This window comes from Ornithorhynchus anatinus, chromosome X1 (genome assembly GCF_004115215.2).
Source record: "Ornithorhynchus anatinus isolate Pmale09 chromosome X1, mOrnAna1.pri.v4, whole genome shotgun sequence".
NCBI lineage: Eukaryota > Metazoa > Chordata > Mammalia > Monotremata > Ornithorhynchidae > Ornithorhynchus > Ornithorhynchus anatinus.
Window position 1 is genome coordinate 44,848,068 of NC_041749.1, and position 71,626 is coordinate 44,919,693.

At 46.2% G+C, this 71,626-nt stretch overlaps 2 protein-coding genes across 6 annotated transcripts in view; both read left to right on the plus strand.

Annotated features, from left to right (window-relative positions):
* The window catches only part of PCBD2 (pterin-4 alpha-carbinolamine dehydratase 2), a 47,227-nt gene extending 43,374 nt beyond the window's left edge, over positions 1 to 3,853 (plus strand). For all 3 annotated transcript variants that reach the window (XM_029049755.2, XM_029049756.1, XM_029049757.2), the window contains 2 exons: positions 2,282 to 2,362; positions 3,622 to 3,853. In XM_029049755.2, coding sequence (XP_028905588.1) covers positions 2,282 to 2,362; positions 3,622 to 3,717 — 177 coding nt within the window. In that variant the 3' untranslated portion in view covers positions 3,718 to 3,853. The remainder of the gene's footprint in view (positions 1 to 2,281; positions 2,363 to 3,621) is intronic.
* Positions 3,854 to 12,727: 8,874 nt separating this feature from the next.
* On the plus strand, positions 12,728 to 45,068 carry CATSPER3 (cation channel sperm associated 3). 3 transcript variants are annotated; one of them, XM_029050012.1, is made up of 8 exons: positions 12,728 to 12,957; positions 14,456 to 14,609; positions 20,781 to 21,017; positions 34,541 to 34,723; positions 37,348 to 37,488; positions 39,806 to 39,925; positions 43,339 to 43,496; positions 44,893 to 45,068. In XM_029050012.1, exons 1-8 carry the CDS (start codon positions 12,845 to 12,847, stop codon positions 44,978 to 44,980), a joined length of 1,194 nt encoding a protein of 397 aa, XP_028905845.1. In that variant the 5' UTR covers positions 12,728 to 12,844; the 3' UTR covers positions 44,981 to 45,068. The 3 variants fall into 3 exon arrangements, with proteins under 3 accessions (XP_028905845.1, XP_028905846.1, XP_028905848.1); XM_029050013.1 differs by having other exon boundaries at positions 20,832 to 21,017; XM_029050015.1 differs by lacking the exon at positions 34,541 to 34,723.
* Positions 45,069 to 71,626: the final 26,558 nt, after the last annotated feature.

Here is a 71,626-nt window from a genome sequence, read left to right on the forward strand (position 1 = left end):
GGATTTTACCCATCAAAGCCTGGAGGACAATCCCGACCCTATCTGAGATCGTATCCTGAGCTTAACTCGTTGGTCTCCAGAGAAATGGAAAGAAAGAGTACCCTGCCCTGCCTAGACCCCGTACTCCAGGACCCTGAGGTACTGACGATGTCCTTTGAAGGTAACTAGCAGGAATCGTACAGTGCTCTGCACACAGTAAATACAGTTGAATGAATCCTGCATTAAGAAAATCCAGGAGTAAGACACACTCCAGGTGCAGCTCCTCAGTCAGTCAATCAATTGTGTTTATTGAGGGCTTATTGTAAGCCGAGCACTTGAGAGAGAACGATACAAAAGAATTGATAGACATGATCTCTGCCCACAAAATACGACAGCGTTGGCAGACACAATCCCTACCCACAGAAGCATACAATCTACAGGGGAAAACAGAAGTTAAAATCAACTGCAGATTGGGAAAAGAGTAGAGTTTAAAGATCTGTACAAGAGAGTAGTTTGGGAACTATCTAGTTGTTACTCCTATGGTTTCTTGGCCCAAAATTGACTCTCTCTATAATTGGGGGTAGGTGTGTGTGGAGGTTGTGTATGTGTGTATGGATATGTGTGAGTGCGTGTGCACGCCCACAGGTGCATGAATGTACGCACAAGCACACACGTTCAAAGGGATGAGGGAAAGTCCACTGAGCAAGAGCTCTGTTTGATCATCCGAGTTCAACAGTAACGGACCATGTTGAAAGGTAGAAACTGACTTTGCGTGGAGCCCAACATACTGATGCTGCTGACAGGCATCTTGATAGAGGCCTTGGGGAACTCTGATGGTCACTGTTTGGATTCCGGCCTCTCATTGGCCTGCCAAGGTGCGTGCGGCATTCAGTGTTCATGCCAATGGCGCTTAATCTCTTCTCTCCGCGACCCAGCGTGTCACAAACCTTTGAGAATTTGAATAAGTAAATCTCCTGTTTTGACTTGATTTTCCCCTTCCCTCTTCTTCAATTTGGACAAGAATCTCATTGTCAGACAGTTAGAAAGTGGGTTTCCCCACTTCTGGAGGGTTAAACAGATTTAGCACCAATTTCCTCTTTCTTGTAACAAGGAAAACCTCTGGGGTTTAAGCCTAATGAAGGAAGTTTTCAGCCCAACAACACCGTATTCGGAACTCAAGACAGTGCCGAATGACAGAGAATTGACGTTCTGCAAGAAAGCTATTTCTGATTTTTTCAAGTGGTATGTGAAACACTCATGCCGCTCAAACACCAAACAAAACCCCGAAGAAAACAGCATTTCCTGCAATCATTTTAGCTTTTTTAGGCTGTGGAAAATGAAGTTCAGTATTTGTTTTGCGAGGTTTAATAGTGGCTTCCTCATGAATTCTATTGTATCACTGTAATTAATGTGCAGTTATATTAAAGTCTTACCAAGTATTTCTGCCTTCTGGACATGATAGGGACAAACTCTACTATTGTTTGCAATTCCCTCTTCCAACTTTGACAGTAAACTTTCTCTCTCAAGTTGAGTTTCTCCTCCAGTTCAGAAAATGTCCTAGGTCCCCATTTCCCCCATGATCCAAATGCAGTGGCGGAATTGGCTACCGGTTGCCTCCGGGTCTCGAGTGGCCTCCTTGTTTTTCCAAACCCAGCTCTTCTCTTCCTGATTGTCTTCCGTACAAAGACGCCCTTGTCACTACCCAGGGGCTGCGGTACAGGTAGTCAGGGGCCTTCCTCCGTGACCCCTTCAGATGAAGTGTGCATTTAATAAGACACCTCAAAAGATTCCTCCGTTAAATGGGAGGTCTTCTTTGAGTGTCTCTTCGATTTCCAACCCAGTAAAACAACCGAGAACCGGGAAAAAAAAAATTGGATTCAGCGGCGTCATGGAAGCTGTTGCTCTTTTGGGTTGAGGCAGGTAGGAAGACTCAGTGGCTATGGAGAGGGAGGTCCAATGGGAGCCAGCCTGCTGGAGGGAAATTGCCTCCCGTTATTTTGGAGAGCCCCTAATCATGGGTCCAATTAAACTGTCCAGACAGGTCACTGGGTGAGACCAATTTTCTGGTTTGTTTATTTGGGACCCAGTGGCTCTTAATGTTGTGTGATAGGTTGCAATCCCCAATGGCCGGGCAACCCCGCTAAGAAGAACACTTGTTTTCCGGCCAGTTTCCCCCCTGCAGTTTATACGAAGGTTCTAAAAATGTCTTTGGGCTACTGATTTACTCTTGTATATCAGGCCAGTGTTTGGGGATGGGGAGGGCCGGGGAATAGCCCTTAACATCGTCTTTGTTTCATCCTAGGCTTTTGGATTTATGTCGCGTGTTGCCCTACAAGCAGAAAAGATGAATCACCACCCCGAATGGTTCAATGTGTACAATAAGGTAAATTCGTTGACTTATTTTTCTGTCACCTTGATTGTAAATTGGAAGAGATCAGTTCCTCCTGCCAGTGACCCCTTTTACCCTGTCGAGCTCCATTGGAATGGAGTATCTGGTGGCATTGTCTGGACCTTTTTTAAAAATCCACATGCATTCGAGCAAATTACCACTTCTCTAATCCTACTTATGTGTACAGTTAAAATGATTTCTCTATGATATGCTTGTTTTCTGCTGAAACGTATATGGCCACACCGGCTAAATTAGACCCCTGCTTTCAATGCAAACAAGATTTACAGAAACATTTCTTCTTCCAAGTTATTTCTGGTAAACCGAAATAGAGGAAGGGTAGGGGGAGAGGGAATTGCATAGAGTTTAGGGTTTTAATTCCTTCCCAAGATTGTGCGGAAGTTCCTCTGTGTCACGAGCTGTATACATTTGGTAAACATTTAATTGATTCTCAACAGGAACAATTCTTTCTAAGATACAGACTAGAATGAGAAGCGTGTTTCGAGAAGTAATATGTGAATGTCTGAGGCGCCTATGTAAAAGGTATTGGGCTGCCACTATCTTGACTCCCTCCACGGTGTCTCCATCTGGAAGGATTTAGTACAGTGCCCTGCACACAGTAGGCGCTCAGTAAATACCAGTGGTTGATTTTAGATTTCAGCATTTTCCCTTTTGAAAATATTTTTGGCCAAAGGAGAAAATGTAGTGATCTTGAGTGAGATCTAGTGGAGTAACTCAAAGCAGTCTGGAGCAGGGTGTCATCCCGACTTCCCCTACTAAGGAGAGAAGCTTGATTTTTGTTTCTGCATTGGCCTGCAAGAAAACTGCTGTTTCAAGCGTCCATTTAGCCATGGCATTTGGTGGCTTTAGTTCTTGGTGGCCTTATCCATCATGAAACTTAGAGATGCAGGCATGGAAATAAGAAGACAGTGTCCTTTTCTTAAAAAGAAAGACTGGGATTCTGAAGAGTGAAACTGTCTTTTCCCATGGAAGGGACAGTTCCCCAGAGGCTGCTGTTTTGGTCATGGTGGGTTCTTCCTCTTGGCTTTGTTGTTTCTTAAAATTGCAAAGCATGTCTGTAAAGCATACCTGTAAATGGGCCATTTCTTAAACCTGTTGTGTTTTTATTTTTAAGTTTTAGATTCTGAAAGATGACCGTGCAACATTAGATTAAGATCTGTGATCTGCCCCATTGAATGATAGCAATGTAAACTGCAGTTTCAACTTTTTATTAAAAAGTCTGTCTTTTTCTCTAGGTCCAGATAACTCTCACTTCACATGACTGTGGAGGACTGACCAAAAGAGACATAAAGCTGGCTCAGTTTATCGAGAAAGCTGCTGGTTCTGTGTAACGGAATAGAACTGCATAGGAGCTCAGAATTGTGTTCATGTCGCAGTATTTTTAAGGCAACTTGGATGGATAAATTCTACTTTTTTTCTCTCCTTATCTGAAAATAAATCTGGGTCTTAATAGGTTCCAAGCTTAAATTCAAAGATGGTTGTAATTGTAATGCGATCGGCAAAACCCTAGTCTTATCTGGTATTATTTTATATTTCCAAATAGCACATAAGGTAAACCAACAAAGGTAATTTATGCAGCTGTACCTAGTCATCATACAGGAATATTACATTCTTGCACAGCACACTTATTTTGGGGATGCTTTAAACATTTCAAAGCATTAAAACTCAAACCACAAGTGTGATTTTGCAGTGCAACAGAGTGCAGGAAAGCAGTGTTTATAGCTAAAAGGGGATCACAGCCTCCTGATGGAACATTCTTGAGACTTTCAAAGTTGCATCTTAATTTTGCCCAGGCTGCCAATCAGAATTGGATTAAAGAGCCTTAGCCACCCTCTTTCTTGATAAACATGGCGTAGAATGATTTATTTTTTAAAAATCTGCTCCCTCACCCAAAAGTTCCATCTGGACCGCCCCCATTTCATAAATAAGGATCTGAGCGTCCTGAGTGGGGCCCAGAGATCTGGGAGCCAAATTAGGATAAGAACTCATGAACGCTGACTCCCTGCCTCCCACCTGGCTCTGTGGGAGAGATGGGAATTCTGGCTCAGGCTTCGCGGGAAGCAAACAAAGAACCTGGCCCATCCAAACAGGAAGCCCTCCCCGCCTCCAAAACCGAGTGGGTTTAAAGCCTGAGTCCGACCCACATAGAGCTGGAAGCTACTTTCAAAATGAGTAACCGGGAATTAGTCAGACGCACTGTCGGCGTCTTAAGAAAGAAGGTAAGAAAGGGCCACGTGTGTATGTATATGGCAGCACTAGAAAGGAGGTCACATGCAGTATTCGTTGCAACAGTACTGGAAAGTATTTCCAAAAGAAGCTGTACGACAGGGAAAAGAATTACACTCTGCTCCATGCTCTTTGGAGATGAGAGCAAGGAAACATCGCACCAGATTCACCTTTGCAATCTTCTTTTTGTACGCAGTGTAAGTGCTCATCAGGTCTGAAAAACTCCCCCAATCTTACTAAGACCATTCTTTAACAGGAATCTTTTTATTCTTTTTTCTTTAATTAAACAGGTGACCTTGGGGAGCCTGGAAGGTGGGCAGAGAGGGATGGGCTCCTGGAAATTGGAGTTGTTCCTGGATAGCCGTGCTCAGATGTGCAGGGGACTGAGGAAAGGAGTCATAGAAAGTTGGGGGCTCTCAGGTGCTGTAGGTTTGGGGAGGAGGCAGTAACTCAATGGGCTCAGGAGGCTCCAATTAGGTGTAGGGGATGGAGAGTCATGAGGAAACATTTGGGGAAAGGGGATGAGAAGCCTTCCCCCACCTTTTTTTTTAAAAATAGTATTTGTTTAGTGCTTGCTATGGGCCAGGCACTGTACTAGGCACTGGGGTGTGCTAATCAAGTTGGACACAGCCCATGTCCCACATGGGACTTACAGTCTTAATCCCCATTTTACAGTTGAGGTAACTGAGGCACAGAGAAGTGAAGTGGCTTGCCAAAGATCACACCACAGACAAATGGCAGAGCCGGGATTAGAACCCAGGCCTTCTAACTCCCAGGTCCGTTGCTCTTTCACTTGGCCCTGCTACTTTTCAGCCAATTCTTTTCTTTTGTAGCTCAGTAAATTTCATGACCAAAGCTTCATATCAATCAATGGTATTTATTGAGTCCTTACTACATGCAGAGAATTGTACTAAGCCCTTGGGAGAGAAAAATACTCTAGAATTGGTAGACATGAGTCCTGCCCACAATGATCTTATAGTCTAGAGGGGGAGATAGCCATTAAAATAAATGAAAGATATGTACATAATTTCAGATAAACATGTGTGCACACATACATAACATACTCTCATGCATGTACAAACATCCACACTGATAATAATTGTGGCGTTTGTTACCATGTGGCAAGAACTGTGCCAACTGCTTGGGTAGTTACAAGGTAATTTTGACTGAAAATCTACTCTTGCACTATCCTATTGAGTGGGAAAAGGCAAAAGTCTTAAAGCCAGAATTTGCAATCATGTTTTTACTTGCATTCAACCAACACAATAGGGATAATTGAATTTTTCACATAATTATGTTGGCAAGGACACGAGAGCACGGTTGCTAATTAACGAGAAAATCATGTGTGGAGAGAGAGTATAAAGTCCACGTTTACGTTATATAAACTTACATGCTATGCTGTAGAGAAATCAAAGATCCTGTAGTCAATACAAAGGTAAATATTCACCGGGGTACATTTTGACAGACAGAATCCCCAAAGTAGCTGAACTTAACTGAAGTTTAACTTGAAAGGGACTACGTCGAAGTGGGGTACCTTGAGAGTTTGTCTTTCTCTGATGTGCCATGGTGTTTTTCTCAGGTCGTCCTCCCCCCCACCCCCTTCTTTTTAGAGGGTCATCGTAGCAGGGAGGAGTTAAACGACAACGAACTGAAGTCCCCTCTCTGATCAACAGATAGACAAATTAGATGCTAAACTCCTCACCATTGGCTTTAAAACACTCGACCACTTTCCCCCCCTCACCTCACCTCGCTACTCTCTTTCTACAACCCAGCCCTCACACTTGGCTCCTCTAATACTAACCTTCACATTGTGCTTCGATTTCACCCTCGATTTCACCTATCTCGCCGCCGAAGCCTAGACCACGTCCTGCCTCTGGCCTGGAACGCCCTTCCTCCTCATCTGACAGACAGTTTCTCTCCCCTCCTTTCAAAGTCTTACTGAAGGCACATCTCCTCCAAGAGGCCTTCCCAGACTAAGCGCCCCCCTTTCCTCTTCTCCGACTCCCTTCTGCATCGCCCTGAATGACTCCTTTGTTCTTCCCCCCCTTCCAGCCCCACAGCATTTATGTACATATCTGTAATCTATTAATTTATATTAATGTCTGTCTCCCCACCTGTAGACTCTGTGGGCTGGGAATGTGTCTGTTTATTGTATTGTACTCTCCTGAGTGCTTAGTACAGTGCTCTGCACACAGTAAGCACTCAGTAAATACGATTGAATGGTAGAATGAGTGAATGAATGAAGATCCCGCCTGCTCGGCCCCGCTAACCATTCAGATGGAGTTTAGAGAGTGATTCCCCACAAACTGGACAGTATTCTGAAAGCGTCACGGGTCAGGGAAGTTTAGGGCAAACAAAATAAACATGATTTTCCTGGTTCAAATGGATTTTTTTTGGTCTTGTCTCAACGAGATAAATCTGTTTCATATTGGCATCTTCCTCTTGATGAATTTTGATGATTTTCACATTAATATTTTTGGCCAGGGCCTCTTAGCTAAGTTCAGGGAGTTGTCCTGTAACACGAATGTTTGTGTTCTGGAAGAATCTCCAACTATGGGAAAATCATGTTCGTCGTCACATCGATCTGGTGGAAATCACTGGGCTGGGGGGAGGTAGTCCAGAGAGGCTACCGACTGGCATTTTTCAATTCAAATTCCTGAATTAATCTTGTGACCAAGCCCTAGCAGTTACTAGCTTTACACCCGGGACACTCATTGTTAACTTCACAGTGTTAAATAATATAAAGTTGCAAACACCCAACTACACGACACCGTGCAGTAGGCTGAGGCAGAGGCTGGTAAGCATGGCAGCATCACTGAGACCAGACATATTTCTTCCTTTTTCCGAAACTATTGGCACACACATGTGGCTTGTGTTATGGCAGAACCAACTCATATTGTGGGAAGAATGTTCCCTTATTCTTCCATTGTAATAAATTCAAACCATGTAATGAAAGCACGTGTTGTGGCAGAATAGGGTGTACCTCCAACTGGGGCGTTTAAAAGATGGTCAGGACCCTACATGGGACCCCTGCCAAATGAATACAGGGTTTAGCTCTAGTAGTCCATCATTTTTGTATTTGGAAGCTAATTACTGCTGGATAATCTCAAGAGTGCCGTTGGTCACCAGGGAGATTGAGAATTCAGGTCATCCTCGGATTTACCAATTGGTTCCTGGGAACTGCATCTTAAACCTAAATCTTGTGTAGGAGAAATGAGGGATTGGTTCCTCAACCAAGGCTGAATACCCTGTTTTTGTTAAAATTACTCTAAATTGGGTACTCAATCATGTATTTATATTGGATCAGAGAGGTTTTATGATAAAGTAGCTGACGAGGCTGACTAGGCCTAGTGGATGGGAGTGCACGATTGGGAGACAGGAGTCCTGGGCTCAAAATCAAGTTTCTCCACTTGCCAGTTGTGTGACTTTAGGCAAGTCACCTCATGTCTCTCTGCCTCAGTTTCCTCATTTGTAAAATGAGGATTCAGTACCTGTTCTCCCACAGGGACTGTGCCTGATCTGATTATCCTGTATCTACCCCAGTACTTGGCACAAGAGTCAGCACTTTCAAATTCCAGAATTATTATTATTGTTATCAGAAATAGCATGGCCTAATGAACAAAGCCAGGGCATGGGAATCAGATTAATTAATTCATTCAATCGTATTTATTGAGCACTTACTATGTGCTGAGCACGGTACTAAGTGCTTGGAAAGTACAATTTGGCAACAGAGACAATCCCTACCCAACAACAGGCTCACAATCTAGAAGGGGGAGACAGACAACAAAACAAAGCAAGTAGGCAGGCAGAGATGACCTCAGTTCTACTCCTGGCTCTGCCAGTTGCTTGCTGTGTGAAGCAAGCGACTTAACTTCTCTGCACCTTAGTTTTCTCAACTGTAAAATGGGGATTAAATACCAGTTCTCCTTCCTACTTAGACTGTGAGCCCCTTGTGGAACAGGAACTGTGTCTGATCTGATGAACTTGTATCTACCCCAACGCTTAGAACAGTGCTTGACACGTAGTAAGGCTTAACAAATAATAATAATGATAATAATAAGTAAAATGAACTCGTTGATCTTCCTTCTTGACTCCACCTGACAGGTAAGCCCTTCCCTTTCTCACTTCCACTCCCCCTCTGGCCATTCCCACCTCACACCCCCAAACCTTCCTAAACTTTCTCCCTCATCATACTCCCCCATCCACCGCAGCTTTCAAAATGGTTTCTTTATTTCCCTGTGACTCCAATACACTTCCTCTACCATCTGCACTCCCACTTCTGATGTCAGGAAGGAGGCTGGTGATGTTGTAAAGTTGATACCGACGTGTTGTAAAGCTGAAACAGGGTGTACGTTTTCAAATGTTTATTGTAACTCGAAATATGTTGACTCTCCGGAGTCAAGGAGCAGATTCTGCCCTTAAGCCTCATTTGTTCTCAAGGTCCCTCTCTCTTTTAAGGGATGAGATTACTTTGTTTGAATTTGTCAGAATGCTTTGTTTTCTCCCCAGTTGTTAGAGGGGGCAGTCAAAGGGTTCTCCTCTCCCTGGGGATCCAGGGCTATTTCTCTAGAAGTGCTCTTCCCCTTGCTTGGGTATCTCTTTCCATTATGGTATGGATCTTACCTCTCAAGAGAAATTCATTAGATTTTTAAAAGACAGCTGAAGCAGAGTGGCCTAGAGGAACAAGCCCGGGCCTGGGAGATAGAGGACCTACATTCTAATCCCGAATCTACCACTTGTCTGCTCTGTGACCTTGGGCAAGTATCTTAACTTCTATGTGCCTCAATTTCCTCATCTGTAAAAATGGAGTTTAAATCCTACCCCCTCCTACCTAGTCTGTGAGTCCCATGTAGGACAGGGACTGTCCAAACTGATGACCCTGTATCTACTGCAGTGGTTATAACAGTGCTTGGCACTTAGTGAGCGCTTAACAAATACCATAATAAAAATAAATATTATTATAAAGACCATTTGGTAATATCCAGAGCAATAATAATAATTGTAGTATTTGTTAAGTGCTCACTATGAGCCAAACACTGCACTAAGTGCTGTGGTAGCTACGAGATCATCAGTTCCCTATGGAGCTCAGTCAAATTTGGAGGGAGAACCTATTTTGAATCCCCATTTTGCAGATGAGGGAACTGAGGCACAGAAAAGTTAGGCAGTTGCTTCGAATGGCATTTCCTCAGATTTCTTGTTAGTTTTTTAGTTTTCTCTGGGACTGCCCTCTTCCCATTGCTGGACCTGGCAAATTCTCACTGTTCCTCACCTCACCTTCTCCAGAAACCAAACTGGGTTGTGGTTTGCGGCACAACTAGGCAGGACACTTGGGATAAAGGGGCTATTTTTCTCCTTTCTCCCTCTCCCAAGCTTTTGATAGAATTCCTTGCATATTTGAAATCCCTCCAGAAAGGTATTTAAAAAAAAGCAAACCCCCCAACATCCCCATACCCTCACCCCAACCCTAACTTTTGTAATTAAAGTGGCAAGACTTCTTGCAAGGCAAAGCCCAGGGGAATGTGGCTTTGGTCTGTCGTCTTGGGAAGGCCTTGCTCTAACCTGGCTCCCTGGAAAAAGCCAAGAGTGCCACCCTGCACCTTCTTCCTGCAGAAACGACCGGTTGAGGAAGCCCAGGGGAAGGAAACCTACCGCCTGCTGGTATAGCTGCAGACAAGCAGCCTAAGATCTCCAACACCAGTTGGCGACTTTTGATCCAGGCAAAGAGGAGAGAACAATTCAAAAGCAGCTGCAAAACAGCTTCCACTTTCCATGCTGGTGGCAAAAGGCAGAAAACCAAGAGGGATTTTCCACCACCCCCCCGCCACCCCACCAGGCCTCTCCTACGCCAGCAGTTGATGCTTTCTATGTTGCCAAACCGAGTGTTGCTATTGCAGCTTCCTGAGCCCTAGGTGGGGGCCAAACAGCCAACTTCCCTCGGGACCACATTCAACCGCGGCTTTGCTCACCACACAAAGCATCCCTAGGGGCCAGAATTTACAGCAGCCCTTTGGCAGCCGCCAAAATGGCATCCAACCACACCGGCAGGTCCCGGATGACTTTGGAGGTGGCATTCCTGGAGCTTACCCCTAGGCAGTGCCCGCCAGCAGACTGAAGGCTGGGCCACCTTAATGCCGCCTCTGACATTTTCAGCACTGCCTGCTTCAAGTGTCTCCAACTCCGTTCCCAATCGGATCCTTTTGTGTCTCTGACTTTTCATAACCAGCTGATCAATTAATCAATCAATCAATCAAGGGTAATGACTGAGCGTTTACTGTGGGCAGAGCACTGTTCTAAATGCTTGGGAACCCGGTGCAATTCAACAGAGTTGGTAGATGTGATCCCTGCCCACAAAGAGCTTACAGTCTACAAGTAACAGTCTTGCATGGCAACTCTGGCACCCTTATAATAATTCATGTTTTTTTGTATAGCTTTATATTTTTCCAAAGGGTTTTCCACCAGTTATCTCATTTTATGCTCATGACTTCCCTGGGAGGTAAGGAGAAGTAGGATTAATATTATTTCCTCCATTTTACAGGTAAGGAAACTGAGATCCTGAGAGTCCCAGAAATCCACATTGCTGTCCAAGGCACAGTGGGGACCAGAATCTAGGCCTCCCTGATTCTTTCCACCAGACCACACTGCCTGCTCATGGTCAATATGGCCTCTGACTTAGCAGCTCTCTGTCTCAGAGTGAGTTCTTACAGGTTAGACTCACTCCTGGCCTCGTTCTAGTGTTCTGATGGCACTTCTTATATTCATATCACTCCTGAATTTGTATCCAGGAAATTCATTCACTAGCCCATCTTCTTGTAAGTTTTTCCATCTTGATCTGGCGTGAAGACTCCTATGCACTTGGGTCTGCAACCTTTGTGCAGTGCTCTGCACACAGTAAGCACTCAATAAATACTACTGAATGAATGTTCACCCCAAGCCCACCCCCACAGCACTTATGTACATATCTTTAAATTATATATTATAAATTATTCATATTAATGTCCATCTCCGCTTCTAGACTACAAGCTTGTTATGGGCAGGGTACGTGTCTGTTAATTCTGTTGTAAAAATAATGACAGTATTTGTTAAGAGCTTACTAGGTGTCAAACACTGCTCTAAGTGCTAGGGTAGATACAAGATCATCAGCTTGGACACAGTCCCTGTCCCACACAGCGCTCACAGTCTAAGCAGAAGGGAGAACAGGTATTGAATCCCCGTTTCGCAGATGAAGAAGCAAGCAAAGAGAAGTTAGGAACTTGCTCAAGGTCATATAGCAGGCATATGGCATTCAGGAATAGTACCCAGATCCTCTGACTCCCAGGCCCTTACTCTTTTCACTAAGCCATGCTGCTCCTCAAGCTGCTAGCGGCAAGCATTGGAATCCATTCAGTAGGGCGGACTCCATGGATTTAGTCTTTGATTGGAATGGGAGTCCTTACGCTGAGGATTTTCAGACGTGGGATCAAGATTTCCTAACATTAAGTGCTTAAGTGGTCTGAGTGGGAAATCACCCTTCGGTCCATGATCTCTTCAAGGGCCAATGGCTCGGAGATCATCACCATTGACAGTGAATGATGGTGAGGTCTCCACTGCTTAGACCTTAAGCTCTCTGAGGGCAGGGTTATGCTTACTTACCTCTTGCTAGATAACCTGCCAATGAACACTTGATAATCACCTCAACCTCAGCCCCACGGCACTTATGTGCATATCCATAATTTATTTTAATGTCTGTCTCTCTCACTAGATTGTAGCTTCCTTGTGTGCAGACTACATTTCTACCAACTTTGTGGTATTGCACTCACCCAAGCACTTAGTACTGTACTCTGCAAAGAGTGCTCAATAGATTGATTAAAGTTAAATCGAAATGGGCTTTAATCACTTTTTTCAAGTCAGACAAAATACTTTGGAGGTTGAGGAGGAGAGGAAAGAAGCAGTATTTTGCTAAAGTAAACTTATAGAGTGCTGGTCACTCCACAGTTCTGCCAGAGAAAGGGTTTAAAAGAAGAACGCTCTGTTGGAGAGATGGTTGTTCAGAAGAACATCGCAAAACAAGTATAATAGGTAGGTATTCGGACATCTTTGGGTTAAATGTGCTTCCTAAGGTTCTGTTGTGACATGAGATTTAGAATGGCAGCAATTGACCTCATAAAGAAGATTCCATTTTCCTGATCTCACTGAGACTCACGGGACCCTCACCCTGAGCTTTTGTCTCAAAATTGAAAGAAGACAGTGGAAAGGATGTCTGAATATAACTTATTTATTCCGAAGGAAAACATCAAACAGGTTTCCAGTTATACTTTACAGTCGACTTCCAATTTAAATATCTTTATCTCTAAGTTAAAGAAATATAGGTAAGTTCTTTACTTTTATTATTATTAATTATGATAGTATTTGTTAAGCACTTCCTATTAGTTAGTCTGATCAGATATAGTCCCACCTGGAGTTTACAGTCTAAGAGGGAGGGAGGACAGGTATTGATTTCCCATTTTACAGGTGAGGAAATAAAGGCATGGGCAAGATAAGTAACTTGTCTAAGGTAAGACAAGTGGAGGAACTGGTATTAGAACCCAGCTCTCCTGATTCCCAGCCCTTTGCTTAACCCACTGGGACAGGTTGCTTCTCATGAGCCATTTCCCATTTGGGTGACAGGCAAAGGATTTGTCTGATTTTATTTGAAATGCAATTTCTGATGACACTGAATTCCACTATTCCCCTTTCCTCTCCACCAATCCCACTGCATAAAGATCATGGAATTGCTTTTAAAAGTATGCTATGTAAATGTTAAATTTGTGTCTCAAAAAATCTGTCACCTCCCTTGTGTGTGGCTGCCTAGAAAGTTGAGTTGCTGGGATTTTGTAGAAAAGCTCAAAAACGGCAAAGTCAATGACTTAATCCAATTTTACACGATCCTAGATTAAGATAGAAACAAGAAAAAACCTTTGCTGAGGAAGAAGTGTTTTTTTTTTTTGCCAGAAAACTCAGGAACATGAAAGTTGTTTGGATCATTTGAGCTTGGGGTGGGTTTTGAATGATTGCTTAGTTAGAACTGATGGCTCCCCAGCTTGTTTTCAAGTAATTATTTGATATTAAAATTTCAAAACAGTTTCTGTTTGCTGAGACGCTTGTGTTGTGTTCAACCCTGGCCAATTTCCCCAGCCTAGAACTTTCCCCCACATTTTTTTAATGATATCTGTGAAGTGCTTACTGTGTGCCAGGCTGGGGTAGATGGTAGCTAATCAAGTTGGGCACGGTCCATGTCCCACGTGGAGTGCACAGTCTTAATCCCCTTTTACAGATAAGGTAACTAAGGCACCGAAAAGTCAAGAGAAGTCAAGTCTGCTGTGTGACGTGGCAGAGCCGAGACTAGAACCCAGGTCCTTCCAACTCTCAGACCTGGGCTCCATCCACTTTGCCATGCTGCTTCCCACTTCCATCCCCCCTCCAAACACCACCACTAAAATCTGCTGGATCATAACTTTTTTCATATTCAAAACCCTCCTGAAAATGCATCTCACCCAGGAAGGCTTCCCTGATTAATCCACAGGACCCGAGTCCCTTCAGTCCAACCCCCACCCTTAGCTCTTGTGTATTCTAATTCCTATCCTCAGCACCCAGGTATTTATGTATATCTTTATTGATTTATATATTGTCTTTATAGATTTATCTGTTCTTCAATGATTTGTTCTTCCTAGTGCTTTCAGTATTGTGTAATCAGTATGTTTTGCCCAGGGATCATGTGCTGGGCTGCAGCTGTACTCTTCCAAATGCTCAGTTCAGTGCCTAGCACCTAGTAGGCATTCAATCGATACCAGTGACTAATTGGCAGAAAACTGTGTTGTTTTTTGACAGGAGAAAGGACACAGAGTTTGTGATCTATTTGGAAAAAATCATAAAGAGTCCTATTTTCTCATTGATTATGATCAGCACAGTCTCAGTGAATGCATGCTTTATGGTTTTGGAGACCAATTATAAAATTCGGTTTAGTTTATTTCTGTTTTTTGAGGTAAGAGCAAATTGGTGATGTACCCTTCTCTACTATTTACCTTCTTAAAAATGTTCATGAGGTCTTAAGTAGTTTCATCCTTGGAGTAATTACTAAAAGGAAACACAAAAAAACAAAAATGAGAGCAATTTAGAAAATTCCTGCTAATTCCTCTTTCCTCTCAAGAAGAGATAATGAGCCATCATCTGAGCAGTAAACTATTTTTAGATCAGCAAAAAAAGTGCTATAATTTTATATATATGTAAAATTCTGGACAATTATAGAACATACAATTAAAATACAATATAACATTTTTGGCTAAAGGGAGAATGAAAATACTGATAAATTTCAGTAGTTTAGTAGCCTTCTTTTCTCACATCGATGAATACATTTTACATAATTCTGTGGAAGCCAGATTGTTTAAAATGTTGAGTTAAAATACTGGTAAATTTTAGGTGAGTTAGGACCAAGGTACTTGAGTAACACTGCAGTAGAAAATTAATTATGGTATTTATTAAGTGCCTTTTTATGATCTTTGTTAGACACTATGTCAGGTACTGTACTAAGCACTGGGGTAGATGCAAGATAGGTTGGACACAGCCTATGTCCCACATGCTGCTCACAGCCTAATCCCCATTTTACAGATGTGGTGACTGAAGCACAGAGAAGTTAAATGACTTACCCAAGGTCACACAGTAGACAAGTGGCAGAGCTGAGATTAGAATTCAAATCCTCTGACTCCCAGGGCTATGTTCTTTCCACTAGGCCACACTGCTTCCCATGCACCAACCACTGAGCTCTGGGATAGATTCAAGATAATCAGAATGGGACCCAGTCCTTGTCCTATAAAGGAGTCACAACCTAAGAGGTAGAAAGACCAGAGCTCTTCTCTCCATTTTGCAGATGAGGAAACTGGGGCTCAGTTAAGTTGAGTGAATTACCCACGGTCACACAATAGGTCAGTGGCAGAGCTGGGACTAAAATTAAGGTCTCCTGACATCCCATCCCACACTGCCTCCCACCTGATAGGCTGTAAGTGCTGGAAAATCCAACCGGAAAGGCAGCTCCTGGATCCACCTCAGGATCTAGAAGCTTAAGGTTCTCAGACTCTTGAACTTCACCATATCCTCCTCCCCCAAACCCTTCTCTTTAATCACCCCATCCTGGTCCGTCATTCCCACCACCACCCCTTAACCCCTTCCCCTAAAATGTCACTCCTTCAGTTTACTCCCATCCAACCCTTCTCCACTCTTCATGCCATCCCCTCTCCCGTCCCTGCCTACAGCCCCTGACCCTTTATCCATGACCAGTACTGACCTGTTACCTCCTCCTCACGTTCATCAAAACCTGGCTCTCCCCAGATAACACTGTCTTCCCTGCTGCCCTCTCCTCTGGGGACCTCATCTTCTCCCAAGACCCGCCAGACTCACTGGGAAGAGGAGAGAAGTTGGCTGTTTTTTTGCCCCAAAATGTCACTTTCACACCATCCCTCCCCTTCCATCCCTCTCTTTCTCCTCCTCTGAAGCCCATATCATCCACCTCTACCACCCACTCCAATTACTGGTCCCTCTGCCCTCCCCTCGGCCGCACCTCCAAGTTTTCTGAACCATTTTGATCTCTTACTCACATTTCCCCTCTCTTTCTCCATCCCTACTGTGATCCTCAGGAGCTTCAATATCAGATGTTCCTGATGACTCCTCAGCCACCTGCTTCCTCTCACTCTTCAGTTCCATTGACCCCTGTTCCATCCCACCTCACTCACCAACTTGGACACATGTTCAGTTTCATCATTCCTAGGCCCTGCACAATCTCTAAACTCACCAACTCTGAAATACCCCTGTAAGACCACAATCTCCTCACCTACTTTCTTTCCTTACTCTCTCTCCACAAAACTGTCCTCTTCCCCCCCAAAACCTCTGATCTCTCTACCTCCTTCCAATCATCATGCCCCATTCCCAGCCTCCCTTCTCTTAATGCACAAATCCATGCCCTCAACAATAATAATAATGATATTTGTTAAGCGCTTACTATGTGACAGGCACTGTACTAAGTGTTGGGGTGGATACGGGCAAATTGAATTGAACGCAGTCCCTGTCCCAAGTAGGGCTCACAGTCTCCATCTCCATTTTACAGATGAGGTAACTGAGGCACAAAGAAGTGAACTGGCTCACCCAAGGTCACACAGAAGACAAGTGGCGGAGCCAGGATTAGAACACATGACACATAATAAGTGCTTAACAAATACCACAATTATTATTATTCCAGGAGAAGAAGGTGGTCCAGGTTTTAAAGGCTGCTGAGAGGTCAGGGAGGATTAGGATGGAGTAGAGAAGGTAAAACTGTAGACTGTAAACTCTAGACTGTAAACTCCCTCTAGATCGTAAGCTCACTGTGGGCAAGGAATGCATCTATCAACTCTGCTATGTCGTACTTTCCCAAGCACTTAGTACAGTGCTCTGCACATAGTACACATTCAACAAATACCACTGATTGATTGATTGGTATAGTTTGTTAGATTTAGAAAGGAGAAGGTCACTGGGGATTTGGAGGCAGCAGTTTCAATGAATGGTGGAAGTAGAAGCCAGAGGAGATAGTTGGAGGAGAGGAAGTAGCATGGAAGTTGCAAGAAACAGTATGGTCTAGTGGATAGAGCATGGGCATGGGAGTGAGAACCCCAGGTTCTAATCCTGGCTCTGCCACTTGCCTGCTCTGTGACCTTGGGCAAGTCACTTCACTTCTCTGTGCCTCATGACCTCATCTGTAAAATGGGGATTAAGACTGTGAACCCCATGTGGTACCGATTACCCTGTTTCTACCCCAGCGCTTAGAACAGTGCTCTGCACATAGTAAGCGCTTAACAAATACCAACATTATTATTATTATTATTACCTAAACTGTGTCTAACCTGATTAGCTTGTATCTACCCCAGTGCTTAGTACAGTGTCTGGCACAAAGTAAGCACTTAACAAATACCATTAAAAAAGTGGAAGCAGCATTTGCCACTATGAGCAGGGATTGTCTCTATTTGTTGCTGAATTGTACCTCCCAAGCACTTAGTACAGTGCTCTGCACACAGTAAGGGCTCAATAAATACGATTGAATGAATGAATTTGCAAACAACTTGTTCAAGGAGTTTAGCCTTGTGAGCAGGGAACATCTACCAACTCTGTTGTATTGTACTTTCCCAAGAGCTTAGTGCAGTGCTCTGCACATAGTAAGCAATCAATGATTGATTAGGCAGGAAAGGTAGGAGGGAGATAGGGTGATAGCCAAAGGTTGCAGTGCAGTTGAGGTTGGATTTTTATAGAATATGAGGAGATTGTAGGTGGGTATGAAAGTGTAAGGGAAGAAGCCATTGGAGATAAAATCACTGAAGTGAAGAAAGAAACAGCAGCTCAAAAACAGGAGCGGAGGAAGTGTATTCAATAGTATTTATTTATTGAGCGCTTACTATGTGCAGAGCACTGTACTAAGCGCTTGGAATGAACAAGTCGGCAACAGATAGAGACAGTCCCTGCCGTTTGACGGGCTTACTGGGCGGTGATCCAGGGCTGCGGGTTGGTGGTATGAGATCAACATAGCAACAGGGGGACAAGTTGAGAAGCAGCATGACCTAGTGGTTAGATCACAGGCCTGGGAACTAATCAGGTTAGACACAGATTAGGTACCACATGGAGTTCACAGTCTTAATCCCCATTTTACAGATGAGTTCATGAGGCACAGAGAAGTGAAGTGACTTGCCCAAGGTCACAGAGCAGACAAGTGGCAGAGCCAGGATGAGAACCCCAGGTTAGAACCTGGGGTTCTCACTCCCACGCCCATGCTCTATCCACTAGGCCACACTGCTTCTTGCAACTTCCATGCTACTTCCTCTCCTCCAACTATCTCCTCTGGCTTCTACTTCCACCACTCATTGAAACTGCTCTCTCCAAATCCCCAGTGACCTTCTCCTTTCTAAATCTAACAAACTATACCAATCAATCAATCAGTGGTATTTGTTGAGCATGTACTATGTGCAGAGCACTGTACAAAGCGCTTGGGAGAGTACAACATAGCAGAGTTGATAGACGCATTCCTTGCCCACAGTGAGCTTACGATCTAGAGGGAACTTACAGTCTAGAGTTTACAGTCTACAGTTTTACATTCGCTACTCCATCCTAATCCTCCCTGACCTCTCAGCAGCCTTTAAAACCTGGACCACCTTCTTCTCCTGGAATAATAATAATAATAATAATTGTGGTATTTGTTAAGCACTTACTATTTGCCAGGCACTGTACTAAGCAGCGGGGTGGATTCAAGCAAATTGGGTTGGACACAGTCCCTATCCCATGTGAGGCTCACAATCTCAATCCCCATTTTACAGATAAGGTAACTAAGGCACAGAGTGAAGTGAAGTGAAGTGACTTGTCCAAGGCCACATGATAGGCAAGTGCAGAGCCAGGATTATTATCCAATCTTGTTTCTCTGACACTGTCTTCTGGTTCTTCTTCTCTTTCTCTGGTCACTCCTTCTCAGTCTCTTTCACTGGCTCATCCTCTTCCTCCCACCCCCTAACTATAGGGGTCCCCAAGACTCAGTTCTAGATACCTTTCTATTGTGTATGTACACTCACTCCATTGGGGAGCTGATCTTCCCAGTTGTGTGCAAACCCCCTAGACTGTAAGCTTCTCATGAGCAGGGAAAGTGTCTGCTAATTATATTGTACTGTACTCCCCCACCCACTTAGTACAGTGCTCTGCACAAAGTAAGCACTCAATAAATAACATTGATTGATTGATTGATGTGGGCAGTATTGAAGTATTACAGTGTGAGTTTTCCTCAAAGTGGTATTCTGCAAGGGTGCATTCTCAGTTTCTAGGAGTGCTGGGAGAAGTCCTGTTGATTTTTCTTCCCCAGTATTTCCCAGATCTTTCCCAGATTTCTTTCCATTCTAATGGCTGCCACCCTGGATCTGACACTGTAATAGCCCAGCTTGTATATTGCTCACTGGCCTTCCTGCCTCCAGCCTCTCCCTTTCTCCAGTCCATGCTTCACTCTGCTGTTTGGGTCAGTTTTCAGAAATGTCATTCTGCACACATCTCTCCATCCCTTAAAAACCGCCAATGGTTATCCATTCCTCTCCACAGCAAACAGAATCTCTTGACCCCTGATTTTAAGGCACCCAATAACTTCTCTCCTTCCTTATGCACTCTCTTCTCCCACTACACTTCAGCTCGCACTCTTCATCACTATTGAACTAACCTACTCAATGTTCCCTGTTCTTGTCTCTAAGACTTTCACTCCCTCTCTCACACCCTTCCTCCTGTCCAGAAACCCTTCTCCCTTTACATCTGCCAGGTCTTGGCTCTTTGTCTTCAAAGTCCTACTGAAATCATACCTCCAGGAGGCCTTCCCTGATTAATTTTTCTTCTCTCGGGTCATGAAATGATAAGAATTAATAATAACAAAATAACAATGATGGTAATGGCATTTGTTAAGCACTTACTATATGCCACGCACTGTACTAAGTGCTGGGGAAGATACAAGTTATTCAGGTCGGACACAATCCCTGTCCCTCATGAGACTCACAGTCTAGAGGAGGGGGAGAACAAATATTGAATCCCCATTTCACACATGAGGAAGTTGAAGCACAGGGTCACCAAGTGACTTGCCCAAGTTCACAGAGCAGACAGCTGGCAGAGCCAGGATGAGAACCCAGTCCCCCTGACTTCCAGGCTCTTGCTCTTTCCACTAGGCTACACTGCTTCCATTGCCAACAGTTCCCACCTCAGCACTCGTGCAACAGTTAAGCACTTATGCACTCATACTCAGCAAGGAGCACTCCTCTGCTTATTGGACTTATTCACCTGACTGTTTGACTTCTATGTGTATTTAGACATTTTTCCTTCCTCTTCATTGTTCTGTAAATTGTTTGGTGTCAATCTCCTCACCCAACCTGCTCCTTGAGAGCAAACTTAGGGTCTTCTAATTATATTCTACTCCCCCAAGCACTTAGTGCAGTACTCTGTATGCAGCAGGCTCTCTATAGATAATTTTGTTTGACTAAATGAGTTCCTGGAGTGGGAGGGCATGGGGGTGGGGCCTCACTCATAAAAGGCAAGTCTCAAGTGGATGGCCCCTTTCCCACCCACCTCATACTGGTGTGATGGCTCTCACAGACTATAAGTGAGCGGTGACTTCTTCCTTTTTCAGTTTTCAGAAACTGTCTTCATGGCCATTTACTTCACTGAATTTTTTTTAAAGATTTATGTGGCACCCCTCAAGTACTGGAAGAATCTGTACAACATGCTGGATTTTTGTGTTCTTTTCATTGCTTGCATCCCTTATGGCCTCACCAAGCTGAAACATGGTTACTTATATGCCAATATTGCCAGTGGAATCCAGTCTCTTCGGATCCTCAAGGTGATCTCCTACAGTCGTGGAATGATGGTAAGAACTATAGTGAGGTTAGGGCATTGATGAAGTGGTGAATATGTAACAAAGCAATATCAATCAGTGGTGTTTACTGAGCATTAACTGTGGGCAGTGCAATGTGCTGAGCTCTGGGAAGAGGACAGTAGAGATAGAAAACTCGATGCCTGATTTTTTTTGGGATTTTTTTAATGGTAGTTTTTAAGTGCTTTCTATGTGCGGAGCAACGTAGTAAAGCATTGGGGTAGATACAAGATCATCAGGTTGGACACAGTCAGTGTCCCACATGAGATGCACAGTTTTAGCCCCCATTTTACCTATGAGGTAACTGAGGCTCAGAAAAGTTAAGTGACTTGCCCAAGGTCACACAGAAGGTAAGTGGTGGAGCTGGGATTAGAACCCAGGTCCTTTGACTCCCAGGCCATGCTCTTTCCACTAGGTCACACTGCTTCCATGTCTTCAAAGAGTCTACAATCTAACCAGGGAGGCAGGCATACAGTGGTTTTCAGATAGGAGGAAGAACATATGGGAGATGAATATGTGGAAAAGTGCTAAAATAGGGTATCTTTTTCTTCCTGACCCATTGTGACTCCATGGACATACCCTCTAAACTGAGGTGGTATTTAGGAGACTATAATAATTATAACTGTGATATTTTTTAAGCACTTACTATGTGTCAGGCACTGTGGGAGATACAAGATAGTCAGGTCCCACATGGGGTTCACACTCTAAGTAGGAGGGAGACCAGGTATTCAATCCCCATTTTCCAGATGAGGGAACTGAGGTACCAAGAAGTGAAGTGACTTTGCCCAAGGTCACACAGCAGACAAGTGGCGGAGCTGGGATTAGAACCAACAACTCTTCTGACTCCAAGGCCCATGCTCTTTCCATTAGGCCATAGTGCTTCTCAGTGTGAAGGGATTGGGGAGAAGAAAAATTAATCAGGGAAGCCCTCCTAGGTGAGATGTGATTTCAGCCGGGCTTGGAAGATAGGGAGAGCTGTGGATTTGAAGGAGGAGAGGCTTCCTGGCAGGAGGTGGGTGTGAGCAAGGGTTCAGGGATGGGACAGTTAGTGAGAAGTAGCATAGCCTAGTGAATAGGTCCCAGAACTTTGAAGGGGTTTGGGTGGGGGGGTCAGAAGAATCTGGGTTCTAATTCTGGCTCCATCACTTGCCTGCTGTGTGACCTAGGGCAAGTCACTTAACTTCTTTGAGCCTCACTTACCTCATCTATAAAATGGGGATTAAGACTGTGAGCCCTATGTGGGACAGGGACCCTGTCCAACCTGATTAACTTGTACCTACCCCAGCACTTAGTATAGTGCCCGGCACATAGTAAGCACTTAACGAATACCATAAAAAAAACCAGAATGAGGCACAGTGAGAAGGTGAACTTGGGAGGAATGAAGGGTGTGAGTTGGAATGTAGTAGGAGATGAGAGAGTCAAAGAGGGTGAGAGCTGATTGACTGACTTAAAATTGACCGCCAGGAGTTTCTCCTGGATGCAGAGATGAATGGGTAGCCATTGAAGGTTCAGAGGAGTAGAGAAGCCTGGGCAGAGTGACGTTTAAGGTAAATGACCAGCCCAACAAAGTATGGCCTAGAGAGGGAGGTGGAGCGACTAGGGAGGAGGCCGATTCAATAGGTCTAGTCAGGATCTGACAAGCCCCTGTTTGGATGGAAAGGATGGGGGTGGATCCAGGAAATGTTGTGGAGGAACACATTTGGTAATGTTTAGCAAGGATTTAGAAAGAACGAGAGGTCAAGAGTGATAGCAAGGTGGCAGGCTTTGGAGATTGGAAGGACAGTGTTCACCATCTGTGATGGGATAGTTAAGTGAAGTGTGGATTTGGAAGGGAAGAAGTGAAGCATAGTTTTAGAAATTTTGGAGAAGACCTGGGGGCAAGGGGAAATGTAAGACTGCATGACTGGGAGCCTGTAGAATTGGACATTTGGGAGTTATCTGCATAGAGGCTGTAGCTGAAGCCATGGGAGCAGATGAGTTCCTGGAAGGAGTGAGTGTAAAGTGAGATGAGGAGGGCACCCAGGATGGAGCCTTGAGCGACAACTTCCACAGGTAGAGGAATTACCTCCCTGTCTCACAAGCCCGTAAGCTTGGCGTTGTCCTCTCCCTCATTCCACCCGCACAGTCAACCTGTCACCAAATCCTGTCAGATCTACTTTCACAGCATTGATCCAAACACTTATCCTAACTGGCCTTAAATACAGCAACTGCCTCCTTGCTGACCTCCCGGTCTCCTGTCTCTCCTCATTCCAGTGCATATTTCATTCTGCTGCACAGATTTTTCATCAACAAAAAAGTTCAGTCCATATCTTCCCACTCCTCAAGAACCTCCAGTGTCTGCTCATCCACTGCCACATCAAACAGAAATGCCTTACCACTGGCTTTAAGGCACTCAATCAGCTCAACCCCTCCTACCTCACCTCACTGATCTGCTACTACAGCCCAGCCCACACACTGCGTTCCTCTAGCAGCAGCCTACCCACTGTGGCCTGATCTCATCTATCTCCCCACCGCCCCCTTTCCCACATCCTCTCCCTAGCCTGGAACTCCCTCCCCCTCCATATATGCCAGATCACCATTCTCTCCACTTTCAAAACACATCTCCTCCAAGAAGCCTTCCCCGATTAAACCCTCTTTCCCCAGCTCTCTTTCCCTTCTCTGTCATTTGATATTCACCCCGCCCCCAGCCCTGCAGCACTTATAAAATTATATATTATAAATTACTTATTCATTTATAGTAATGTCTGTCTCCCCCTCTAAAATGTAAGCTCATTATGGGCAGGGAGTGAGTCTGCTATTTCTGTTGTACTGTCCTCTCCCAAGCACTTAGTAGAGTACTTTGTACATAGATAATAAATGCTCAGTAAATACCATTGATTGATTGATTGATCAGAGGTGGAAGAGGAGCCAATGAAAGAGAGGAGAAAGAGCAGCTAGACAGGTCAGGGGGGAACCAGGGTAAAGCAGTGTGGCCTAGTGGAAAGAGCCAGGGTCTGGGAGACAGAGCCCTTGGATTCTCAATTGCTTGCTGTGTGACCTTGGGCAAGTTATTTAACTTCTCTGTGCCTCAGTTACTTTATCTGTAAAAGGGGGATTAAATCCTCCTCCCTCCATCTTAGACTGTAAGCCACATGTGGGACAGGCACTGTGTCCAGCCTGATAAGCAGGATGGATGCAGATAGAAGTGCCATGACTTAGTGGATGGACCTGGCCTGGGAATCTGAAGGACCTGGATTCTAATCCTGGCTCCGCCACATGTCTGCTGTGAGACCTTGGGCAAATCACTTCACTTTTCTGAACCTCAGTTACCTCATCTGTAAAATGGGGATAAGAGTGTGAGCCCCATGTGGACAGGGACTGTGTTCAACCTGATAAACTAGTATCTACCCCAGATCTTAGAACAGTGCTTGGCACATAGTAAGTGCTTAAGAACTACCATAATTATCATTATTATTATTATTATTAACTTTTATTTACCCCAGCTCTTAGAACAGTGCTTGACACATAGTAAGTGCTTAACAAATACCATAAAAAATAAACAAACAAAACCAAAACAAAACAGAAGTGGAGTATATCATCCAAATCAAGATTAGATTGCATTTCTTGGAGGAGCGAGTGGTCCTCAATGTCAAAGGCAGTCAAGAGGATTAGGATAATGGAGTCCATTAGATTTGGAAAGAAAAAGATCACTGGTGACCTTGAAGAGTGTGACCTCAAGGGAGTAAAGGAAATGGGAACCAGATGGTAGTGGGTCAAGAAGGAGGTTGGAGAAGAGGAAGTGGAGGCAGTGGGTGCATCAACCAATGGAATTTATTGAGCACTTACTGTGGGCAGAACACTGTACTAAAAGCTTGGGAGAGTACAGTACGACAGAGTTTATAGACACGCTCGCTGCCCACAGTGAACTTAGAGTCTAGAGAGGAAAACAGACAGTAATAGAAATAATTTATGGATATGTACAGAAGTGCTGTGGGGCTGAGGGTGGGGTGAATATCAAATGCCCAGGGGTATAGGTCCAAGTGCATAGTTGACCCAGGAGGGAGAAGGAGTTAGGGGAAAGAGAGTGGATGTTACCAATTCTAAGAGTTTGGAGAGGAATGGAGTCAGGGAGATGAGGTGACATCTACAGGATGCGATGGGATCCAGATAAAGGCTTTTATTAGTAGAGGGGAGGGTTGGGTGTGCTTGAAAGCAGAAGGGAAGGGGTCATCAGAGAATCAGAAGTTGAAGATGGTGGTTAAGCAGGGAAGAAAGATGGGAGCATGTGTTTTTAGAAGGAGAGAGAGAGAACGGGGTCAAAGGCACAGATAAAATGGATGGATGTTGAAAGCAGGAGGGAGATCTCTTGAAAGACAGCTGGGAATGAGGAGACAGTAGCTGTCCGAGTGATCAGGAGTTGGGGAGAAAAGAGGGCAGTGTGTGGTGCTCATGACTGATGGTCTCAATTTTTTCTACTTTCTGAGGACATCAGGTGAGAGAGGGAAGGGGTGGGGATACCCGTAACTTCAGGAGGGAGCAAAAGTTCTGGAATAATTGGTGGGAAGGGTGGGTAATGGAAATCAGAGTTGATGAAGAAGTGATGTTGCTAAGCCAAAGAAAGGGTAGAGTTATAGCACTGGGGAATATCCAGTCAGGTTGGACAGTCGTTCGTTCAATCGCATTTACTGAGCACTTACTGTGACATGGTCCCTGGGTCTCATGGGGCTCACAATCTAAGAGGGAGGGAGATTGAGCATCTTAGCCCCATTTTATAGATGAAGAAACTGAGGCACAGAGTGGCCTTTTGGCTCTGCCGCAAGCCCAGTCACACAGTTGCATGTTGAAGTGGGGAAGTAAACCAGGGCTAAGTTTGGGACTGTGGGTGAGTTTGGAGGATGGCTGGGACTGGGGTGGGTTGTCAGAACCAGGGGTGCTGGGACTCGGTCCAGAGCGTTCCCTCTCCCTTCCTCAGCCTCCCATGTCTCTGGGCGGCCTCGAAGGGACCAGGGAGGCCTCAGACAGATTCAGCAGAAAGCCCCTCACCCTGGACCAGGTCTTGGGGTCACGTTAGGTCAGTCAGTAAGTCAGTCAATCGTATTTATTGAGCGCTTACTGAGTGCGGAGCACTGTACTAAGCATTTGGGAGAGTACCGTATAACAATAAACAGACGCATTCCCTGTCCACAACAAGCTTACAGTTCAGAGGGAGAGACAGAAATAAATAAATTACAGATATGTACATAAGTGCTGTGGGACTGGAGAGGGATGAATAAACTTAGCAAGTCAGGGTGATGCAGAAGGGAGTGGGAGAAGAAGAAAGGGGGACTTAATCAGGGAAGGTCTCTTGGAGATGTGCCTTCAATAAGACTTTGAAGTAGAGTATAGTAATTGTCAGATTTGAGGAGGGGGACATTCCAGGCCAGAGGCAGGATGTGAGCAAGAGGTTGGCAGCAAGATCGATGAGATCAAGATAGATTAGAGGAGTGAAGTGTGCGGGTTGAGTTGTAATAGGAGAGTAGCAAGGCAAGGTAGGAGAAGCAGAGTGACTTAGTGGAAAGAGCACTGACTTGGGAGTCAGAGGATGTGGGTTCTAATCCCAGTTTTGCCACTTGTCTGCTGTGCGACCTTGGGCAAGTCACTTAACTTCTCTGTGCCTTAGTTACCTCATCTGTAAAATGGGGATTAAGACTATGAACCCCCCTGTGGGACAATTTAATTACCTAGTATCTACCCCAGCGCTTAGAGAAGTGCTTGACACATAGTAAGCACTTAACAAATACTATTATTATTATTAATAGGAGGCAGGAAGGTGATTAGGTGCTTTGAAGCCATTGGTGAGGAGTTTCTGTTTGATGCGGAGATGGATGGGCAACCACTTGAGTTTCTTGAGGAGAGGGAAAACATGGCCTGAATGTTTGTGTAGAAAAATGATCGGGGGAGGAGAATGAAGTATAGATTGGAGTGGGGAGAGACAAGAGGCAGGGAGGTGAGTAAGGAGGTTGATAGAGTAATCAAAGCGGGATAGGATTAACGTGGTAGCAGTTTGGATGGAGAGGACTCCCCGACGACTCTGTTCCCTGCCCGGTGGGCCTCCAGTTTGCCTGGGTCCTCCCTGCAGGGAGCCAGCCAGAGCCCCAGGCACTTGGCCGGGAATTTTGCTGGTAATTAGCGGGCCTCCTTCCATCCCTCCCTCCTCCTCCTCCTCCTCCTGGGCCGGCCCGGCTCCTCCCGGCCTGGTCGTCCCAGAGGCAGCAGGCAGAGCAGGCCTCTTGGACATCTGTGGCCGCCCCAGCTCTAAACAGGCTTTGTACCTCGGGCTGCAGCTCCCCCAAGCTTGGGAGGTTGGAGGTGCGGGAGGTGGCAGGTCCTGAACGTTTATTATAATTTATTAATTGAAGTCTAAATTAGCCCTTAACAGGGAAGCAGTCTTTAGTGCCGAAAACCCCAACGTGCTGTGCATTCTTGGCTCCCTTCCCTTTATTAATTAAAAACCCCTTTAGAACACTCAGCCTTCCACCTCGGTGCAATAAATTCCCACCTTGAGGAAATAATTTCCTTGTTGTACTCCATACAGAGACAGCCTGTTAGCTGAGTGCCACTCAGGCTCTCTCCATAGGCATTTGGAGCTGAAAAATAAACACTCACATGCGAGGCGGTTCCAGGAATCGTTCTCGCTGCTGCCCCCCACACCCTCCCAGCACTCCCTCCTCATCCTGGCACCCTCTCCCCAAAATGAACCCTCTTCCCACCCTGCACTCCCCACTCTATATTCATTTCCCACCCTAGACCTTCTTCCCATCTCAGCATCCTCTCCCCACCCCGTATTCTCTTCCCACCCCGACACCCTCTCCCCGACCAGCACCCTCTCATTCATTCATTCAATCATATTTATTGAACACTTACGGTGTGCAAAGCACTGTACCAAGCGCTTGGATGAGTACAGTATAATTATAGACAGACACATTCCTGACCACGAGAAGCCCACAGTCTCTCCCCACCCTGCACCTTCTCCCCAACTTAACACCCTCTTCCCACCCCTCACTCTCTCCCACCCTGCGCTCTCTTCCCACCCTGCACTCTCTCCCCACCCTGCACTCTCTCCCCACCATGAACCCTCTCACTCCCCTGCACTGTCTCCCCATCCTCACTCTTGTACTCTTTTCCCTCCTCACTCTGTTTGGACTCATTTCTGCAAAGTAGAGGATTCTGTGGTCTCGGGGTTGGAACGTAGGGATCTCTGGTGTTCCAACTCCCTCAGGAAAGCTACCTGTACGGGACTCTCTCTGAATGGGTATGTCTGGGGTCTAGGGGGTGCTTGTAAAGTAATAATGGTATTTATTAGGGACCTTCTAAGTGCAATGCAGCGTCCTAAACAACTGTGCAAACACAACGGAAGCCCAAGGCACACAAGGAGCTTACACTCTAACAGGGGAGATAGACACTCAGCTAGCTGTCCCTATTATGGATTTTCCTGGGGTAAAGTACCCCAGGTAGAGGGCATCCTGTGCTCAGTAGGGTTATGTTAGCAGGGGGACCCTCGCTGTTGGTTTAGATGGGTGCAATCTAATCTTGTCCTAAGTAGCCCCATAAATGTGCCTCTGAAATAATAACTGAAATAATACTTATTAGCACTATAATTATTATTATTACTATAATACTTGTTAAGTACTTCCTATGTGTTAAGCACTGTTCTAAGTGCTGGGGTAGATTCAAGTTCTTCAGGTTGGACACAGTCTCTGTTCCACATGGTGCTCACAGTTTAAGTAGAAGGGAGGACAGGTGTGGAACCCCTGCACAGCAAAGTTAAGTTTCTTCCTCGAAGTCATGCAGCAGGCAAATGGTTGTGTCAGAATTCGAATCCAGGTCCTCTAACTCCAGGCCCAGGACACTCCGATCCTCTTTGTGGAGGCAACTGACACAACCTCCAAAATCCCAGATTCTCAAGACCAGAATAAGAAGCTGTGGTCCCTCAGAACTGGAAGCTTGCAGACTCAGAACCAGCAAAGGAAACTGTGGTCTCTCAGCATTGAAATCTTGCAGGGCCTCAGGGCCATGAGAGGAAGATGTGTTCCTGCACAACCAGGACAAGTAGCTGTGGGCTCTCAGGACTGGAAGTTTGTGGTCTGTCAGGACTAGAAAAGGGAGCATGTGATCTCTCAGGACCAGGACGAGAAGTTGTAGTCTCTCAGGACTGGAAGCTTGTGGTCTCTGAGGACCAGAGCAGGAAGCTGCGATCTCTCAGCCCTTGAAGTTTATGGTCTCTCAGCTCCAGAACAAGAAGCTGGGTTCTCTCAGCACTGGAAGTTTGGCGTCTCTCAGGACCAGAACAGGAAGTTTACAGTGTTTCAGGACCAGGACAGGGGGCTTGTGAACTCTCAGGACCAGGACAAGAAGCTGCAGTCTCTCAGGACTGGAAGCTTGTGGTCTCTCAGGAGCAGAACGGAAGGTTTGTAGTCTCTCAGAACCAGGACAGGAAGCTGCAGTCTCTCAGCACCAGAAGAAGAATCTGAGGTGTTTCAGCACCGAAAGCCTGCAGTCTCTCAGGACCGGGACAGAAAGTTTTCAGTCTCTCAGGGCCAAGACAGGAAGTTGCAGTCTCTCAGCACGGGAAGCTTGGGGTCTCTCAGGACCAGGGTAGGAAGCTTGTGGTTTCTCAGGACCAGGACAGGAAGCTGGGATCTCCCAGCACTGGAAATTTATGGTCTCAGCACCAGAACAAGAAGCTGAGGTTTCTCAGCACTGGAAGCCTGCAGTCTCTCAGGACCAAGACAGTAAGTTTGTGGTCTCTCAAGACCAGGACAGGCAGCTTGTGGTCCCTCAGGACCAGGACAGAAAGCTGTGGTCTCTCAGCACTGGAAGCATGCAGTCACTCAGGACCAGAACAGAAAGTTTGCAGTCTCTTAGGACCAGGACAGGAAGCTGTGGTCTCTCAGCACTGGAAACCAGCAGCCTCTCAGGACCAGAAGAGGAAGTTTGCAGTCCTGAGGACCAGGACAGGAAACTGCAGTCTCTCAGCACTGGAAGCTTGATGTCTTTCTGGACCAGAACTGATAGTGTGTGGTCTCTCGGCACTGGAAGCTTGCAGTCTCTCAGAACCAAGACACGAAGTTTGAGGTCTCTTAGGACCAGGACAGGAAGCTGTGGTCTCTCAGCAGTGGAAGCTTGAGTTTTCTCAGGACCAGGACAGAAAGATGTGGTCTCTCAGCCCTGGAATCTTGTGGTCTCAGGACCAGAATAGAAAGCTGCATTCCTTGAAGGCCCTTAAAGACTTCACCATGATCTCTCTTGACCTTCCCCCAACCCCCGCCCCGCTCACCACACCCTGTCCTCTCTCGCCATCCCCCAGCAAACTGACCCCAGCAACACACTCCCACAGCTCACTCCCACCCAGTCCATCCCCACTCATGTTGCCCTCCCATCCCCAGCTCTGCCCTGTATCCCCATCAAAATGCTGCCGATGGAATTTCTGTTTCACTGTGGGCAAACTTCCCTTCATCCTTGACCATCATCAGTGATATTTATTGAGCACTTACTGTATGCAGAGCACTGTACTAATCGCTTGGGAGAATACAATTCAACAGAGTTAGTGGACAGCTAATAAGCATACAGACTTAATCTCTTCCTAACCTTGCCCCTACTCCTCTTCTCCATCATCAAGACCTGGTTCATCCCCAGTGATGCCCCCTCAGCAGCATGGTGTAGTAGATAGAGCACTGGCCTGGGAGTCAGAAGGTCATGGGTTCTAATCCCGACTCTGCTACTTGCCTGTTGTGTGACCCTGGGCAAGTCACTTCACTTCTCTGTGCCTCAGTTACCTCATCTGTAAAATGGGGATTGAGACTGTGAGCCCCATGTGGGACAGGGAATTGTGTCCAACTCTATTTGTTTGTATCCACCCCAGCACTTAGTAAATGTTGGGCACATAGTAAGCGCTTAGCAAATACAATAATTATTATTATCTATCCCACCTCCCAGTCCCACCTTCTCTTTGCTGAGTGATTTTGATATCTTTCTCTCCTTTCCGCCTTCTCCTTCCCTAGACAGATAATTGGAGACTTCAATATCCACGTGGATATTGACACCCTGGCTTCCTATCACGCCTCTAATTCCTATTGCTTCCTATCACTCCTCATTCCCATCCCACCTCACACACTCACACTCACCTCACACAAACAGGCCGGACCACGTCATTATTCACCACTGTCCCATTTCTAACCTCATCAGTCTGAATTCTCACACTCCGATCATGACCTCCTTCACCTACCTATTCATCTATCGCCCCTGCTGGATTGTAAAATCTTGAACCTACTAACCCTATTGTACTCTACCAGATGCTTAGTATAGCACTCTGCGCACAGGAATTATTCAGTAAATACTACTGACTGATTGATACGTTGTAGGTGGAAAGGTAGATCCTAAAATAATTTACAGGTTGGAGGAAGAAAGAAAGGAGATATAAAAGGGGATATGAAAGGAGATATAAATAATGTTTAAGTAATAAGGCATGAAGAAATGAACATAAAAGATAAGGGTGGTTGTAAGCACTCTAGTACACAGATGATGAAAAGTGGCACTCCTCAAGTGCCACTCCAGAAGCAGCGTGGCCTAGTGGAAAAAGCATGGACCTGGGAATCAGAGGAACTGGGCTCTAAGCCTGGCGTCACCACTTGTCTTTTGTGTGACCTTAGGCAAGTCACTTTATTTCCTCTGTTGCCTCAGTTATCTCACCTGTAAATGGGGATTAAGACTGAGCTCCTCATGAGACATGAACTGTGTTCCATCTGATTAGCTTGTATTTACCCCAGCACTTTATACAGTGTCTGGCATATAGTAAACACTTAATAAATACATTAAAAAATTCATTCATTCAATGGTATTTATTGAGTGCTTACTGTGTGCAAAGCAAAGAAAGAACTGTACTAATAGCTTGGGAGAGTATGAGATGTTCTTCCCCTTGACTCTATTTATTGCCATTGTTCTTGTCTGCCTGTCTCCCCCGATTAGACTGTAAGCCCGTCAAAGGGCAGGGACTGTCTCTATCTGTTGCCGATTTGTACATTCCAAGCGCTTAGTCCAGTGCTCTGCACATAGTAAGCGCTCAATAAATACTATTGAATGAATGAGAGTACAAATATAACAACAAACAGACACATTCCTACTCACAACGAGCTCACAGTGGCACTTGAGGAGGATATAACCTGGTGGGATTAGAAAATAATTGGGGAAGGCCTCCTGGAGGAGATGTGATTTCAGAAAAGGCTTTGTATAAAAATAATGGTACTTGTTAAGGATTTAATATGTGCAAAGCACTATGGAAGTTGCAGGCTAATCAGATCAGACACAGTCCCTGATCCACATGGGCCTCACATTTAATCTCCACCTTGTCTTGTCATATGCCATCGAGTCGTCTCCGACCCATAGCGACGCCATGGATGCATCTCCCCCAGAACACTCCACCTTGATCTGCGATCGTTCTGGTAGTGGATCCACAGAGATTTCTTGGTAAATATACAGAAGTGGTTTACCATTGCCTCCTTCCACGCAGTAAGATCTCCACCTTGCAAATAAGGAAATAGAGGCATAGGGTGGTTAAGTGACGTATCCAAATTCACAACCGTAGGTAAATGGAATAACCCAGATTAGAACCAGTTTCTTCTAATGACCAGTTTTATGTTCTTTCCATTAAACCATGAGGTGGGGAGAGCTATAGTCTGGTTGTTTTGAAGGGAGAAACATGGAGAAAGCATCAGCAAGGGGTCAGAGGTCCAGGAGATGAGAGAAGCAGCGTGGCTCGGTGGAAAGAGTCCCGGCTTGGGAGTCAGAGGTCATGGGTTCGAATCCCGGCTCTACTGCTTGTCAGCTGTGTGACTGTGCGCAAGTCACTTAACTTCTCTGTGCCTTAATTACCTCATCTGTAAAATGGGGATTAACTGTGAGCCTCACGTGGGACAACCTGATTACCCTGTATCTACCCCAGCACTTAGAACAGTGCTCTGCACATAGTAAGTGCTTAACAAATACCAACATTATTATGACGCAGAAGTGAGTAGGATGGCTCGAGAGGAACAACGAATGAGCTGGGATGTACTAGGCAAAGAGAGTGGATAAATAAGAGGGAAAGTGCCTTAAAGTCAACTGATAGGAATTTCTGCTGAGGTGGAGATTCTGGATCTGGAGATTCAAAATCTGGAGGATTTTGAAGAATGGTGGGGAGATGAGGAAAGTGAAGCACAGAGAAGCTAAGTGACTCATCCGAGGTCAAGCACAAATCAGTAGGAGACCTGATTTGATCTCCTGACTCAGTCAGGCTCTTTGTTGGCTCTTTCCAGGAAGCCACACCTCCTCCCATGCTAGGCCACTGCTCTGTAGCCTCTAGATGCAGGATCTGAAATGGAAATTCTAAAATTAAAGTCCGGGAACCCAAAACCCCACCCTCTGAGAGCAGAAAGCAAATTTCCCCCACCATGCTGAGTTCTCACCTTTGAAGGGGCCAAGTTCCCAGCAGGTACTGGTCCCCATCTGACAGTTCCCAAGGGTCAGAAGAGCATCTGCGCTTATGTGAGCAAGGGAACCGGGATTTGGCAGTACGTTCCTAGGTGCCAAGTTCTTGTGTTGTGGGGACTGTGCTGCCAGTTAAGAAAACCAGGGCCTGGGAGGGAGAGTCCCTAACCAGCTATTTGGAGACATGAATTCCATTCCTACTTTCACCCTAAATTTGCTGTGTGACTCTGGGTAAGTTGCTCAGCTTCTTAGGGCTTCGGTAGTCTCTTAACTTGATGTGTGACCTTGGGGAACTTCCTTAATTTATCTGTTCCTTAATATCCTTTTAACTCTCCAGGTGATCTTGGGGAAGTTCCATAACCAGAATCATTAGACTGGGCTGGATGAACCATTGGTCTGGCCCAATCTAGCACTGCTTCTGGTCTATGTTAGAAAGACTGTTGGAATTGAAAACCCTGGACAAAGGATAGATAAATGTGAAATATTTATGATATGTATTTAATCACTCGCAATGTACAAAGCACTGTGCTAAGCACTGGGGTAATAATGATGATGATGATGATGATGATGATGATGATGATGATGATGAGCAAATCAGATCGGGCACAGTCTCTGTCCCACTTGGAACTCACAGCATATGAGACAGGGTGAGCAGGAATCTTCTCCTCATTTTATGAATAGGGAACTGAAGCCCAGAGAGGTCAAGTGAGTTGCCTAAGGCCACACAGCAGGCCAGTGGTAGAGCAGGGCTTAGAATCCAGGTCTTCTGACTCCCAGTCCCAGGCTCTTTCCACTAGCCCAAACTGCCTCCCTAATTTGTGAAACTGAAGCTAACTTGGCTCTCCATGCGGACATTGATCTTTGGGAGCTCACACAGGCGGAGGGGTGGGGCCGTTGATTTCAGGCTAGGCGAGGAGGCCGTCCACGTTGGAGTGCTCCCGTGGCCAGGTGTGTTGGCCCTGATCCTCCTGCCTCGAGAGAGCCTCATTTTCAGGGAAAACTCCCATCCTCTCCTGCTCCTGTGTCTTGTGTCATAGACGCTGCTGAAGGCCCTGTGGCGGACCGTGAACACGGTGGCTTCTGTCTTGGCCTTGCTGTTCCTCCTAATGTTCATCTTTGCCATTTTGGGCCACAGTTTGTTTGGGAACCAGGACAAGGGAGACACAGAAAACTGGGGGAATCTGGCAGCTGCCTTCTTCACGCTCTTCAGTTTAGCCACGGTACGTCCTTCTACTTTTCCTGTTAGTGTTCGTGTCTGATCTCAAACTTTGCAACCGTGCTTTAGGAAAGCCTCTTGAGGGGAAATTTGTCCCCATCCCACTTCAGTAGGGAGGGGGAGGGACAGCGATCAGATCCAGAATGGAGAGCTAAATATTAGAAGCAGCAGCTTTGCACACAGTAGGCTCTCAATAAATACCATTAATATGTATAATAGGGATTGTGTCCAACCTAATTCATTTGTATCTACCCCAGCACTTAAAATGGTCCTTGACACATAGAGAGCACTTAACAAATGCAATTAGTAACGATAATCATAACAAAGGTGATCTGGGCCAAATCAGCACAGTCAAAACAAGACACTTCAAATATAATAGCAATCACATTTTAGCCAGGTCCAGATTTGAATGGAAATCAATCACACTATCAATCAGTGGTATTTATCGAGTGTTTATTTACTGTGTTTATTTACTGTGTTTATTACTAGTGTTTATTTATTTACTAGTGTTTACTGTGTGCAGAGCCTGTAGGAAGCACTTGGGAGAGGGCAATATAACAGTTACTGGGAAGGATCCCTATCCTCAAGGAGATTATAATCTAGCAGGAGAAGTTTACAATCTAGTGGGGGGGGACTTTAAAATATAGTGGGAGGAGTTTACAATCTACTGGGGTAAGAGCCGTTGGGACCCCAGAAATGATGTAGTTTACAATAATAACTGGAATTTGGTAATTGTGGTATTTGTTAGGTGCTTACTATGTGCCAGGCACTGTTCTACTAAACCCTGGGGCAGACACAAGATAAATGCTTACTATATGCCAAGTACTGTATCAAGCCCTGGGGCTGATACAAGATGAGCAGGTCATACACAATTGGTTGATCCCTTTAAAGTTGGCAAAGCCCCGGAACACCCACTGATTCATTCGATCGTATTTATTGAGCGCTTACTGTGTGCAGGGCACTGTACTAAACGCTTGGCAAGTACAATTCAGCAACAGATAGAGACAATCCCTACCCAACAACAGGCTCACAGTTTAGAAGGAACGGTGGTAATGGGATGAAGCTTTGATCAGTCAATCAGTAGTACTGCGTTACAGTGTCGGGAAGACCACTGGAGCTGGAATGCCCAGCGATGCTTTTGTCATTATGGTGTTACAGTGTCAGGAAGGCCACTGGCACTGGAAGACCCAGTGATGTTGTTGTCATTACTCCATTACTGTGTCGGGTTGGCCACGGACACTGGAAATGCCAATCCCCAATATGCCCCAGGCCAAATTCAGCCCTAATTTTCATCCAAAAACTGCTTGAGAATAGACTGCAAAGCCAAGATAGAATCCCATTCTCAAAATACAAGTGGAGATGATCTTTAAAAAATATATAACTCAATGACTAATTGTTGGGTTTTTTAAAAAATGAGGTAACAGTGGGTTTTCATTTCCAGAATGTTGGGTTTTATTTTAGTTTTCATTTTGGGGGATTAAACCCAGAAATATCTCTATGGTAAATACTTCTTCAGAATCATCACTCCTGTCAGGTATTTGCAAATGAAGCAAATAGTTAAAGAAATGTACTGTCACTGGACCGAGGTGTCCGGTTCCAGCTGCAAATCCAAGCGTGGTTTCCACGTAAGGCTTTATCCTGGAGCGAGAAGAACAGTGATGCTCACATAAGCGATATGAAAACACTGACCATGCTCGTCAGTTGCCCAAGGAAACCCCAAACTCTATAGTGGGGAGGAGAAAATCTCTCCACCAAAAGTGACACATTTTTGAATGACCCCAAATTCCCAATATCACGTTCCCAAATCCATTCTCATTTCTGCTACAGCAGGGATTTTCCTTCAGGTGATCTGAATAACCCACATAAGGGAATGGAGCTAGAAGGAGAGTAGGCATTGAATCCCCATTTTACAGATGAGGAAACTGAGGCCCAGAGAAGTTAACGGACTTTCCCAATATCACACAGCAGACAGGCAGCAGAGCCAGGATTAGAACTTAGGGCGTCTGACTTCCCAGCCCATGCTCTCTCCACCAGGTCAGGCTGCTTCCTGGCATGTTTGTTCGACACTTGCTACCCTCACACTGTAGGTGCCATGATGTAGTCGGCCCCATACAGTTATGGATGAGGTTGGGGGAGTCACACAAGGCTCCGGCCCTCTGGTCATCCGACCCTCATCTCCTCAGCCCAGCTGGGAGTCAGGGATGTGTCCCCTTTCTACCTCCCTCCCCCTGGTCCTTCTAACCCCACCCCCACTCCCTTCCTCCAACCTTTCGCCTCCTTCCTTACCCCCACCCCCCGGGGGACCTTTGCAATCCCTCCAGGCATTCCAAGGATAGGGAGACCAGGTTGAGTAGAAGCAGCTTGGCCTAATGGAAAGAGCAGGGACCTGGGAGGCAGAGGTCCTGGGTCGTTATCAAGGCTCTGCCATTTGACTGCCATGTGACCTTGGGCAAGTCACTTAACTTCTCTGTGCCTCAGTTCCCTCATCTGCAAAATGGGGATTCAATTCCTGTTCTCCCTCCTACTTAGACTGCAAACCCCCTGTGGGACCTGATGATCCCCCATGTGGGAACTCTGTTCCCAAAGTTATTATCCATTGTTATTGTTAGATCCTGCTCTCTGTTCCAGGTGGATGGCTGGACCTTTCTGCAGAATGAACTGGATGTGCGCAAATTCAGTGTAAGTCGAGCATTCACCATCACCTTCATTCTGCTGGCCTTCTTCGTGTTCCTGAGTATGTTCATCGGCGTGATGATCATCCACACAGAGGTAGGCTCAGTCAGTCAACAGTAATCAATAATAATAATAATGATGATGATATCTGTTAAGCACTTACTATGTGCCAGAGATTGTACTAAGCGCTGTGGGGGAATACAAGCAAATGGGGTTGGACATAGTTCACGTCCCACATCGGGCTCACAGTCCTAATTCCCATTTTACAGAGGAGGTAGTGGAGGCACAGAGAAGTGAAGAGACTTGCTCAAGGTCAAACAGCAGACAAGTGCCAGAACCAGGATTAGAACCCAGGTCCTCCTGACTTCCAGGCCCGGGCTCTATCCACTAGTCCGTGCTGCTTCTCATATCAGTCAGTGGCATTGATTGAGCACTTACTGTGGGTCCAGAACTGGGCACCTACTGTTACACACCACTGTACTGGGTGTCTAGCCATGAGCACAGCACTAAACTGAGAGCCTCCAGTGTGCATAGGACTGTTCGGAGCACCTGTTGTGACCATAACACTGTGCTGGGAGCCTACCATGTGCACAGCACTGTACTAGATGCTTATCATGTGCACAACACTACACTGAGAGCTTCGGATGTGCACAATCAATCAGTCAATCATATTTATTGAGTGCTCACTGTGCGCACAGCCCTGTATTAAGCACTTAGAAGAGAGCACGGGTCTGGGAGACAGAAGGACCTGGGTTGTTGGTATTTGTTAAGCACTTACTATGTGCAGAGCACTGTTCTAAGCACTGGGGTAGATACAGGGTAATCAGGTTGTCCCATGTGAGGCTCACAGTCAATCCCCATTTTACAGATGAGGTAACTGAGGCACAGAGAAGTTAAGTGACTTGCCCACAGTCACACAGCTGAAAAGTGGCAGAGCTGGGATTTGAAGCCATGACCTCTGACTCCCAAGCCCATGCTCTTTCCACTGAGCCACGCAGGTTCTAATCCTCACTCCACTATTTGTCTGCTGTGTGACCTTGGACAAGCCACTTTACTTCTCCGGGCCTCAGTTACCTCATCTGTAAAATGAGGATTAAGTGTGAGTCCCATGTGTCCAACCTGATTAACTTGGATTTACCCCAGAGCTTAGAACAGTGCTTGGCACATAGTAAGAGTTTAACAAGTACCATTGTTATTATAATTATTACAATATAACAAAATAACAGAGTTGGTAGAAGTGTTCCCTGCTAAAAATGAATGCAATGGGGCCTCTGAAGATGGGATAAACAGCCTGTGCTTAAAGCACGCAGCCATGCTAACAGGCACAGGACCTGGAAGAAACTAGGCTGGATCTTGGAGAAATCAGACTCTGGGGACCTGGTCCTTGCTTATGGTGGGAATCTGGGAAAGCAGGAATCCCTCGTCAGTTGTCTTCTTTTCCAGGCTTCTGGACCCTGATTCCTGAAGAAATACAACAAGCAGGAGAGGTGTCACCTCAAAGTGAGGGAATCAATCAACCATAGTTATTGAGCACTTTCTGTGTGCAGAGCACTGTACTAAGCACTTGGGAAAGTTCAACACAATAGACTTGGTAGACACGATCCCTGCCCACAAGGAGGGTGAGAGACAGTAAGATGAATTACATATAGGGGAAATAGTAGGGTGTAAGAATATACTTCTTCTTATTATACTTATTCATGCACATAAGAATATAAGGGGGAAGGAAGCAAAGTGACAGGATTAAAGATCAAGACTGGAGCACAAGCCCTCTGTTTCTGTTGCTTAGCCCAGAGAGGGTGAGGAGTGTGTGTGTTTTTCATCACCTGCTGTTGGTCCTAGCTCCTTGACCTGTTGGACCCTCATTACCCTTTGGGACGATGGAAACTGAGGAAGTAGCCGCAGGATCAGTGGCAAGTAGTATAGAGCATCTTGGCACAGGAGGCCACAGGAGCTGTTTTCTCTCTTCACCTGTTCCCTGCTGCTATTCTCTGTTCTTCCAGAGATGTGTGTGTGTGTGTGTGTGTGTGTGTGTGTGTGTGTGCATGTGCATATTCACACATGCTTGTGCACATGCTTGTGTTTTAGAGAGGGGAGCAGGAGTCGTGTTGGGGGAGGTGGGAATGAGGAAGGACTGGGTGAGACAGGATGCAAGAAGGGGAGGTATGAAATGGTGGTCAGAAGGGTCTCCAGTGGAAACCTAGAGACTCCTGCTGGGGTACAGTTTCTAGAAGAGGTTAAACACTTCCAGTCTGTGTGACTCATTTACCAACCTTCAGAGGAAGTGCCTTTTAAGACCCAGCTTGTCTTGGGCTGGATTTGATGTAGCGAGCGAGAGAAGAGAGGTTAATACCTCTGTTCTCTCCTTCCTCTTGGCCCCAAGCCAGTTCCTCACTTTCCTCTCTGGTCCTCCCAGGACTCAAGCAAGAGATTTGAGAGACAGCTGAAGATGGAGAGGCATGCTGCCCTTCTGGAAGAGAAGCGGTTGATCCTGTTGAAGCAGCAGGAAGAAGTCAGCAACTTGATGCAAAGACAGGTGTGTTACTGGTCACAAGGGAACACTCAGCAGCAGATCGCGCTGGCTGGTGCGGGGAGGGGGCAGAACTGGACTTAACCTGTGGCCAGAATTCAGTGTGGCCTGGTGGTCTTGGCTTATGCCAGTGATGTCAGCTGCTAGGTCATCCTCTCTTGTTCGTGTGGGAGAGAGGTGCTTACTGAGCACTTACTGTGTGCAGAGCACTGTGTTAAATGCTTGGGAGAGTACAGTACAGTGATTGTTCATGATTCCTGCCCACAAGGAGCTTAGAGTCTACTGCGGGAGGTAAATACTAAAATAAGGTAAAGGGTTATGTGTGTAAGTGCCATGGAGTAGGTTGCACAGAAGTGCTGAAGTGGGAGAGCACAAGGTAGGGAGATGAGAAATTAATCAGGGCAGACCTCCTGGAGGAGATGTGGGCTGAGAAAGATCTTGAAGATTGGGAAAGTAATGGTCTCTCAGATGTAACTCCCCCTCCCATCCTCTAACTGTAGGAGTTCCTCAAGGGTCGGTTCTTGGCCCTCTTCTGTTCTCCATCTACACTCACTCCCTTGGTGAACTCATTCGCTCTCACAGCTTCAACTATCATCTCTATGCAGATGACACACAAATCTACATCTCTGCCCCTGTCCTCTCCCCCTCCCTTCAGGCTCGTATCTCCTCCTGCCTCCAGGACGTCTCTACCTGGATGTCTGCCCGCCACCTAAAACTCAACATGTCCAAAACTGAGCTCCTTATCTTCCCTCCCAAGCCCTGTCCTCTTCCTGACTTCCTTATCACTGTGGATGGTATGACCATCCTTCCCGTCTCTCAAGCCCTCAACCTCGGTGTCATCCTTGACTCAGCCCTCTCGTTCACCCCATAGATCCAATCTGTCACCAAGACCTGCTGGTCTCACCTTTATAATATCGCCAAGATCCGCCCTTTCCTCTCCACCCAAACGACTATCTTACTGATACAGGCTCTCATAATATCCTGGCTGGATTATTGTGTCAGCCTTCTCTCTGGTCTCCCTTCCTCCTCTCTCGCCCCGCTCCAGTCTATTCTTCACTCCGCTGCCCGGCTCATCTTCCTACAGAAACGCTCTGGGCATGTCACTCCCCTTCTTAAAAACCTCCAGTGGTTGTCTATCAACCTCCGCATGAAACAAAAACTTCTCACTCTAGGCTTCAAGGCTCTCCATCTCCTTGCCCCCTCCTACCTCTCCTCCCTTCTCTCTACTGCCCACCCCGTAGGCTCCGCTCCTCTGCCACCCACCTCCTCACTGTCCCCCGTTCTTGCCTATCCTGCCGTTGACCCCTGGCCCCCGTCCTCCCACTGTCCTGGAATGCCCTCCCTCCTCACCTCCACCAAACTAACTCTCTTCCTCTCTTCAAAGATCTACTGAGAGCTCACCTCCTCCAAGAGGCCTTCCCAGACTGAGCTTCCCCTTTTCCCTCTGCTGCCTCTCTGCCCCCCTTCACCTCCCCTCAGCTAAGCCCCCTTTCCCCCCCTTTCCCTCTGCTCCTCCCCCTCTCCCTTCCCCTCCCCTCAGCACTGTGCTCGTCCACTCATTTGTATATATTTTTATTACCCTGTTTATTTTGTTAATGAGATGTACATCCCCTTGATTCTATTTATTGCTATTGTTTTTGTCTCTATCTGTTGCCGATTTGTACATTCCAAGCGCTTAGTACAGTGCTCTGCACATAGTAAGTGCTCAATAAATACTATTAAATGAATGAATGTGAAGGGGGAGGGAGTTCCAGGCAAGAATGGAAGACATGAGCAAGAGGTTGGTGGCAAGAGAGATGAGAATCAATCACATTCAGTCAGTTGACTTGAGAGGAGCGAAGAGTGCGAGCTGGAGTCTGGTGGGAGAAGAGTGAGGATAAGCAGTGGGGAGAGAGCTGAGTGCCTTAATCCTTATGGTCAAGAGTTTCTGCCTGATGCAGAGAGGAATGGGCAGCCATTGGAGAATTATGAGGCGTGGGGAGAAATGGAAAGGACAATATTTTAGAAAAATGATCTGGGCAGCAGAGTGAAGTGTGGATTTGAGAGGGGAGAATGTAGAGGCAGGGAGGTCAGTGAGGAAGCTGATGCAGTGGGGGAAGATCCTTGCTTTAACTCTGTTCATGGGCCAGGACAGAAAACGGGACCAGTAAGCTGTGGCAAATGCCCAGACTGCTGTGCCTGATAGTAATTGCAATAATAATTGCTAAGTGCTTACTATGTGTCAAGCACTGTACTAAGCACTGGAGGTTAATCAGATCCCATATGGGCCTCACAGTCTAAATAGGAGGGAATACAGGCACTGACTCCCCATTTTGCAGTTGAGGGAACTGAGGCACAGAGAAGTCAAGTGACTTGCCCAAGGTCACATGGCAAGTAAGTTACCTCATCTGTAAAATGGAGATCAAGATTGTGAGCCCCATGAGGGACATGGACTGTGTCCAACCTGATTACCCTCTATCTACCCCATTGGTTAGATCAGCGCTTGGCACATAGTAAGTACTTAATAAATACCATAGTTATTATTATTATTTAGCAAGTGACAGATCTGGGATTAGAACCCAGGGCCTCTAAGTCCCAGGTCTATGCTCTTTCCACTAGTCCACACTGCTCCCTACTCTTCCAGGCCCCTGCCCCACAAAACAGATTTTATCAGGATGCAGGATAGGGAAGAGAGGCAGAGGGGATCCCACATCCAAACCTTGTTGGCTGACTTGAGGGTATCCAGATTCGTCACTCTGGCTGCCATCCCCTGCCTTCCCCGAGCTAGGGTTGAGCCACTTAAAGGGCAGTGTCCCTTTCAATAGCAGTCATTCTGAAGCTAGGGCTGCAGGGCGCCTCCCGGCAAGGTCTGCCTCATCCCCGGGGCCATGCTCAGCCTGGACGATGTGATGTGGTGGGCATAAAAGCCAGGACCATCCCTGGTGATGAGAGCTGAGATCTGATCACACTCCCTCCCACGGTCTCCCCTCAAGTTCTTCGATCAGCTACCCAGTCCTTCACAGAGCCGAGAAACTCAAAATGACCACCACCCACAGGAAACGTCAGAGGGAACCAGAGTGCCAAGGGAGTCATGTGGCAGGGACTGCGGCCAACGCCAGCAACTCCCCAACACCTCTGATGGGTGTTAGCCATATTAGAAAGGTGAGGTTTGGGCGCCATCCTCAAAATGTTCCAAGCGAGGTCCAGTGGATGGCGGTGGCCCAGTCACACATCTCTGAGGGAATAGCCAGTCCACCCCTGCAGCCCTTAAAGCCCCTGTGTTCTCTGACCCTGAATTGTAAACTCCTTGAGCATATGCTCGGGTCTAGTCTTGAACCTGTGTTACAAAGTGGACGTTCTCTGCCCTCTGTTGGCCCTCCATAAATCCTGGCTGACTAACACTGACTTCCCTTCTGCTGTTTGTCCCCTTTCCATGCTAGAAAAATTGCGAATACAAGACTTTCAGTGAACTGGTGGAGAACTTCAAGATGACCCTTCGTCACTCAGACCCAATGATTCTAGATGAATTTTGTACTACTCTGCCTTTTATTGATATCTACCTGACATCCCTGGATAACCAGGACAATACTCTCAACAGGTGGGTTCTGGGAGGGGCCCAAATCTCTCCAATGAGGCTTTCTCTCTCTCTTTGCTGCTTCCCCGCACCCAGCTATGAGATTTCATCTTAGTTCCTCTCAACATTGGCATTGGGTGGAGGAGGACTAATGTTTTCCGGAAGGCCCACTGGACAGTCTGGTATTGCCTTTGAAATTTTTTCTTTTATGGCATTTGTCATGTGCTTACTATGTGCCAGGCACCATACTAAGAACTGGGGTAGATACAAGCTAATCAGGTTAAAAACATGGGGCTCACAGTTTTAATCCCCATTTAACAGACGAGGTGAGTGAGGCACAGAGAAATTGTGACTTGTCCAAGGTCAAAAAGCAGGCAAGTGGTGGAGCCAAGATTCGAACCTTGGTCCTCTGACTTTGAGGTCCATGCCCTTCCTACTAGGCCACGCTGCTTCCCACGTGGTTACCCCCTGACCCCCACTCCCCACTGATTCTTTTCGCAATGTGTCCAGGCCCTGGGCAAGTGGTCACCAACTCTGCTCTGGTCCTTGCTCCTCCTTGCCCATCCCACTTCCAGAACCCCCTCCCCTCCAGCTGCACCTTAAGAACAGCTACTCAACTCTGTGGAAACCCCAAGGTACCTTGGGCCAAGGTAGATCTACTAGAGTGGATCCTTGGAGCTCCCTGTGTAAGGGTGGTGAGGAAATAATTAGAGGTATTAGGTCTAATTGGAGCTCACGGCTGGTGTTTACAAGTCAAAGCCTTCAGGGGCTGCAGCTGCCCCTTGCCCGGCTCCCACAGCAGGCTGGGATGGTTCAGTGCAGTCCACAGAGGACTGAGGAAGGTAAGGAACCGAGGCAGGGGGCTGCCTGTGGGGGACCCCCCTGCTCTTTACAGTTCTGTCCCCAAAGCAGGAACTGAGTAGGGTGATCCCTGACTTCCCCACGGATGGAGGCCACGAGACTCAACAAATGCCCAGGGCGTTACTCCGGCCACACAGCTATACGGATCATTTGGGGACCTTGAACCTGGAGCATTTTTCTGGGGGGGAACCCTGACTCCCCAGGGCCTGCAGAGCAGTTGCATTCTTCTCTTATGTCTTGGTGGCCTTGGAGACTGCCTCTGACCCTCAGAACTGAAAATTAAAATCCCAAACTGAATCCACACCGGGTGGGGTGAGACCAGCTGATAATGGACTATCACAAAACTGGACAAACGGACACCCTAACAAAGAGCACTTTAACAGCCCTGGGTCAGCCGGGAGCTTGTCTCTTTCAGGGACAGCCCAGAGATTAGGGCAACTTCCTAGGGGAACGTGGTAGCCATTGGCTCTTTGGTTTTCCAAGCCCAGGGCCTGTTGATATCCACAGTGCACTGCCCCTCCCTCCAGCTCCGCCCCACAATGCACCTCTCTCATTCTAGGCTCCTAGAACTCTATTATGAAATTGTACATGTTTTCAATATGATGATGGAGGAGGAATTAGAAAATAAATCATCAGTGACTTCGTAGTTATAGAAACATCCTGCTGGTGGCCTGCTGAAGTTTGGAACAAGTAAGAAATTGTTTTCCCATTAAAATAACAAAACAGTGATCATCAGCCTTCTGTTTCTTGCAACTCACTTGAGTGTTTTGGCTCATTCTCCTTTCTCTCTCTCTCCATCTCCTTCCCTCTCTCCTTCTTCCTCTCTCTCCCTTTCTCTCCCCCAGTTGCTGGAAAATTCCCCAACCCCTGGGATTGGGAACAAGAACCCCAGGCGAAGGAAGGGAACTGGGATGTAGTGTTCCTAGAGTGCCTTGAATAATAATAATGATAATTAATAATTATAATAGTTGAGCATTTACCCTGTGTCAAGCACTGTATTAAACACTGGGGTAGATACAAGATAATCAGGCTGTCTCACATGCGGCTCACAGTCTACAGTGATGGGCTAATGTTCCATGCTCAGGAAGCCCAAAGTACATATATTCCAAGCTTGTTTCTCTTGGTTTTCGAAAGTGGCTGGATCCAAGGGACATACAGCCTGAATGTTTCTCCTTCATTTACAATGGAGTGATAAAGGGACCAGTCACAGATAGGGCTGTCCTTATTTGGCCTTTAAATCGATCAACCTGTTTCCTCAAAAGGTAGGAGCAAAGGAGCAGAGACCTGAGCTAGTGCCAAAGAGCCAAAGTCTAAACATGGTCAAGGATTCCCCCCCAAAACCTTTGTGAGCAGCTCACCGAGGGCCGGGTCCTGCCCGTCCACCACTCTCTCACTGCTGCGCATGCAGGCTGGCAAGGGTGAGGGTGCGTGAGTGGCTCTGTGCAAACCACTCTCCCCGTTAACCATTCCTTTGCTTAGGTTCTTGGTCCTGAGGTCTTGGGCCCGAGCCTCATCCGTCACTCCCAGGGAGAGATTCCATCGGCACCAACAAGACCGGGTCTTCGACCTGAATTGAAGAGTGGCCCCCTCAGATAATGGTCACGGAGCCATTGGTAGGCGGGCCCCCCCTCCTCTCCCTGGCCCCCCCGGGAGATTTCTTGGAAGCCCACAGAGACGCTTGGGGAAGCGTTGGCCATCACCTGCTGGCCTTACGGCCTCTGGAGTGTGCTGGAAGATGCAGAGAGACAGACCCTGGGCAGGATTCATTCATTCATTCAGTCATATTTATTAAGCTCTTACTGTGTGCAGAGCACTGTACTAAGCACTTAGGAAAGTACAATACAACAACAAACAGTGACATTCCCTGCCCACAGTGAGCTCTCGGTCTAGGGGATGCAGTCCCTATGAAATGGCCAGCTCCTTTCGGGGGGGCAGCCCATTGAGGCATTTTTGGGGAACTGATGTTTGTGATCTGAAATGGACCAAAACATTCCCAGGACTGCCACTGGACTTTGAGCATTTCCTAGCATTTTAGTGAGGATTCTGGACAGGCTCATCTGCCACCACTAGGACAGGAGACCTATCTTTGACCAACTGGTTAAAGGTGGTAGAATCTCCATCTTTGAAAAAGGAGCAGAAACCAGAGGTGGAACTAGAAATGTTTGTTACCAGGATGCCCAGTGAGTTAAAAACCAGAAGAGATGGTCTGGGATGAGAAGCAGCTTGGCCTAGTGAACAGAGCACAGGCCTGGAAGTGAGAAGGACCTGCATTCTAATCCCGGCTCCAGAACTTGTCTGCTGTGTGACCTCCCTTCAGGCTCGCATCTCCTCCCTTGCCCCCCTCCCTTCAGGCTCGCATCTCCTCCTGCCTCCGGGACGTCTCCACCTGGATGTCGGCCCGCCACCTAAAACTCAACATGAGCAAGACTGAGCTCCTCATCTTCCCTCCCAAACCCGATCCGCTCCCAGACTTCTCTATCACCGTGGATGGCACGACCATCCTTCCCGTCCCGCAGGCCCGCAATCTCGGTGTCATCCTTGACTCGTCCCTCTCGTTCACCCCACACATCCTATCCGTTACCAAGACCTGCCGGTTTCACCTCTACAATATCGCCAAGATCCGCCCTTTCCTCTCCACCCAAACGGCTACCTTACTATTACGGGCTCTCGTTATATCCCGGCTAGACTACTGTGTCAGCCTTCTCTCTGACCTCCCTTCCTCCTCTCTCGCCCCGCTCCGGTCTATTCTTCACTCCGCTGCCCGGCTCATCTTCCTGCAGAAACGATCTGGGCATGTCACTCCCCTTCTTAAACAACTCCAGTGGTTGCCTATCGACCTCCGCTCCAAACAAAAACTCCTCACTCTAGGCTTCGAGGCTCTCCATCACCTTGCCCCTTCCTACCTCTCCTCCCTTCTCTCTTTCTACCGCCCACCCCGCACGCTCCGCTCCTCTGCCGCCCACCTCCTCACCGTCCCTCGGTCTCGCCTATCCCGCCGTCGACCCCTGGGTCACGTCCTCCCGCGGTCCTGGAACGCCCTCCCTCCTCACCTCCGCCAAACTGATTCTCTTTCCCTCTTCAAAACCTTACTTAAAAATCACCTCCTCCAAGAGGCGTTCCCAGACTGAGCTCCTCTTCCCCCTCTACTCCCTCTGCCATCCCCCCTTTACCTCTCCGCAGCTAAAGCCTCATTTTCCCCTTTTCCCTCTGCTCCTCCACCTCTCCCTTCCCATCCCCACAGCACTGTACTCGTCCGCTCAACTGTATATATTTTCGTTACCCTATTTATTTTGTTAATGAATTGTACATCGCCTTGATTCTATTTAGTTGCCATTGTTTTTACGAGATGTTCTTCCCCTTGACTCTATTTATTGCCATCGTTCTTGTCTGTCCGTCTCCCCCGATTAGACTGTAAGCCCATCAAACGGCAGGGACTGTCTCTATCTGTTGCCGACTTGTTCATCCCAAGCGCTTAGTACAGTGCTCTGCACATAGTAAGCGCTCAATAAATACTATTGAATTAATTGAATGAATGAATGACCTTGTGTGAGTCACTTAATTTCTCTGTGCCTCAGTTCCCTCATCTGTAAAAGGGGAATTAAAACTGTGAGGTCCACGTGGGGCTTGGACTGTGCCCAACCTGATTAGCTTGTGTCTACCCCAGCACTGAGTACAGTGCCTGGCAAAGAGTAAGCACTTACCAGAAACCATAAAAAAGGACTCTCAGAAGAGGATCAGTCTCACTCTTCTGAGTGCCTGGTTTGATCCTGCAATTCCAGTAAGTGTGGGTACCCAGTGATGAAGAACTTACCCTCTCTGTCTTCTGCCTTGCTGCTGTCTCATCTTCATCCTCACCTGCTGCTTCTGCTGCTGCCTAGCCAGGAAGGCCTGAGTGGGGACATGTTTCCCTAACCAGCAAGCAACCTGCCCGCTGCCTCATCAAAGCATGGAGTGCCCAGCTTGGGGCTTCTATTGCTCCACACTCCCTCCACTCCCTGGTGCCACCTGCCCCTCTCTGGCTGGTTAAAGGGGTGGAGCAGTGGATGCCGCAGGCTGACCTTCCCTGGGTCCCCACTCCAAAGCGGTCCCTTATGTCTACTGCCCAAAGCCATTTTGGGTTTGCAGTAACCGTTCTGGACTTGCACTGGGAGCCGATGGTGCTCCTGTCTCCCACCACCCTTTCGCTGCCCACAGTCACAACCCTGCCCTGAGGAACAGGGAAACTGCACTAGTGCCATGGAAACTCATAATGATAATAATAATAATGACAATAATAATATTTGTTAAGCAATGTGTTATTTATTGAGCACTTACTATATGCTCATTAAGTGCCTACTATGTGTCAAGCACTTTTCTAAGTGCTGGGGTGGAGACAAGATAATCAGGTCTGATACAGTCCCTGTCACATGGAACTTATAAGCAAGAAGGAGCAGGATCATTGTAGACGGCACCACCATCCTTCCTGTCTCACAAGCCCGTAACCTTATCTTTATCCTTGATTGCTCTCATTCAACCCACATATTCAATCCATCACTAAATCCTGTCAGTCCCACTTTCACAACATTGCTAAAATCTGTCCTTTCCTCTCCATCCAAACTGCTACCACCTTAATACAATCCCTGGATTACTATATTAGCCTCCTTGCTGACTTTCCAGTCTCCTGTCTCTCCTCTCTCCAGTTCATTCTTTGCTCTGCTGCCTGGATCATTTTTCTAAAAGAATGTCCAGGACATGTCAACTCAGTCCTCAAAAAACTTCCCTGGTTGCCCATCCACCTTCGCATCAAACAAAAACTTCTCACCATTGGCTTTAAAGAACTCTATCGCCTTGTTCCCTCCTAACTAGTCTCACTGCTCTCCTACTACAAACCAGCCCACATACTTTGTTCTTCTATTGGTAACCTTCTCACTGTGCCTCAACCTCGCCTATCTCGCTGCCAACCCCTGGCCCAAATCCTGTCCCTGTCCTGGAGCACCCTGCCGCCTCAAATCCAACAGGCACTTACTCTCCCCACCTTCAAAGCCTTATTGAAAGCACATCTCTTCCAGGAGGTTTTCCCTGACTAAGGCCCCACTTTCTTCTTTTCCCAATCTCTTCTGTGTCGCCCTGACTTGCTCCCTCTGCTCATCCCCCTTCCCAGCCCCACAGCACTTATGTACGTATCTTTTTTTTAAAATATTTGTTTATATTAATGTCAGTCTCCCTCCATCTAGACTGTAAGCTCTCTGTGGGCAGGAGGTGTGTCTATTTTATATTGTACCCTCCCAAGTGCTTAATCCAGTGCTCTGCACACAGTAAACACTCAATAAATACAATTGAATAGATGAATGAATGGAGATGAGGAAACTGAGGCACAGCAAACCCAAGTCCCTGCACTCCCACTTGTTCCTGCACCTTTGTATTCACCTCCCAGCTCAGCGTGAAATCCTATGCAGCAGAAGTTGGCTGTAGAAGCCAGAGTGGAAGGAGGCTTGGTGCTTCCAGATCATTCATATGCCAGAATTCCTTCCGATATTTATCACTGCACTGGGCTTTTGTACTAGTCTGGTCTGGCAGATGTGGTGGAGGCATCCTGGAGCCAGAAAGAACCCTGAAAAGTCACCTCATCCAGCTTGCTGACAAGGTCTTTGAGTGGATAATATCACCCCCCACCCCCAACTACTTGGAAAATCTCCCTTTTCAAAGCAAGCGGACACAGAGAAGTTCTCCTTTAATCAATCAACTCATCCATAGTAATTATTGAGGCGCTTGCTCTTTAACCCAACCCTTTCTTGCTGCAAAGTGGGTCCATCCATCTGTAGCCAATCTACTGTGCTGATGTAGCACAAATGCAGTTGGCTCTCAAAGGCTGCCGGGACTGGGACAACTGACAGTGGGCCACAGTGCCTGGGCTTCCACTCATACCAACATGGAACCAAGGCTGGGCCTCAAAATCTGGGCCCCCAAATTCACCCAAAAGCAGGGGAATCACCCCCTGGGGCTCTCCTGAGCCCAAGCTGGGACCATGATTCCCCCCTACCCGTGCTAGCGCTCCCTTGACCCCTGCCTCCCCCCCATCTTGAGCGTTTCCCCCTGCGGTCCTCTCCACCCTTATTGGTTCCTCGTTCTTCCTCCTGATCCCACTATTTTTAAATAACTTCTGTCTGTCTGAGATTCTAAGCTCCTCAAGGATGGGGAATGTGTATCCGGTTTTTGTTGTATGTCGAGGGTAAGCCCCATGTGGACAATAACTGCTTCCCACCTGATCATTTTGTATCTACCCTAGCACTTAGTACGGTGCTTGGCACGTAGAAAGTGCTCAATAAATATCACTGTCATTATTATTATTACTCTCCCTTGCATTCCTTACACTGCTTTCACACTCAAGAGTCGCTCAGCAGATACCTCGGGCTGATTGCTTGACCGAAAGCCAGCTGGCCCTCCAGGAGTCGACAGCCGGGTCCCCTGTGGCCAAACCAGTCCGGAATCCAGTGCCTGAAGCGGTGCCAGGATGGACTGGTGAGGGGGTTGGCACCCTGGCTCCTCGGGGAAGATGTTTATGGGGATTCGCGGAAGCTCCTCATAAAAGGGCTCTGGAGGAGCCACTGGCTTCAGCTCTGGCCCCTGGCAGCTTTCATGTTCTCATTTGTAATAATTTCACGTTTTATGAGGAGCACTTCCTGCAACATCCCCAGCAGAATGGAAACACATGTGGCTCCGTCAGACACCCTGGGCCTGTTCTCCAGGAGAAGCCGCCTTCGTTCCCCTGGGTGTGGAGAGGCCCCAGCCAAAGAATAGACAGATGGTGCTTGAACTTTTTCCTTTCAAGACTGGACAACTCTGGAGCTAAAAATGTCCACATTTTTCCTTCCTGGCTTGGAGAATTTCCCAACAATGAAGATTTCAGGAGTTCTTCACTCAGCCTGGGCTCATCGCTCCTCCCAAGTTCGCTGTCTTGCTGGTGCCCCCTCCTGACTCTCTCACCCTCTAACCCCTAACTCACCCCATTCCCCCGACCTGGAGCTCCCTTCCCCCTAATTTCACCAGACCACTGCTCTCTCCATCCTCAAAGTCCTCCTGAAATTCCACCTCCTCCAGGAAGCCTTCCCTGATTAATCTCTAACATCCAAATTGTATCAACCCAACAGTTATGCTTTAGCACATAGATTTTATGCCCAGCTTTACCGATTATGGACATTTATCTAGATGTCTATATATGTATAGATATAGGTATATCTTCAAATATTTACTTATTTCATCCTAATATATTTATGCTTCTTCCTATTATAACCTCCTGCTATTTTAAAATCAATTTTGTCTGTTTCCCCCTTTAACTGTAAGGTCCTTGTGGGCAGTATATTCTCCCAAGTGTTTCACACTGTATTTTGATTTACTGACTGATCTTTTGGGTAGCAGTTCTACCAATCCAGTGGTGGATCTCAGAATAGAAAGCAGCCCCAACAGAGTTCCCTGGATCAGGCCTAGATAGAGCTAGATGTTATTCATTCATTTATTCAGTCTTATTTATTGAATGTTTATTGTGTGCAGAGCACTGTACTAAGCGCTCAGGAGAGTACAATACAACAATAAGCAGACACATTCCCAGCCCACAACGAGATTGCAGTGGTGAGAGAGTCAGAGCTAGGAGCAGTCTGCACAACTTTCTTCATCTGGCCAGTGTGTCCTTGTGAGCAATCCATTTTCAAGTTGTTTGCCTCAGTTCGCCAAAGGGTATTTCCTGGCAAATTCTCCTTCAGAGGAGAACCCACTGAAAGGAGAAGCCAGAAAGACTCATTAATGGCTTTAGTATGCAAACTCTGTGGAGCCAGTTTCCAGCGGGGGCACTGGGAAATAGAGGGCTAAATCTGAACAAGATGAGGGCAGGGCATAAAGCTAGCTTTCCGAGTTACTGCCAACACTTAACATCTCAGCCTGGGTTTCTCTGCTCATAAGATGCATCTAGCACTACTTTATAGTTTTCCCAAGGAGCGTGCCAACAGTTATTTAGTTAACATTCTTGGAAAGCTCTTGGGAGACCATCCGTGCCCTGGGTGGAGTACGCGTGCCATGTTAATGATGAGGGTTTTACGGCTTGGCTCCATCTCATTGGATCCCTCACCAATTTCATCCGTTTTGGGAACATGTCACCCTGGTCTTGAGTGCTTCCCATTTGCTTGCAAGAATGGGTCAGTCTGGGGGCTGGGAGGGGTGGTTTGTTCAGATTTGGGACAGCTGCCAGAAAGCACTTTTTGAAGGACGAATAAAGAAATGCAATTCAAAATTCCAGCTGAGGATCTAAGATGGGGCCTCTTATGTCAGGGTGGTGGTGGGGAAGGACTGTGTCCAATCTACATGTATTGCACCTACCTGAATGCTCAGTACAGTGCTTAACACATAGTAAGCACCAACCAAATAGTACAATTTAAGGGCATGTCTACTAGGATGATATTCCTCCATCCCGCCCTCATTTCTTCCATGGAAGTAGCAGAAAACCCCCTTCTTTCCTCTTTTCTTGTTTCCCCTCCAACCACCCCCACTTGGTCCCCATGAAATAAGAAATATGCTCCTTGAAGATGTCCCTCTTCCCCTTCCTACCCCTTCTGGAATCTTTTTCCCCAAAGGTTTGCAGCACCCCAGGACCAGGGGCAGGTAACCAAACCATTTATATTGATCCAGAGTAACCTCTATCTAGCTTCTGACAAAAATTACTCCCTAGCCAGTTCTCCCTGTCCCCGCCTTCTCTCCCACTGCTCTCTGAGTCTAAAAATGCCTCTTGGGCAGTGAAGTCCCCGCTTCCTTCCGGAAGCCTTCCTGGACTAAATGGAGGGATTCGGCCATTTTTGAACTCACCCTCTGCCACATCACCTCCAAAAACTGACAAATGACACTTTCCACAACACAGAACCCACAGGCAGGAACTATTGCCTCTATTAGAAATGTGTTTTTTATTTTTCCTTGACTCTTCATTGCGTTCTTGCCACCAGATGCTTCTCCCGCTTGCTTTTTGGTTTTGAGTTGGTTCTGCCACACCTACTTTCACATGTCTGGCTAAGCTGTGGCTGTCTGTATCAGCCTCTAGGATCCTGGAGGATGGGGACCAGAGCTTTAAACTCTGTGCACGATGCCTAGGGTAGTGCCAAGTACCCACAGATTAAATTAACTTCTAGAATGTAAACCCCTTGAGGGCAGAGATCCAAACTCAAGGGCTTACTTTTCTAAGGGCTTAGTCCAGGGCTCTGCTCACAGGAGGTGCTCGGTCCATAAGATAAGGATGATGATGGGGATGACGACTTCAGAAACGTTCCATCTGGCTCCCGGAACCAGCTGCCCTCTCCCCCTCCAGCCTGCGCTCAGGGCTCTCGGTCTGAAGTGATGAATTGCGAGGCCGGGTGTGATCTATGCTGAAAAGCTGAATGAGCTCAGAGGGGCTCTGTGAGTCATGGTGCAAACTACTTGACGTTGTGTTTATTGTCAGGCTCAGAGTTTCCTTAGAAGCTCCGGTAAAGGCACGCAGGCTAAAGGCACACAGAACTGGCTGTAAAACGCAACATTCTAGAAGTACTAGCTTGAAAGGTGTCTCAGAGCCATTTTCAGTCCGACTGGTGCTGGTAGTCACTCCTCTGTGGAGGGGAACCTCATCAGTGTGAAATACTGAAGTGTTCCTGGCTCAAGGCCAGGCCTCTTTTCCTACACCACACATGCTCTCTCTCTCTCCCGCTTCTCAGGCCCAGGGAGGAGTTTTGCACTTTGGGAACAAGAAAAAGCTGAGAATTTAAACAGTGACCAAAAATCCATTCTAATTTGCTTCTGTTTACACAGCGCTGTTGCTTTGTCCCACTCCAGCTGCTGTTAGGGATAGTTTCTGTCAACATTTTCCACTTCTCATCCAGTCCTTCAAATAGAAGAATGTTGCTCTAACACTTGGGGAGAGTTTAACCGATTGCCTCCCTCCTCTGCCTCCCTCCATTCTGATGTCTGGTCGAACGAAGAGCACTTTGGCAACTCTAAGCACCTCCAAGACACAGCCTTTGTGTCTTTCACTTACAATGTAGTCTTCCAGGTGCCTAGTGCAGTACTCTGTACACAGTAGGTGTCCAGTACAAGGTCCTGCACTCAGGAGGCACCAAGAATAATAAGCGCTCATACAGTGTCCTGCATACAAAAGGTACTCATTTCAGGCCACGGTAGGCATCAGGTATCAATAATATTAACAATAATGCTTGCCAAGAGCTTACTATGTACTTGGCACTGTACTAAACATTGGGGCAGATACAAGACAATCAGGTTGGACCCAGTCCCTGTCCACATGGGGCTCACAGAATAAGTAGGAGGGAATAAGATTTCATCTCCATTTTATAGATGAGGAAACTGAGGCACAGAGAAGCTAAGTGATTTGCTCAATGTCACAGGAGTCAATTGGCAGAGCAGGGATTTAGAAGCCAGATCAGCTGACTGCCAGGTTCTTGTTCTTTCCACGAGGCCATGCTGCTTTTCACTCTTTTGCTCCCTAAACCAACACAGTAGGTCTTCAATAAATGCTATTAGTAGCATACAGGGACTGAATATTTGCTTCTTACCTAAGGAATTTTTTTTAGAAGAGTTTGGGCTATCAGAGATAATCCCAGGTGAAGGTCTTGGCAAGAGAATTAGCATGGCCTAGTGGAAGGAGCACAGGCCTGGGAGTCAGAGGATCTGGGTTCTAATCCCAGCTCTGCCACTTGTCTGCTGTGTCACCTTGGGCAAGTTACTTAACTTCTCTGTGCCTCAGTTACCTCAACTCTAAATGGGGATTGCAACTGTGAGCCCCATGTGGGATGTGTCCAACGTGATTATCTTGTATCTTGTAGGACAGTGCCTTGCACATAGTAAGTGCTTAACAAATACCATAAAAACATTCTGGGTTCTAATCCTGGCTCTGCTGATTGTCTGCTGTATGACCTTGGGCAAGTCACTTAACTTTTGCCTCAGTTCCCTCATCTGTAAAATGGGGATTAAATCATTAAATTAAATCATTAAATTATATTAAATCCTACTTAGGCTGTGGGAGCCCCATGTGGGAGAGGGACTGTGTCCATCCTGATGATCTCCTATCCAACCCAGCACTTAGTAAAGTGCTTGACACAAAGTAAGTGCTTAACAAGTACCAGTTTTTTTAAAACCAAAGAATCCCAGAGGATTTTGCAAAGTGCAGAAAATCAGGAATCCTGACTGCAGTGTTACCAGGAACTTGAATTCAGAGCAGACGGAGGTCCCTCTGAAACCCCCTTCCAGCTGCAGTGGGATGTGTGGCTGTGTCTGGGAAGATTTCCATGGACAAAGCCTCAGACCCATGGGGTGGCAAGATCAGGGCGTGGTTTTGCTGCAGAGGCAGGAACCAGGTTTCCGTTTGGCTTCATTTTCTGCTTGCAGGGCTGCCGGTGGCCAGTTGGAATCTCCACTTTGGACAGTGACCAACGATAACACCGATTTGCCAAGTGGCCTGTTTAATTTGCCATGGGGAGTTGCGACTGGTTAAGTCTGTGGTAGGTGCCCGGTGAGAACCCAGTTCTTCCAACTCACAGTCTAAGTGGATTCAGCCCCCAGCTGGCACTGGCCGATCCAAGTTCCCACACATCTCATCTGTGCCCAGCAGTGCTTGGATGACTGAACTGCAGCCTCTGTTTATCCCTCTAACCTCTCCCCTCTGAGCCATTCTCCTTTCTCCACCACCTTATTTTAATGGTATTTGTTAAACATTTACTATGTGCCAGGCACTGTACTGAGTGCTGGGGCAGACATGAACTAATCGGATTGGACACAGTCCATGTCATGTGAGGGGATCACAGCTTTAATCCCCATTTTACAGATGAGATAACTGAGGCACAGAGTAGTTAAGTGACTTGTCCAAGGTCACACAGCAGTCAAGTGCTTGAGCTGGGATTAGAACCCAGATCATTCTGACCTGCTGTGCTCTACACCTCCCCCTCAACCCCTGCCCTTACTCACTGCTTTCTCCAAAGTCTTCAAAGACTTGTCTTGACTACAAAGCCCTCCTACATTTTCACCAGGACCCCATTGCTCCACTAAGTTCCATAACTTTTACCATTCATTTTGCCTCCTCAAAAGTAGGGCTTTGCCTCTGAATAATTCTAGTTGTGCTTTTTTTTCTCACTGTGTGTGTGTATGTGTGTGTGTGTGTGTGAGCAAGCAGCTTGGCGTAGTGGAAAGAGCTTGGGCCTGGGAGTCAGAGGACCTAGATTCTAATCCTGGATCTGCCTCTTGCCTGCTGGGAGATCTGGGGCAAGTCACTTACCTTCTTTGTGCCTCAGTTTCTTCATTTATAAAATGGGAATTCAATTCTCCCTCTAGGTTGGCAAACCCCATGTAGGTCAGAAAGTGTGTCCAATCTGCTTATACGGTTCCTACCCTAATGCTTAGAACCACGCTTAGCCAAAAGTAGGCACTTGAAAAATGCAACAATTATTATTAAACATTATTTAATTTTTCTGTACCTCAGTTTCTTCATCTGTAAAATGGAAATTAGATACCTACTCTTCCTCTCTCTTCAACTGTTAGCCCCATGAAGGTCAGGGACTGTGTCTGATCAGATTATATTGGCTCTACCCCAGTGCTAGGCACATAGTAAGGCCTTAACAGGTACCAATTATAATATAATAATCAATCAATCAACGGTACTTATTAAGCACTTACAGTGTGCAAAGCACCATACTAAGTGCTTGGGAGAGTACAGTACAATAGGGTCGGTAGACATGTCTCCTGTCCACAAAGAGCAGCACAGTCTAGAGGGGGAAACAGTAAAATACATTACAGATAGGAGAAATAGTCGAGTATAAGAATATAAACATAAGTGCCGTGGGGCTGGGGTGAGTATCAGAATGCTTGAGGGGTACATAGTCAAGTGCATAGTGGATGCAGAAGGGAGGTAAGGGGAAATGAGGGCTTATTTAGGGCTTAGTCTTCCATGCTGGTGGCTCTCACTTTGGGGCACAGAGTGCAAAGAGCAAGTTATGTGGCAGAGGAGTAGCACACTACAACACGCACTGACATGTTTTCCCTTGCAGGACTCTTTCAGAGCCAGTGTGCCGATCACACAGTGTTGAGACTGGGCCATAGCATTATGACCCAGCAGGCTGTCTTCCCTGCCCACGTTAGCCACTTATCTTTCAGGATTCCTGCTGAGCCTGTCATGTCATAGACATCCCCAAGTCGTTCTTTGGTCTAAAACCCTCCTTACGGGTAGCAGAGAGTCAGCAGGCAGAGCTAGGATCGGAAGGTAGACCTCCCGATTCCCCGAACCAGGCTCTTTCCACTGCAGCAACACCTTCTGTACACAAATGCTGACTCCTCTTAACTCTCCCCAGAGGTTCCTAGTACTGCACTCTGGACATCACAGGCACTCCACAGCATCGACTGCCTCCCTGATATTTCCAGGCCCAACTTAATTATCATTTTCATTTTATTATTACCCTTTCCATGGTTTTATTTTATTAAGTTTAATAAAGAAATAGGGATTGATCTGGCTTATCACCATTTATTTGGTGGACGGGCTCCTAGCACAGTTCACCAAAGTGTTTGATGATAGTTTCCTCTTTGTAACCGCTCAGAGATGCCTCTGGCAGGAAAGAGGCTCTATGTTTCTGATATATCCAAGAGGTTGTTTCCTACAAGCATACGATATCCTGTTTACTCCACCAAGCCGAGAAGTATAAACAGCAGGCGATTGGAAAGCATTTACATTTCTTGATATTTTCCATTTTTGAGTGGAGAGGAAAAGGAGGATGTGCCTTTTACAATAAGCATATTGAGTAGGTAATTATCCACGCAGCCCAGCCACCTGTTACCAGAATCCCCGAACACCTCAATGAGAAGACTATGGCAGTCTTTTACTAGTCTATGGCCCAGCGGGTTTTCTGCCTATAAAACGACTCCTAATTACTTCCTAAGTTACTCTGAGAGGTGATGCCGCTCTGTTGCATAACCCAGTTGTGGCTCTTTATTTTCTTTGCATATAAAGTTTTTTTTTAAACAGAAATATGCAGAGCGAAAAGTTCACTCGGCGTCAGAATGGCGCTTTGGCGACCGAGCTAGGCTTCGCAGAGGCTTTTATGGATGGGTGGGAGGGAACAGGTGGGGCCCAGCCGATCCTGGCAGTGGTAAGAAGCAGCATGGATACTGCAGCAAAGTTGGGAGTCTTGCTGGTGGACTGGTAGAGGTCTTAACGGCTGTGGAAGGAACCTGTGCCAATTGCAGGTTAGGGATGAAGAAACTGTCTGGGTTAAGTATTGTTCACCTTGGCCCCTTCTCTTTCTTCTCTCTGTTTAATCATTCAGTGGTATTTACTGAGAGCTTACTGTATGCAGAACTCTGTTTGCCACTTGCCTGCAGTGTGACCTTAGGCAAGTCTCTTCACATCTCTGAGCCTCAGTTTCTACATCTGTAAAATGAGGATTAATCATGATGGTTTTTGTTAAGCGCTTACTATGTGCCAGGCACTGTTCTAAGCGCTGGGAGGGATACAAGGTGAGCAGGTTGTCCCACATGGGGCTTACAATTTTCATCCCCATTTTCCAGATGAGGTCACTGAGGCACAGAGAAGTTAAGTGACTTGCCCAAAGTCACACAGCTGACAAGAGTCGGAGCAGGATTAGAACCCATGACCTCTGACTCCCAAGCCCGGGTCTTTTCCACTGAACCATGCTGCTTCTCAATTTCTTTATACCATGATCCCCATGTGGGACAGGGACAGTGTCCAACTTGATTTGCTTGTACCCACCCCAGAGCTTAGTACAGTGCTAAGCACTCAGTAAGTGCTTAGCAAATACCACAATTATTATTATTATTATTACTAAGCACTTGGGAGAATACAACAAAACTGGTAGACACATTCTCTACCCACTGAGAGTGAAGACTACTGATCTTCCTTGCCCCAAATCTTTAAAGACCTGTAATGATGCGGCTCAAGTTGTGAGCAGCAGTGACCACTTCAGTGCTGACCTCCTAATGGGAAAGGCGCCCCATGTTTCTTCCCTCAGGAACCCAGCAGGGGAAGGGGCAGAGGGAGGAGGAGATGTTTGAGGAGTATGGCAAACTCCCCTGCTCTTGGGGCTGAACTCTGCTAAATTCTCGGCACTTCCCCTAGCTGTAATTGATTTTAATGTCTATCCCTGCTGCCACTAGACTATAAGCTCCTAGAAGGCAGGAATCATGCCACCCAACTCTGTGTAGCTACTCTCCCAAGTGCTGAATCCAGTGATCTGCATCCAGTAAGTGTTCAGTAAATACTATTGACTGATGGTTGGATTGGGACCTCAGACCTTTCTTCTAGCCCTTTTAGCTGGAGTGGAACAAATTGTACCTTGAGGCAAGCTGCTTGCAGTTGGTGGTGGTGGTGGTGGTGGAGGGGGAGACGACACCTGAAAGGAAACCAAGGATGGCTCTGTTCTCTGGGGGAGTAAATTTGCACTTGAGCAGTACCCAGGTTCGGTTTAGCAGTCCTGGAGCTCCTGAACAAGTCCCAGGGCTGAACCATAGCACAAATTAAGGGAGCAGTGTGGCCTAGGAGAAAGAGAACAGGCCTAGGTTCTAATCCCAGCATGGCCACTTACCTTTGCTGTGATGCTGGGTAAGATGCTAAAGGTCTCTCTGCCTCTGTTTCCTTATCTGTAAATGAGGATTGAAAACCTGCTCTCCCTCTTACTTAGACTATGAGTCCCACGTGGGACAGGGACTGTGTCCAACCTGATTATCCTGTACCTACTCCAGCACTTGGCACAATCGAAGGATTTAACAAATTCCACAATTATTCAATTAAGCTCTGCTCCCTTTTACTTTTTACAAATGTCCAGAGTTGGCGATCAGTTCAGTTCATGGTCCCTATCGATCTGAGGGCAAAAGGCAGACACAGGATCTTATGATTTTCAGACTTTCTTGGAAAATGATAAAAAAAATCAGTCTGCTGAGTCCTGAGTTCAAGATTCTGATTTCTCAATCGCCAGGGGCATGGGGAGTTCAGGGATAGGTTTTGTGGCATTGTAATAGGAGAATTCCCAAATCAGTGTGATGGAAATGGATCCCAATGGGGCCCTTGATCCAGGAAAATAGCACTGCAAGAACAGACAATTTCAAACACACCTCTGAGTGGATGCAATGTGATCTCCAATTTTCAGGATGCTTGAGCCATTCTAACTGCCCAAATGTTTGGCAAACACATACACTCCCCAGACATAGCAGTCTCACGAACATTCTTGGTCCATGGGGATAAAGTGGCAGCTGGACTGTGAAAACATTTTCTAGAAAGCTGGTTTGTCCTAATAGTTCCAGAGCAAACGCCTGTTGACTTTGCTACAATAACAGAGACATTTCTGTTTGGGGGAAGTTTGGTGACAGAAATGTTTATAATGAAACATTTGGGCTGTTGCGATGCATCCACAGAAGTCATTTGTCAAATCACATTTATATTTGGAAAACACTTGCCAGAGAAAAAGTCACATGCACTAGGTCTGGCATTTTCATCCCTTAGCCAGTTTTGAAACAGTGTGTTCAGGTCATAAATATTTTCTAGGAACATGTTGAATAACTTACCTGTAAATTAAGATTCCATTCTGAGATAAAGGGCCAATGGAATAAAAGGAAAATGAGAACTTGTATCAATTTCCTCACTGACTTCTTTGCCTTCAGTCTCTCCCCTCTCCATATTTCATTCTGCAGCCTGGATTGTTTTTCTAAAACTTTGTTCTGTGCACTGGATTGTGAGCTTCTTGAGGGCGGGGATCTTGTCTACCAACTGTATTACATAGTACTCTCCTAAGTTCTTAGAACAGCACTCTGCACACAATAAATGCTCAGTAAATACCACTGTTTGATGGACGGTTGGTTTGGAAGGCCCCCCACTCCTCAAAAACTTCCAATGGTCACCCATTCCTCTCCACATCAAGCAGAAATTCCCCACCATCAGCTTTAATATTAGTTGTATTGCTAGCCTAGAGGCTTCTACTTGATATGATGCACTGTACTAGGCACTTAAGTACTATAGAAAAGGAAGTGACACATTCCCTGACCACAAATAGCTTACAATCTAATGGGGGAGAGAAACATAAAGATATTCGAAATTAGAGTGATCAAAATAAATAATTGAGGGCATTCATAGATATACATGAGTTCTGAGGAAGGTGTAAATAAGTTTAGCTCTCTCCTCACTACTTATGCTTGCTCTTCTACCACAAACTTACTCATGAGCTTTGTTTCTCTCAAGTCAAACTACTCACTGTGCCTCCTTCTTGTCTCTTGCCATTTTATTCCCTCCCCTCCACCTAGAAGTCCCTTCCACTTTATAGCTGGCAGACCACTGCTCTCCCCATCTTCAAAGCCCTTCTGAGAGCATCTCCTCCAGGAAATCCTCTCTGATTAATCTCTCATCTCCCCACCCTATTTCTCCCACTCCTGCCACTTCAAAACTTCCCCATCATTTAGGTACCCCCATAGCACATAAGGAGATACCTTTAAGCTCTTTTGCTTTCTCTCCCCTGTAATTTATTTCAGTGTCTGTCTTCTGCTCTAGACTGTAAGGTCCTTGAGGGCAGGGATCAGGTCTTCCAACAGCATGTGTTGTACTCTCCCAAGTGCCAAGATAGACCCCTGCATACAATAGGCGCTCCATAAATACAATTAATTGGCTGCCTGGTTGATTAGGAACTCACCAAATTTTATTTATTCCATGGCCAGAACTATTAATGCTATTTCTCGAGTCATTAACACCTTTTTCTGCATCTTGGATTTAGAATTCTCATCCCACTTCTTTACTCCCAAGTCTCCATTATTAGTATCTGGGATTGTATGAGCCAAAATGCCCCACCCTTGGCATGGACTTATTTACTTATATCCATCTTCTCACTTGTGCATCTATATATTTTCAATTGATTGTTCAATTTCCTTACTTTGATCTGACTCTTTGTAAATGTTTTTATATCTGTCTCTCCCATTGGGGAGGGCATGTTCCTTACAGGCAGGTAACTTGTCTTGTGCCTCTGTTGTACTCTCCCAAGAGCCCATTATAATGTATTGCAATCAGTAGGTGCTCCGCAATACCCATTACTAGTTAGTATGTGGTACATATCAAAGTATTCCATGGGGACTGGGGGCGCAAAATCAAATCAGGAAATTATAGGTTGAATGAATGGGACTGTGTGTTCAGAATTTTCTTGTGGCTTAGTGGATGGAACATGGGCTTGGGAGTCAGAAGTTCCGGGGTTCTAATCCTGGCTCCACCACTTACCTACTGTGTGACCTTGGAAAGTCACTTAGCTTCTCTGGGCCTCAGTTACCTCAGCTGTAAAATGGAGATTAAGACTGTGAGCCTCATGTGAGACAGGGACTGTGTCCAACCCAATTTCCTTGTATCAGTCCCAGCACTTAGTACAGTGCCTGGCACATAGTAAGTGCTTAACAAATGTCACAATTATTGTTTTAGTATATCACTTAAGAAACATGTCATGAGTCCTCTGAAACCAACAGGATAAAGTAGGAGGAGTGGAAATACTCTGGAGGAAAGCAGTTTAGCCTTTTGAAAACAGCATGGGCCTGGAGCCCAAGGGATCACAGTTCTAATCCCAATTCTGCCACTTGTCTGCTGTGTGACCCTAGGCAAGTCACTTAAATTATCTGGGCTTCAGGTTCCTCATCTGTAAAATGGGGATTCAATACCTGGTCTTACTCCTACTTAGACCATGAGCCTCATATGGGACAGGAACTGTGTCCATCCTGATTATCTTGTATCTACCCCAGTGCTTAAGTATAGTGCTTGGCACATAGTAAGTGCTTAATAATAATTATTATTGTATCTATTGTAGTTCTGGCTGTTTATCAAACTATCACCTGGCAACAAGCATTTAGTCCCTAGATGATTTTTGAAGGGCATTTTTAGCTGCTTGGAAAGAATATTATAAGTTCATTATGGGCAGGGAATGTACCTTCCTACTCTGTTATATTGTACTCTCCCAAGTGCTTAGCATAATGCTTTTGTGTACAATAAGCACTCAATAAATACCACTGATTGATTAATAAATCGTTAGGACCAGAAGTATTGCGGCCAACTTTTGGTTGAGAGTGTTGGGGACAGGGCAGGGATGGGCTTTATATAGAATAACTGTGGTATTTCTTGAGCGCTTACTATGTGCCATGCCCTATACTAAGAACTGGGGTACATATGAAATCATCAGGTCCCATGAGGGGCTCACAGTCTAAGAAGGAGGGAGAATACACATTTTGCAGATTAGAGAACTGAGGCCCAGAGAAGTTAAGTGACTTGCCCACAGTCACCCACTAGGTACATAGAAGAGGATTAGAACCCAGGTCCTCTGACTGCCAGGCCCATGCTCTTTCCACTAGTCCATGCTGCTCCTCCTTAAAAAAAGCTGATGGGCCAGAAAACCACTGCTGGGTGGCTTTTCAGCCCTGATTGGTTTCTTGCAGGTATTGTCTGGAGTGAGGGAATCTGGGAGCCCAGAGCCAATAGGCCAGAGAACAGTGGCCCTCCTCACCCTTGTGGAGTGGACACCTGGCCTCAAATGCAGAATGCAATCTGTGTGTCAACCCAAATGTTATTCTAATTCAAAATTTAAGGATTAGCGTGTTCTACTCTTTGTACTACAACAGGGGATAATCAAAATCAATCACTTGTTAAGATTTATTGAGCACCTTCTGAGCACAAAGCACCATACTAAGAGTTTGAGAGAGTACAACGGAAGCAGGATGCTAGATTGTAAGCTACTTGAGGACAGGGGTCATGTTTACTATTTGCATTGCATTGCGTGCCTCCAAACACTTGGTACAGTGCTCTTCACACAGTAAGCACTCAGTACATATCACTGACTGATTGGTCAAGGAGCTTGTGATTTAATAAAAGAGACAGAAATTACTTACAAATAATTTTGTAACTTTAATGTCAGAGAGATGAGTAAACTGGTTATTGATTTTGGAGTTTGCATTGCTGTATTCTGTGCCCTAATCTTTATAATTTCAGAGGAAATTACTCCCTCTAATTACTCTCTCAGTTCTCTTGAGCACCTGGAGGAATAATGTGATTATTGCTAAGTACATAACTAGGAAATAGGTAAGTAGAAAGAAAATAGCGCCTTGAATTTGTACAGTACTTCCATTTTTCAAAGTGCCTTCACATGGCATAATCCTTATAACATCCCTGTGAGGTAGGGAGAAGCAGATTTTATTCTTCTCATTTTACAGATAAGGAAACAGAGGCCCAGAGAGATTAAGCGGATTGCCCCAGGACATGCAACAGGTTTGTGACAGAGCTAAGACTTGAACCCAGGTCTTCTGTCTCTCAGTCCCATAATCTTTGTGTTAGGCCATTTTGACCCCAGAGATATCAGAGGGGCTGGGGAAGAGAGAATTAACTCATCGGGTGTCTTTGAGTGAAGGAACCCAGCTATATCCCTTTTCAAAATTAATCACACAGATCCTTCCTATGGAGTAGAAGTAGCAATATTTACTAAGCCCATACTGTGTGACGAGCACTGGGAAAGAGAATACAAAGGAGAATTAGACACAGACCCTGTTCCTTTAGGGGTTCCCAATCTATGAAGTTGCGAAGGGCTGGGGAGAAGACAGGCACACTGGGAGCAATACACACTGAAACATTTGAACCTCATAAAGGACAAGGATAAAAATGCAGTACACAAAATAAAAGCAGAAGACAGTAGAGAGCTGTTGCTGGAGCAGCAGAATTTCTCCTCATGATTCAGAGTCCATTGCAATGGTCCCACAGCTTCTAGCTCTCAATCAATCAGTGGTATTTAATGAGTGCTTATTGCATGCAGAGCACTGTACTAAGTGCTTTGGAGAGTACACTACAACAGAGTTGGTAGACATATTTCTTGCTCACAGCAAGCTAACAGCCAAGAGGTTTTATGAGGCCTCAGTGCTGCCGGTGATGTTCTCATTCCAGCTGGAGCAGTGGAAAGCAGGACTGGATAGGGTTTCCTCGATGGCGCAGTGGGGAACTGGTGCCGGTCCTGGGTGTGGGGGAAGGAAGTCTTGGCTGAGGTAAGGAGGCAGTCGAGAGCACACAAGAAGTTGAATTTTAGTCCATTTCTCTTTTTTCAAGATGGTATCCATTTAAGAAGCTCTTTATGAAGTCGAGTTAGGCAGAGAGCCCATTGAAGGGCCAGCAGGCAATCAGAATGGAGTGGTCTTATGTGTAGAGAAGCAGTGTGGCTCAGTGGAAAGAGTGCGGGCTTGGAAGTCAGAGGTCATGGGTTTGAATTCTGGCTCTGCCACTTGTCAGCTGTGTGACTGTGGGCGAGTCACTTAACTTCTCTGGGCCTCAGTTCCCTCATCTGTAAAATGGGGATTAAAACTGTGAGCCCCACGTGGGACACCCTGATCACCTTGTATCCCCCAGCACTTAGAACAGTGCTCTGCACATAGTAAGCGCTTAACAAATACCACCATTTATTTATTTTTATTTTTCAGGAAAAGAGACTGTGGAAGGGAGCCCAGATAGGTATGAGAAACTGGGACCCAAATCATCAGTTAATCAATTGATGTATTTGTTGGGCAGCTACTGAGTGAAGAGCACCATTCTGATCGCATGGGCAAATACTACAGAAGCAAAATACATGTTCCCTGGCCACAAGGAGCTTACACTTCAAGGGAAGGTTTGTCTGTCACAGGATTTCAAACCCATGACAGTTGTGGTTTTCAGGCTTAGACTGAGGAGTCCAATTACCCTAACACCCATTTGCTGGGTATGGCTTTGAGTCTATGTTTGTTTGTTCACATACTGGCATGGAATTAGTGCTGCTACATTACTGATTAATAATTAACTATATATAAGCAAGTTTGGATTGTAGATCTGTTGTCTGTAGTTTAATTCATCTTGATATTTCCTGATTGTTAACCTCTGGAACTCTGCACTTCCTTGTTTTTGTGCTCCCAAATGCAGAAGTGTGATTGGACCCTATTCACATTTCCTACAAATAATTAGAAATGAATTTCCAGATGACCAAGAGTCACAACAAAGTCAAAAATCAGTTCTGTCATCCACACAGCCACTGGACGTGTGGCTTAAGTGGTCCTCAGAGGGTCATTTATCAGCCATTCAGAGATTGGATGTCTCGAACCTCGGCATTCAATTTTCAATAATTTGTCATATTACCCATAATACCCTCTTGCCAAGGGAAATGACCAGGGAAGCCACCAGTGGCCTTCAGGGAAGCCTGAAAGACAGACAAACATGGTGTTCCACCCAATGTGTTCGGCATGCAGCATAAAGGGATAACATCACATGGGCCTTTTGGTGGAAGTCTGTCTGAGGCTACCCAAGCCTAGAGTATTGCTCTGGGGAATCAATCAATCAATCAATCTGTCAATGGCATTTATTGAGTGCTTACTGTATGCAGAGCACTGAATTAAGCGCTTGGGAGAGTACCATACAACAGAGTTGATAGGCACATTCCCTGCCCCCAAGACCTTACAGTCTAGAGGAGAAGACAGACACTAGAATAAATAAATAAATTCTAGCTATTATAGATCCCCTGACTCCCATTCCTATTCATACAGAGCTCTTGGGTTCCCTCCCCCAGATCACTCTGAGCATGATTGCTGCTTTCCATCAGGAGCAGGAGCTGGGATGGAAGGAAGCTGGGAGCTGAAAAGAAAAACTCCGGCCTGGGAGTCAGAGAATCTGGGTTCTAATTATAGCTCCACAACTTGTCTGCTGTGTGACCTTGGGCAAGTCACTTCACTTCTCTGAGCCTCATTTACCTCGTCTGTAAAATGGGGATTAAGACCATGTGAAATATGGACTGTGTCGAACCTCATTATCTTGTATCTACCCCAGCGCTTAGAATAGTGCTTGATACATAGTAAGCACTAAACAATTACCCTAAAAAATAAAATAAAGGCGCCATATCCTCACCAGTCGGGATCAGACCAGCTGAAAACCAGTTGTCTGATCACCTTAGGTATAACGCACACATAACCTTGAGGGCATTTTCCATTGACTCCTAGTGAAGTCTGACTAGCTGCTACACTGCCTGGTTTTCAGATTGTTTGCTGTCTCCCCAACAGCTAACATGGAAGACTGTGGAATATAATCCAGAGAATTTCAGAAGCAGAGGCTCTTTTGTTGATGAACAGGTGGAGATGAGGCCGATTAGAAGTTTGTTTACAGACCATGAGGTCTTGTGACATCCATGGATTAGATTTTTATTTCATAATCTAAATATGACTCGTTTTAAAAACCAGGGTGCAGGAGTACAGAAGATGAAGAAGCATCAAGGTTTGCCTTGTCATTCATGTTTGTTTTTGGCTTATTTTATGAACTTTCTAATGTTGTCGCTTCATACTAGGAGAAGGTACTGGTTGGCCTTCTTGAAAAGCAAAACTGGGTCAGGTTTAGATAGTAATTTTACTGGGAGTGCAAAGAACAACTGTTATAATGACTGGGATTGAATGCAGGGCCTGAAGGATAGGCATTTTAAAGGGCGTGTTTCACTGTCCACCCTCCCCGCTCCCCACCTGCCAATAATCAGTTCTGTTTCCCTGGTATTCATCATCATCATCATCATCATCATCAACAGTGGTAGTTATTGAGCACTTTCTGCGTGCAGAGCACTGTGCTAAGCACTTGGGAGAGTACCGAACAACAGAGTTGGTAGATGCATTCCTTGCCCTCAGAGAGCTTACAGTTTAGAGGTTCAGTCAGTTGGCTTTATTGAGTGCCTTCTGTGTGCAGAGTGCTGTACTAAATCCCTGGGAGGCTACACCTAGTTCTCCTCTAATGCTGAAGGGTAGCATTTTTGCAGACCCTCACATTAAGGAAAACTCTCTGTTATAATACTTTGATGCCTCACAAATGCACACTATCATTTCTTTCAACTTTGTTTCACATCATATCCAGACAAATGCATTTTGTTGGAAGAAAGCTTCCCCATTCTGTCATCATATTCTAATAGTAATAATAATAATATTGGTATTTGTTAAGTGCTTACTATGTGCCAAGCACTGTTCTAAGCACTAGTAATTGTGGAATTTGTTAAGGACTTGCAATTTGCCAAGTACTGTACTGAGCTCGGGGATAGGTACAAGACACACAGGCTCACAGACTCAGGGGGAGGGAGAGCAGGTAGCTTATCACCATTTTTATGGAGGAGGAAACTGAGGCAAAGTAACCTTAGGGGACATGCCCAAGGTCACACAACAGGCAAGTGCCAGAGCTGAAATAAGAACCCAGGTCTCCTGATGCCCAGGACCATGTTCTTTCCACTAAGCTGTGGTGATTCTCTAACCAAAACACTTGGTGAAAACATGTCCTGGCAGAACTTAATGTGCAACAGAAGTTTAAGGCACGGTCCCTACCCTCCTTACAATTACAATTTAATAGCTTAGAATTTAATGGGGGAGATAGGCAGACACAAAATATCTATATACAGTGGGAGCATTTGGAAAAACATAGATAGAATTGTTAATCACAAGAATATAGGGAAGGGAGATACATGAATAAATGAGACATACATATAATTATAGATCATAAGTGCCCAAGTTGGTTTTTTTGAGTACCATGACCGTAGATGATAGAAATTAGTTGGGAAACGTTGGAGAGGGACGAGGTTTGACCAGTTTGATAAGGGAAGTGGTTCCAGGCAGAGGAAAGGGCATGAGCAAGGGGTCAGAGTTGGGAGGTTTGAGAGTGAGGCATTGAGATAAGGTGAACTTCAGAGAAACAAAGGTATGAGCTGCCATGTGGAGCGTGAAGATCTGTTCAGGAGGCTAGGGATGGGAGAGGGTTCTTCCTTTACCTGCCCGTACTGAGATGGGTCTTGAAGTCAGCTCCTGCCCTTGGATTCTCACCCACTCTTCTCCAGGAGACCTGAGGGCGTGGTTCCCAGTGGACTGGGTCATTTTCATCAGGTAAGGTCAGACTCTCCAGGTGGCAGGGAGCCTCCACGCTGGGCCTGCCCTGGCCTAGACACCATCCCCACCAGTAGGGGCCCGGAGAAGAGGAGTGGACACGTTCACTTGTGGACAGGGATCAAATCTACCAACTCTATTTTATTCTCCCAAGTCCTTAGGACAGTGCTCCTCTCTCGTTAGGCACTCAATAAATACCAACGATTGCTATCCAATGTCACTTTCACACCATTCCACCTCCCTTTCATTCCCTTCCTTTGAAGCCCATATCATCCTCCTCTGCTACCCGTTCCAGATACTAGTAACAGTCATCTACCGCTCCCCAGGCCCCACCTCCAACATTTTGAATCATTTTGATCCCTTTCTCATATTCCTTTTCTCTCCATCCCTATATTTATCCTTGGGGACTTCAATGTCTACATAGATGATCCTGATGACCCTTTCACTGCCTGCTTTCTACACTTCTCAACTCCACTGACCTCCTGCTCCACCCCAGCTTGCCTACTCAACAGCCTTCACACTCAATCTCATACTCTCTAATCACTGCATGATCTCTACCCTCACCAACTCCAAAATCCCTCTGACTACAACCTCCTCCCCGCCTTCTCTCCCACACATTTCCTCCTTGCAAAGCTGTCCTGTTCCTCCACAGAGGCCTCATCCAGTTTTCTCAAATCATCATTCCCCATTCAGTCTCCATATTCAAACTACCTTCCTTCAAGGACCAAACTGACATCCTCAACACCACCGTCTCTACTGAACTCAACTCACTTTGCTTTCCTTCCCTTGGTCGATCTCTTACCATTAACCCAAAGCACTGGATCACCTCTACAGTCTATTTCCTTCCTTATGGTGAAAGAGCCACAGAGTGCTGCTGGTGGAAATCCAGATATCAGCCTGACCTCATCACTTCAAGTTTATCCTTGTGAGCTTTAACTCTGCCTGACAAAATGATTTCTCCATCCTTATTGACACCCATGCCCATTGCCCTCACCAGTTGTTCCAAGATGTATAACTCCCACCTCAAACCCCGTGTTTCCCCACCTCCCCCATCTCTTGCCCCTAATGCCATGACCAACTACTTAATTGAGAAAATTGAAACTAACAGGCATGAGCTCCCTAAAATGTCCCCTGCTTCTCTCCAGTCCCTCCCTCCTCCTGCTCCTTCTTCAACTCTCCTGTTTTTCCCAACAATATCTCCAGAAAAGACCTCCTGCCTTCTCTCAAAAGCCATCTCCTCCACCTGCGCATCTGACCTAATCCCTTTGCATTTTATCAAAGCACTTGCCCACTCTCTCTTTCCCTCCCTGACCACCATCTTCAACTGTTTGCTCTCAAATGGCTTCTTCCCCATCACTTTCAAACATGCCCATATCTCCCCTATCCTAAAAAACCCTCCCTTGACCCCACGGCTTCCTCCAGTTGTCACTCCATCTCCCTCCTATCATTCCTCTCCACACTCCTTGAGCGAGATGTCTACACCTGCTGTCTCAAATTCCTCTCATCTTATTCTCTCCTTGATTCCCTCCAATATGGCTTCCATCCCCTTCACTCCACAAAGACCTAGAGGTCACAAATGATCTCCTTCTTGCCAGATCAACAGCTTCTACTCCATCCTAATCCTCCTTGTCCACTCAACTGCCTTCGACAGTGTCGGCCACCCTCTTCTCCTGGAAACATTACCCAACCTCAGCTTCACTGATACTATCCTTTCCTAGTTCTATTTCTCTGGCCCCTCATTCTCAGTCCCTTTTGTGGACTCCTCCTCTGCCTCCCATCCCCTAACTGTGGGGGTCCCTCAAAATTCAGTTCTGGGTCCCCTTCTATTCCCCATCTACACCCACTCCCTTGGAAAACTCATTCACTCCAATGGCTTTAGCAAACTTCTATGAAAATAATTCCCAAATCCATATTTCCAGCCTTGATCTCTTGCTCTTTCTGCAGTCTCACATTTCCTCCTGCCTTCAAGACTTCTCAATTTAGATGTCCTGCCGACATCTCAACCTTAACATGGCCAAAACAGAACGCCTTATCTTCCCACCCAAGCCCTCTCTGACTTTCCCATCATTGAAGGCACCGCCATTCTTCCTGTCTCACAAGCCCATAACCTTGGTGTTATCCTTGACTCCTCTCTCTCCATTCAACCCACATATCCAACCTATCACTAATTCATGTTTGGTCATCCTTCGCAACATCGCTAAAATCTACTCTTTCCTCTCCATCCAAACTGCTACCATGTTATTCCAAACACTTGTACTATCCTGCCTTGATTATTGTAACAGGCTCCTTGCTGACCTCCCTGCCTCCTGTCTCTCCCCACTCTAGCTCGTATTCACTTTGCTGCCCACATCATTTTTCTATAAAAACATTCAGGCCATGTTTCCCCA

Coding starts and splice junctions, on each gene's coding strand:
- CATSPER3 (XM_029050012.1), top strand. CDS start 12,845: ATGTCTGAATATAACTTATTTATTCCGAAGGAAAACATCAAACAGGTT. Junction 34,724..37,347: donor CGCTCTTCAGTTTAGCCACG/GTACGTCCTTCT, acceptor TCTCTGTTCCAG/GTGGATGGCTGGACCTTTCT. Junction 39,926..43,338: donor GCAACTTGATGCAAAGACAG/GTGTGTTACTGG, acceptor TTTCCATGCTAG/AAAAATTGCGAATACAAGAC.